Source organism: Tenrec ecaudatus, chromosome 18 (genome assembly GCF_050624435.1).
Source record: "Tenrec ecaudatus isolate mTenEca1 chromosome 18, mTenEca1.hap1, whole genome shotgun sequence".
Classification (NCBI taxonomy): domain Eukaryota; kingdom Metazoa; phylum Chordata; class Mammalia; order Afrosoricida; family Tenrecidae; genus Tenrec; species Tenrec ecaudatus.
The window spans coordinates 5,448,047-5,498,969 of NC_134547.1; the positions used below are offsets into that span (position 1 = coordinate 5,448,047).

The window sequence follows — 50,923 nt, forward strand, 5'->3', positions numbered from 1 at the left end:
GCCAATAGTTATACATCAGGGGAAGAAATGAGGGGGAATGGGTGCTTCAACAGGAGGAGATAATCAAAGGATGCCCGCTTCCTGTGAGACATGACAAAATAACAATGATTTGTAAACTGTCAAGGGTTCATGAGGGAGTGGGGAGCAGAGAGGGGGAAAAATGAGGAGCTGATGCCAAGGGCTTGAGTGGAGAGCAAATGTTTTGAGAATGATGAGGGCAACAAATGTATAAATGTGCTTTACACAACTGATTTATGTATGGATTGTGATGAGAGTTGTATAAGCCCCCAATAAAATGATTTTTTAAAAACCTCTCTCTCTCTCTAGCAGTCAACTTTTAAGGGTATAATAGCAGCCATGTGTTTGCAAACAGCATCCTGAAAACTGGCATTACTACAGGGGGCCAATGTGGGGAGACTTTTAGTTGCGAGACTGTGACAGCGAGTCATCCCTAACTCAAGAAGTTGAAGGCTTCCCTTCACCACAGTCTGCCTCCCAGATTCTTAATTAAGAGCATCTAGAGTTTGTCTGCCTACACGCGCTTCCCGGTTCTGTTTCTGACACTCACCTGAACACATTCCACCAGAGCTTCTTTCTGATATGGGCCCTGGTGATTCTCCTTCCAACCAAGAGAACGCATCGGGTTTGCTAACTTGATAGCCTGTCCATGAGAAATCACAGAATCTTAGACACACCAAATTCAAATGTAGGCTTGTGAACACACTCTTTTCAAAAGTACACAAGAGCGGGATTGCTGCCCAAGTAGAGATAAGAGTTCCGGACACAGGGAATCCAGGCCAGATAAACCCCTCGGGAACAGAAATGAGAGTAGTGATACCAGAAGGGTAGGGGTAAGGTGGAGAGAGGAGTGGGGAAGAAACCACACCACGGGGGAAGGGTGACAGTGGTTGGTTGGTGTGAGATACAAAAATGGTCATTTATAATTTACCAGGGGGTCACGAGGGCAGGAGGGTGGAGAGGGAGGGTTATAAGAGGAACGGATCCCAACGACTCAAACAGAATGTAAATGTTTGGAAAATAATGATGGCAACATATGTACAAATATGCTTGATACAATTGATGCATGGCTTGCTATAAGAACTATAAGAATTCCCAATAAAATGATCTTTTAAAAAAAAGTAAAACAGAGACTCCGATAGGGCAAGATATGACAAAATAACAATGTATAAATTACCAAGGACACATGAGGGAGGGGGGAGCGGGGAGGGAGGGGAAAAAAAAGAGGACCTGATGCAAAGGGCTTAAGTGGAGAGCAAATGCTTTGAGAATGATTGAGGCAGGGAATGTAAGGATGTGCTTTATACAATTGATGTGTGGATTGTGATAAGAGTTGTATGAGCCCCTAATAAAATGTTTTTTTAAAAAAAGTAAAAGAAAGGGTTTGCTATGAAGAGTACAAAGATTTCCCCACCAATCTCGGGCAAGAGAGAACAACGAGAATCTGCCACACTAAGATTAGCACCACAGACATGTCAAAGATTTTAGCCTCTAAAAAAAAGAGCCAAAGACAAGGCCAATCACTTGAGAGCGCTCCTCACTGATGGCCACCAGGTGGCGGTAGGTCTCCAACATCACGTCCTGATAGAGGGTCTTCTGAGCAGGGTCCAGGAGCTGCCACTCCTCCCAGGTGAACTTTACAGCCACATCGCTGGGTGTCACGGATTTCTGTAAAAGGATTGCATTCAAGGAAGTACTTTCCATTTGATGGTATGAAAGGAATGCGCAGGAAGTTGTCCTGGGTTCTTTTATGCAGGCTGCATCTATACACCTAGGCTTGGTTTTGTGCCTTTCATTTCAGATATCGTAGTAAAAGCAAACCCAAAATAAACTATTCCGAATGAGTATATTCCTTAATCTACCAATGAAATTAGAATTTTCCTTATGTGTCCTCCCTGGCGTTTACTGACTCAGGAGAAGCCACAGAAGGAACTTGCAAAGTCACTCTATTGTCTGACCTCCCTCCAGGTGCTGGCAATCAGCCTCTGATGTTTAGCATATCCTTAGGGGAGACAAAGCCACCTCAGGGGGAAAGTCTTATTATAATCCCATAGGTCAGATGCTTAGAGAGATTCTCCCAGAAGGCATTCAGCCACTGGACTACTATCTGGATCACTGTAGGTGGGGCTCACACCCTACTGATAAGGACAGTAATTGTTTCCATGGAGAACAGGTCAAACCTGCTCGGTGACATCCGAAGTTAGCCTGCCATCCTGAATCTAGAATCTGCCCATCTTGTCACATGTGTAACCCCAATCCCTCTCTTTCCTATTGCTTGTGTACCTCTAGACTGTCCCCCTCCCATTCCTGTATTACCTATAGTACAACCCTTTCCTGTGAAGTATGTCTTTACCTGTAATTAGGAGGTTTGCATGCCCCCCAAAGATTAATAAAATAAAGAAGCTCTCTCCCCTGGTCCCTGGTTCCACTCTCCCTTGTTCCCTCTCTCTTTCCTGCCCTCTTCCATCTCCACGTGGACCACCAGGTGGGGCTGAGGGGAGCATGCTACCATGAAATGTGTCTGACTCCATTGTTTCACTCTCTCCCTCTCCCATCTCTTTTTTCTCTATGGCTTTACTATAATCTTTATTTAGTATCGCTGTACAATTGCGCCTACTGGACCCATGATGATTTGTTAGGGGCTGGCTGCCCTGACAGTGTCCTTGTCAGCTAGAAGTAGCTCACAATTGTGCACCCTCACATGTTATACAATGCATGTTTATACATAGTCCATATTTCTATTAACAGACAAGTTAACAGTAGATTGTGAGAGGCCGTGGGGCGTATCACCAGGATCCACATTGTCAGAGCCTTGCGAACCGCATCCGCGCTAACTCTCAGGGGCAGCTCAGGATTTAGTTCTGTGCGGTGGAGCTCAACCTATTTGCCAATCCTTAATCAAGTCACGCCTCTGACAGCACTCTTTGCCTCTGTTCTGGGTGTGCTGATCCGCGGCCAGGACCCAGAAAAACTCATAGATCACAGGGGCTGATTGAGGAACAGAGTACAATTTGGGGTTCAGGACTAAAAGGCTATACTCAAAACCAGCATAAGAAAGCCATGTAGCCAGAGTCCCCCTTCCTTAGTGCAGAGCAGCTCACTCAGCTACTACTGGCCACCTTAGGAAAGGTTTCTCTTGTCCATGGCAAGTCAGGCTGTTCTTGGCCACCATAAAAAACCTTCCAAAATACAAGCTCCTATTGGCTCTGCCATAGGTCACCACCAGCTCTGCCATGAGGTCTGTTCTGCTTCTGTAGTAATGGCTTGGCTGCTGTGGGCATTCCACACTTGCTCAGGCAGGGAAGTGGCTGTGTTGGCCTAGGAGTTCAACACTTTCAAAGAGACAGAGAATTTGCCTGTCAAGATTAAAGCAACAGGCAAAAGATTAAAAGATGCATCGCATGACTCCTTTAGAGTATTGAAAAGCCAGGATGTTGGCGAGGAGCCGAGCCAGTCAGGGTGCAGTGTAGGAAAGATGAAACACAACTTTCCTCTAGTTCCTAAATGCTTCCTCATCACCCACTATCATGATCCGAATTCTACCTTACAAATCTGGCTAGACCAGAAGATGTACACTGGTACAGATAGGAACTGGAAACACAGGGAATCCAGGACAGATGATCCCTTCAGGACCAGTAGTGAGAGTGGCGGTACCAGGATGGTAGAGAAGAGAGGAGGAACCGATTATAAGGATTTACATATAACCTTCTCCCTGGGGGATGGACAACAGAAAACTGGGTGAAGGGAGACACCGGACAGTGTAAGATATGACAAAATAAAAATATAATAATAGTTTATAAATTATCAAAGGTTTATGAGGGAGCAGGAGTAGGAAGGGAGGGGGAAAATGAGAACTTGATGCCAGGGGCTTAAGTGGGGAGCAAATGTTTTGAGAATGATGAGGGTAAGGAAGGTACAAATGTGCTTTATACAATTGATGTATATTTGGATTGTGATAGAGTTGTATGAGGTCCCAATAAAATGATTTTTTTTTTTAAAAAGAAAAGCAAGGATGTTATTTAGAGGTCGAAGGAACGCCAGATCAAAGCCATGATATTTTCGATGGCCTCATATGCATGTGAAACTTGCACACCGAATAAAGAGGACCGAAAAAGAATGGATGCATGGAACTGTGGTGCTGGGGAAGAATATTCAAAGTGTCTTGAACTGCAAAAAGGACCAAAAAAATCTGTCGGGGAAGAAGTAAAGCCAGAGTGTACCTTAGAGGCCAAGATGATGAGAAACTCTGTCTTACATACTTTGGATATGTTGTCAGGAGAGACCAGACCCTGCAGACAGAGGTCATGGTAAAGCAAAAGGGTAGCAGAAAAGTAGAAAGTAAAGTAAACGGGTGGCAGAAAAGTGGAAAGTCCTTAAGGAGATGGATTGATATAGTGTCTGCAACAATGAGCTCAATATAGGATTGTTCTCATGTGCATAGGGTCATATATGTGTGGGGGTAGCCAGCCCCCCACTACTAATCACGGCTTCAGTAAGTGCAACTGTACGGTTGAGACAGATAAAGATTATAACGAAGTCATAGAGAGTAAGAGCGATAGGAGAGAATAAAATAAAGAAGTCAGACACATCTCATCGAAGCATGCTTACCACAGCTCCTCTTGGTGGGATAGGGCAGGAGAGACGGATTTATTGCTGACCAAAACTGGCTAGGAAAGGGTTGTACTATAGGTAATACAGTAATGGAAGGGGAACAATCTAGAGGCGTACACGCAATAGGAAGGGGAGGTATTGGGGGTACACATGTGACAAGATGGGTGGACCCTAGAGTCATGATGGTGGCCTAACCTTGATTGCCCTTGAGCTGGAGATTTTATTTAGTCTAAGCTTTCAGGGGACATAATCCAGTGTCCCTAACAGTGGGATGTGAGCCCTACCTATTGTGGGAGAAACAATGGTGTCTGCTTGCTCTGATGGCTGGGTCTTCAGGGAGATAACTTGACAATCATGTATCATTAGTTGCAAGCAGTGACCTCCTTCTATCATATATTTCGGGGAGTTGAGCTGGGGAACAATCTTTTTGTATCCTACACATGGGTGGGACCAACTGGGTGGCATCTAACAACACTGAGGGCCAACCACCTGCCATCTGTCTCGCTCACTTTGGGGTCTTCAGCCATTGCAACAGCAATCTATCATTGGACTTGATTTACCAAGTTCACATTATTAGGCAGCAGTAGGTTGCGTGACGTGGTCACCTGGGTTCATCAGCCTTTGCTAACACAGGAGTGAAGAGACTCCTCCAGGCTGATATCTAACCTATAGATTTGGGATTGCCAGGTTCAATGTCCTTGAGAATTATTTATTGAGTACTGCTTTGATTTTGTTAAGATGTTGATTCTCTCTCCTACCGCTGTACTTAGAAGATGTTCGATTCCACCTGCCATTTTTAAACTACCATTAATACTAGCTGGGCTTTAGATGCATCTCTTCGGGATTTTATGTAACTCACAACTTTTAGAAAGAAACTTACTCAGACAAAATGCAGTGCTCCTCTCATAAGCTGTGTTATTCCTGGTCTTATACACAGCTGATGTTGAAGTCTGAGTCACAGTTTATTTCTCTGTTGCTTCGATTTTTCCAAAGGTGCGCTTTCCCGATGAACTGAACTAGCATCATACAGGCTTCTACAAATCCACTAGGACCTCACAAAACACAAAACAAGCAAAACTCACCTGAGCGTTGATCATTTTCTTTGGTCCTTAGGACATGGCCTGGGGCAGAGATGCTCTGTCTTTGTGTTTACTGGAGCAGCGCCAGTTTTGTGCAGACTTCTGTCAAAATCATCTCCAAACCAGGCACCTCCTCTTCCTTCCTCCCAGTGATTCTCTTGTGGTTGGAGATTCAAAACCTGTAGGCTGATGGGAAATTACATTGTGAGTGACATATCACCTACGTGTTGGTCTAGAGGCTGTTATTATTCCTGTGTCTCTCCTTAACACAAAGTCCCCAAATACTGTTGACTGTACCTTATTAGTGACACAGAGTACATGCCACGGGCAATAAAACCTAAGATTCAGCTATGGATATATGGTAAGATGACCTTTTTAAAAGAAAAAAAGACTGGACACTTAATACACATGTAGAGGTGTGTGTGTGGGGGGGGTGTGATGTAGGATATCTACCCACAACATACAAACTATCAATTCATGGTAAGGTGTCAGGGGAGCCAGCCCTTGACAACATCACAGGCCCGTAGGAGCAAATGTATTGTTATATTATCTAAAGATCATAGTAAAGTCATAGAAGATAGGAGAGAGAAATAGTCACATTTCATGGCAGGTGCATGGCCTTACCCATTCATTTGGTGGGAAGGCCAAACAGTGACTACGAAGGCCGTATAAAAAAAATCCATCATGCCACACTGGTTCATGAGATTCTTCACTTCCAAATGTGTATATATATATATATATATATATATATATATATATATATATATATAGAGAGAGAGAGAGAGAGAGAGAGAGAGAGAGAGAGAGAGAGAAAGAGAGAAATATATAGACACACATATACATATATACATAGAGAGAGTTTTTCTATGTGTTGGGAAATATAAATCAGATAAAATTACAGTTTTGAAATTTCACTTTCTGAAAAAAAATTCACTTTCTGGGATTATTTTAAATGATTTCCCCCTATATGTTCAGATACATATATATGTATTATACATTTGATATATGTAAATATATATGTACACTTTTCTCCTTATACAGTCATAGCAAAAAAAAAACAAACAGAAAGTCTTACTCTTTGGGAAACTAAGGAACAGGAATAGACCAGAAAAATCATTTATTCTCCTAGTTAAGATGCCTGGGTGGCCAGAATTCTGAGTGGAGGGAGGCCTTTACATTTGTGACCTGGAGATGATCCCATCACAGTCTCATAATCAAAAGTAAATCCCACAATATCCTCCCTTAATCGTGCTATCTTAAAGGGACCTCTTAGAAGCACATGGCTGATTACTAACTGGCTGGCAGTTTTATCTATAGGAGCAGGCTTGTTGCTATTGCTCTCCCCCTGCTCAGGGCCAGTCACTCCCCATTACCTGCCCCCAGCACTGGTGTTAGGTGACTCCTCCAATGAGCTCAAGGACCACTTTTTTACCTATATGGTTACCTGTAATTATGGGGGTGTGAGATTATAATAAGACTTTTCCCCAGCTTTGTCTCCTCCAAAGATATGGCAAACATTAGAGGCTGTTTGCCAGCACATGGTGGGAAGTCAGATGCCTAGAGATAGTCTCCCTGAGGGGCATTCAGCCATCTGTCAGGTCCCACCACAGGTGGGCTCACTCCCTGCTGTTAAGGACAATGGATTACTTCCCCTGAAAGCTTAGGCTAAATCAAGTCTCCAGCTCAAGGGCAATCAAGGTTAGCCCACCACCATGGATCTATGATCTGCCTGTTTTGTCACATGTTTACCTCCAATCCTTCCCCTTCCTGAGGTTGAGACAGAGCCACAGGACAGAGACAGGGTTCAGACAAAAATGGTAAGTGAAAAAAAAAAAAGGATTTTATTGAGGGAAAAGGATTCCACAACCCAACAAGTGTAGGTTAGGGAAATTGTGCCTGGTGCTAGGGCGGCTTATCTATGATATGAGCTTAAAGGCATATGGGCCGGTAAGGGGAAGGGAGGTTCTTTGTGCTGCAGCTGGAAGTTTCGGTGAGGAGATGACCTGTCAGTAAATCATTTTGTTCTCAGCAAACTTGCTTCCTGGAACACTAGGGAGAGGAGACTGTTCTGCCCGGGAGGTAAGCTTTGTGAAAGGCTGGAGGCAGGTGCTTTGAAGTTCAGCAGACCATTTGTCTTTCTGAGGCTGGTGCAAGGGGCTGCCTGGTCTGGATCTGCCCACTCTCTATTGTGTGTATACGCCTAGATTGTCCCCCTCATACCTATAGTGCAACCCCTTCCTGTGACATACGTCTTTACCTGTAATTAGGGGCTTGCATGCTCCCCAAAGATATATAAGCCTTGGTTAGCGATAAAGAGCTCTCTCTCCTGGGCACTCTCCCTGTCCTCCTTCTCCACCCTCTAGATTGCTCTCTCCTGCAATCTCCACATTCTCACATGGACCACCAAGCTGAGGTGAGCATGCTACTATGAAATGTGTCTGCCTCCATTATTTCAATCTCTCTCCCATCTCTCCTTATTCTCTGACTGTACTATAATCTTTATTATTGCTGTACAATTGCACCTACATGACCTGTGATTTGTTAGGGCTGGCTATCCTGACATGGGGGCTTGCATCTCCCAAGACTATGTTATGTAATAATACATTGTCCCTCCCACTCGGACCAGGTTCCTAATGTCATGGAGCACCCCAAAACTTTTTTTCTGCCTCTTAATTCCTTCCCTCCAACTGCACACCAGTCCCTTAGGACCCATGTGGATGTGGGCTGGATCATATATTGCTCTGTTCTTTACTATGTTATTTCTTCCAAAATTTGTTGTTTTATCAGTCTATGTACTTTCAACCTCCTCAGGACCATAATTCAAATTAGTCGATTCCTCTTTGGTCTTCCTTATTCAATGCCCAACTTCAGTTAGAGCAAACATTAATGAGTTTGCTGCTAACCTGAAAGGCTGGAGGTTTCGGTCCACTGAGAGGTGGCCGAAATGAAAGGACTTACCAGAAACTCAGCCATTGGAAACGCCGAGGTGCAGCGTTCTAATCACACAGGTTGGGTCATCAGGACTAGGAACCAACTCAATGGTGAACACATGGTGATTGTCTTTTTTTACCTGACATAAATACTGCATCACGCTTTACTACATTAGCTGGGTTATCAAGGTTCCACATTAATAAACTCCACTTAACCCCATGCTCTCTTCAAGGAGGCATAGGACGCTTCTTTTATCGTGCATGACTTCATCCTCAGCATACGCAAACAGGCTCAAGTCCAAAGACACAACCTGCCAAATATCCATTAGTCATGAGTAAGCAATAGAAGGCTGTTCGGTCACTGTTCTAACTATACAGTTCTACAATTTGTTGTGGGAATTTTGGTGTTCAATTCCTTTATATTGACCTGGTAAAACTGAACTACAGTGTGTGTACAATACCAATAATATATTATTACCCTGTAGGGTTTCTTTTAAGTAATTTGTCATTTATACCAACTAAGGTCACAATAAGTCAGAATTGATGGGATAGCAACTAAGAAGATTCCAGATACCAATTACCCATTTTATTTTAAAACTCAAATTATTTATTGTCTATGACACGAACTCAGATTTTTACACATTTAATTAGTACAACTGAGCAACCAACTGGTGTGCATTTTGTTGAAAATCAGATTAGTCTTGATATCAATGTTCATATCTATTAGGGCTTCTTACCTACAGTATTCATGATTTCCCATGAGATACACTATTTAAATTTGCAATGAGGTAGTTTTTTAAAATAATTTTATTAGGGGCTCATACAACTCTTATCACAATCCATCCACCCATCGTGTCAAGTCAAGCACATTTGTACATTTGTTGCCATCATCACTCTCAAAACATTTGCTTTCTACTTGAACCCTTGGTATCAGCTCATTTTTTCCCCTCCCTCCCTGCTCCCCCCTCCCCAGGTAGATTTTTTTTTTTTATCAACTGTCCCATTAATGTAACGCAATTTGTCCTGAGATTTGTGGAACATAAAATAAAATGCAACTGTAAGCTGTAGGCACTGCCACGGTCACTGTATTCACAGGCACTACCACATTTACTGCATTCATGTGGTTTCTCTGCTGTACGAATCCTCTGTTGGCACTGGACTCCTTTCTGGCCAAAGGCTGTCCCCAAGGAACTACATTCACGGTAGTTAGGACCCCACTGGTGTTTACTGGCACAGGAGAAGCCACACAAGGAACCTGCAAAGTCACTCTATTGCCAGGGCTTTCCTTCTGCATGAGATCACTGGTGTGCGCAGACACCTGACTCCCTGTGGAGAGCTTTCCCGCCGTGTCTGAGTTTAAAGTTTTTCTACTTTTGTGGCTCTTGTTATGTGAAGAAAACTTTGAAACACAGGTAAACGTTGCCCCGCACACATAGCAACTATATAGTAGCTGTCCTCGATAATCCCCTTGATGAGACAGGAGCTCTTTGTTTGTTTTGAAAGCTGTGTCGCACTCACTGCATCGAAAGGGTTTCTCTTTGTGAGCTTTGAGATGCTGAGTGAAGGTTGACTTATCGGCATAAGATTTTTCACACTGATTGCAGGCAAAGGGGTGCTTTCCTGTGTGAAATCGCTCATGTGCTATGAAGCATAGCTTCTGGCGGAAAGCTCTGCCACAGTCAACACACACATAGAGGCTTCTTCCAGGATGGGTTCGGAGATGCGCTCTGAGATATCGTTGGTGGGTGAAGGTTTTTCCACAATCACCACATACATGGGGTTTGTCGTCAGTATGAGTTTGCTGATGAACAGTGAGTTCCTTCTTCCTGACAAAAGCTTTTCCACATTCACTGCATACATGCTGTTTGTCGCCAGTATGAGTTTGCTGATGAACAGTGAGCTCATTCTTCCTGACAAAAGCTTTTCCACATTCACTACATACATGCCGTTTGTCGTCAGTATGAGACCGCCAATGAATTGTGAGTGAGCCTTTCCTAAAGAAGCCTTTGCCACATTCACTGCATACATAGGGTTTCTCTGGAGTGTGAGTTCGCTGATGGGCGAGGAGAAGGGACTTCTGGTTGAAGTCTTTTCCACAATGACTACATACATAGGACTTCTTATGACATTGCTGGTGGAGGATGAGGAGCCTCTTCTTTAAGAAGCTTTTTCCACATTCACCACATACATGGGGTTTCTCCCTAGTCTGAGTTTGCTGATGAGCAGTGAGATCACTGTCCCTGGTGAAGCCTTTCCCACGTTCACTGCACACACAGGGATTCCCAGCAACATGAGTTTTCGGATGTTCCTCCAGATCTGACTTGCTGTGATACGCTTTGCCACATTCCAAGCATGTATGTGGTTTCTGTCCTTTGTGACTTGTCCGGTAATGTTCACTGAGCTCCAACACTTCGTGGAGTTCTTGCCCACACGGGCTACATTCATAGGTCGGATCCAGGATCTGAGTGATCTGATGCTCAGAGAGTAGAGATTCCTTGATGAAGGGGTGCCCACGTCTATCACAAGCCAGTGGCTTCCCGATGATGTCAGACTCCTGATGCGGAACGCACTGGGACTTCACTCTACTGGATTGTTGACACTCAGGTAATTTCATTTCAATAAAAAATTGCTCTTGTTCATCACGGAGAGACGCTTTCTCACCTCCATTAAGCACAGATGACTTCTTCATTTTGCTGTGACTGCTCTGGTTTAATGCCGGAATGATTACAGACGATTTTATAGTGTTTTCATGTAAGTCAAATGTCTTATAATTTTCCTCTAAATGAATATTATTTTTGTGCTGCTGAGCAATAGTTTCCAATGTACTATATTTACAGCACGGTTCCATTCTGTCCACCCTTCTTACGTGTTGGGAGTGCTCAAGCAAACGATCATCACCTCTATGGATCTCTGTAAAAGAACAGAACATTCAATCTTTCCATCATCTTGATTTAGAGACCTCCTTAAAGCATGCATTGACACAAGATAGATCTTCCGCGACAACCCTCTTATAGGAAAGTAAATAAGATACTGTGCTTAACATTCATATATTAAGGAGCCAGGGAGGCCAGGGCTCCCGTGGAGGGAACCTTCACGTTAATGGGTTGGAGATGTGTCCCACTAACATTCTCCTAAGTAAAAGTTATTCCCCATGATGTCCTCCATAATAATGCCAATTTTATTTTTATTTATTTATGTATCTAAATAATTTTATTGGGGGCTCGTACATCTCTTATCACAATCCATATACATATCCATTGTGTCAAGCACATCTGTACATTTGCTGGCCTCATCTCGCTCAAAACATTTGCTTTTCACTTGACCCCTGGTATCAGCGCTTCATTTACTCCCCTCCTTCCCCATTCTCCCCACCCTCACGAACCCTGGATAATCAATAAATTATCATTCTTTTATCATATTTTTAATGCCTGACATCTCCCCTCACCCACTTCTCTGCTGTCCATCCCCCAGGGAGGATGTCATATATAGATCCTTGTAATTGGTTTCCCCTTTCCACCCCACCTTCCCTCTACCCTCCCGGTATCACTACTCTCACCACTGGTCCTGAGGGGTTCATCTGTCCTGAATTCCCCGTGTTTCCAGTTCCTATCTGCACAAGCGTACATCCTCTGGTCTAGCCAGGTTTGTAAGGTAGAATTTGGATCATGACAGTGGGGGTAGGGGTGGGCGGGGAGGAAGCATTTAAAAACTAGAGGAAAGTTGTGAGTTTCATTGATGCTACAGTGTACCTTGACTGGCTCGTTTCCTTCCCGTGACCACTCTGCAAAGGGATGTCCAGTTGCCTATAGATGAGCCTTGGGTCCCCCACCCCACATTTCCCCTCATTGACGATGATATGAATTTTTGTTCTTTGGTGCTTGATACCTGATCCCTTCGACACCTCGTGATCATAGAGGCAGATGTGCTTCTTCCATGTGAGCTTTGTTGCTTCTCAGCTAGATGGCTGCTTGTTTACCTTCAAGCCTTTAAGACCCCCAGATGCTATATCTTTTGATAGCCGGCCACCATCAGCTTTCTTCACCACACTTGCTTATGCACCCCTTTGTCTTCAGCTATCATGTCAGGAAGGCGAGCATCATAGAATGCCAGTTTTAATAGAACAAAGTGTCTTGCATTGAGGGAGTACTTGAGTGGAGGCCCAATGTCCATCTGATACCTTAATATTAAACCTATAAATATATGCACATAGATCTATTTCCCCATCCTCATATATAAATATATTTACATATGTGCATGCCTGTATTTAGGCCTCTAAATGCCTATGCCTCTATTTCTTCCTCTATTTCCTTTTACTTTCCTCTTGTCCCATTATCATGCTCAGCCTTCATTTGGATTTCAGTAATTCCTCTCATTTACATTACCCTTGATCACTCCCTACCAGGCCTCCTACACCCTCCTTGCCACTAGTTTTGAATCACTCATTGTTCCCTTGTCCCAGGGTTGGTTAACATCTCTTCCCTTCCCCCACCTCCCCCTCTCCTCTCTCTCCCTGGAGCCATTGGTCCAGTTGTTTTCTTCTACAGATAATAATATACACAATAAAGTGAATTTTAAGAAGCTGTTTGAAAATACATGGTTATTACTATACATGCTTGAAGGTCAACTGCTTAGAGCAATGGTTTTTAATCTGTGCGTCATGACCCTGCGGGGAGTCAAATGACCCTTTCATGGGGGTTGTCCAACACCCGGAAAACACATATTTCCGATGGTCTTAGGACCAGAGATAGGGCTCCTCTATCTGTCTCCAGGTAGATCCACCCTCATGCAGATACACCCACCGGGCGTGAAGACTGTTACCCATGCTACACCATGCTTCAGACAAAATTTCATTTCTTTGTAATCAGAAATCACTATTTCACAACATATGATTATATAGTGTTTTTGTGATTAATCGTGATGCTTTAATTATGTTCAATTTGAAACAATGAAAATACATCCTGCATATATTTACATTACATTCCTAACAGTAGCAAAATGACAGTGATGAAGCAGCAACGAAAATAATTTTATGGTTGGGGGGGGGGGTCACCACCACACTAGGAACTGTATGAAAGGGTCTCGGCACTAGGAAGGTTGAGAACCACTGGCTTATTGGCTACCTGCCTGAAGGTTATCTGCCATGAAAAGCAATCAGAACCTATTGCCCTTCTCACTCTAAGTAAAGCCCACTCCTTTCTGATAAGGATCATAGGTTGTTTCCCTGGGACTAAGAGATCAAAGCCATCTAAGGGTCAAGCCAGCTCAGAAATTACCAAGATTAGGCTACCCTCTTGACTCTACAGCCAGCCCATCTTGTTATGTTTGTACCTTCCTGTCACATGTGTGCCTAGTACAACCCTTCCTTTGTGTGTACACCCCTAGCTTGTCCCCCTCCTGTTATGTGTACGCATATTGTACACACCCTTCCTGTTATGTATGTGCTTACATATGGCCTACATGTTGATATTATATAAATTCATGAGATAATGCTATTCCCTCTCTCAGCTCAGACCTGGCTCCTCAAGTCATGACTGAGGAGGTGAGCCCTTGTATGCTTTATCTTGTCTGATGTCTCTTTAATTTACCCAATTACACAACAGCCCCTCGGAACCATTTGCTTATGGGAAGCTGGTCCCCCACAGGAATGAATACAGATTTGGTAGCTGTTTAAATAGGGCCATGCAAAAAACATGCTTAGAAAGTAAGTACAGGCAAATTATTGAGATCCATAGACCATAGAAGTTATAAGGCCTGCTAACTGCAGTGGCTAGAAGAGAGATTTGTTCATTCCATCAGTCTTTCGTGAAAGACAACTAAATACTAGACAAAGTTCGGAATGTGAAAATGCAGAATGTTCTACTTGAGAGACAACCATGTTCACAAGTATGTGACCAGATGTCCCGTTTTTGGCGGGACAGTCCCACTTTTTAACAATCTTTCCCGCGTCCTGCAGCGTTTTTAAAAAATCCCGATTTTTGGAAAGAATGCACGACAAGCTAGGGTGTACGGTTTTCGGCCGCCATGTGGCTATTTCGCCAGGATCTGAGTTTTATCAATGGTGGCCCGCTTTACCAACGTGAACATCTGGTCACCTTATGATAAAGGGCTGTGGTACAAACATACTCCATATGTTTATGGAGCCTCCATTCTAGTCCACACCACTCATCTTTCAGTGTTGTCCTGTGGTGGCTGCATATTGTGATACTGGAAGCAACGCCATCAGTTATTTCAAATACCAGCAGGATCACCCATGGTGGAAAGGTCCTAGTGGAATTTCCAAGAAAGCAAGCCTGGGTAGAAGGACCTGGTGATCTACTGGTGAAACATGAGGTCCTCAGGTTTAATGGCACTGAAATAAGATCGAAGAAGTGCTAACTCCTCCAAGCAGAGTCAACAGTCATGATGTGGCTGGAGTAGAGCTTTGGGACCTTCACTGGGTAACGTGGCATGACTGAAGGTAAGAACAGCTGCAAACTTCCACTAACAGTGGGGAGATGGAACGTATGAAGTAGAGTCAAGAAAAAGTGCCAGCTGTCAAAAACAAAACGGGACGTTTACAGTTTGCGACCTATCTATTATTGAACTTTCATAGACTGGTACTAACTATTTTTAACTAGATAATCAGGTTTATAAGGCTGAGACTGACAACCTAAAGAAGACAGGTGTCATATTCATCATCGAAAAGCACCTTGCAAGATCTTATCTGAAGTACAGTGCTGTCAGTGGTAGGTTAATAATCAGTCATATGCCTCGAAGTAAAAACAGTCAATACAAGGGTTATTTAAGTTTTTGCACCAACTAAAACTAAACTTAAAGAAATTGAAAATTTCAACTAATTATTGTAGTGTGAAATTATTGTAGTCATCACACCATCATAACACACTGATGAATGTAAACGTTGGAAACGGAAAAATAAAAACAGCTGGAAACATCAGTCGTTGGAAAATATGACCTCAGTGACAGAAATGACATGAGATTAACGACAGAATTTTGAAAGACTTGTGATGAATTTAATAAGCAAATTCCTTATTAAACAACAGAAATGGGCACCAGATACTTAGACCTTTCTGAATGGATTACACGAAAATCAAATCAACCACATCTGTGGAAAGGAACGGTGGAGAAGTGAATCGGTCTAAACAAGGCCAGGGGGCGGCTGTAGGACAGACCATCAATTGCTCAAGTGCAAGTTGAAGCTGAAGAAAAATTCATGGAAGTTCACGACAGCCAAAGGACCCAGCTCACTTGAGCTTAAGACTACATACACAATAAATTTTGAGGGATTGAACATTAATGACTGAAGACCAAAAGAGTTGTGGGATGGTATCAAGGGCTTCATCCATATAAAAACCAAAAGGCTACCAGAAAGACAAAAGACAAGAGCGCAATGTACCGTGCGATGTTTGAACAACAACAAAATTAGTGTTAGAAAAAACAGCCAAAATGTTCTTTAGAAGCAGCAAAGTGGGGCAGGGAATGTATGGATGTGTTTTATACAATTGATGTATGTATATGTATGGATTGTGATAAGAGTTGTATGAGTCCCTAATAAAATGTAAAAAAAGAAAAGAGGAGAAAAAAAATGATTAGGGCAAAGAATGTACAGATGTGCTTTATACAACTGATGTATGTATATGTATGAATTGTGATAAGAGTTGTACGAGCCCCTAATAAATTGTTAAAAAAAAAAAAAAGCAGCAGCAAAGGTCATCTTTTGAATTTTAGATGTTAGGAAGGGCATGGCCCTGGAAGTCATGCTTAGTAAGTAACAGACAGTAGGCATGCATTTAATGAAAGAACCAAGAATGCAGGATGTTAAAAGGTCCTTTCCATGTACATATGTTCTTGACACAATGGACGGATGGTGATAAGAATTGTACGAGCCCCCAATAAAACGATTACCAAAAAAAGGCCCTTTCCAGTCTGCACCAGATCTCTGGCCTGCTCTGAATCCCCAGCCTGCTCATAGGTCTCTGGTCTGCTCTGGCTCTCAAGCAAGCAGCACATTCTCTTGATTTTCTGATCTAACTATGGGAGCAGAGAGCAGGTGATTTTACATGGGTGCCATCTCCCAGGAAGTCTCGGATATCAGAAGCAGGCTGGAGATCTAGAGCAGGCTAGAGACCCATGAACAGGCTGGAGATCTGGAGCAGGACAGACAGACACCAGAAGCCGAAGATCCACAACAGAGCTCTTGTATTCTCTTGGCTGTGGATACCTAGCTAAAGTCAGTTTCTGAGGACAGTTGGCTAGGATTTCAGATGGATCGTGCTAAAGGATAACCTACCCTGATACAAATTTTCTTGCTGAGAAGATGATCTTAGATGTCTGACAATAACAGAAGTCTTTAACGTGTTTTGCCAAAAGGAGTAAAACATAGAGAAACATGTCTGTTAAGCAATCCCAACAGAGAAAGCAATTTGACCATCTCTATTAGAAAACAGAAAGAACTTATTGTTTGGGCTGGGTCAGACCGGGCAGGCCCCATCTCCTTTCCAGCTCCTCAGGAAAGTGAAACCTCAAAGCCCCCATTCCCTGCCTCTCGGGGAGGATGGATGACCTAATGAGCTATGCAACTCCTGCTCCAACATTCCAAAGAGCTTATCTCAGGAAGCCATTTATCTTCCTAGGCCTGTTTTTATAGTCCCTTTCCCAGCACTCCAGAGAGCAGGTTTGCAAACAACGAGATGGCTTCCCATCCTGACTCAAGGTCCTGCAGCTACAAGCACCAAAAAATCTCCCTTCCTTCCGTCAAGGGATGCCTCCTTAGCTCGAGTCCTAGATATCTCCCGCCACCTCACCCACAAGCTGCAACTTTCCTGACCTAACTCGCTGGGTAGTGAATTCGCCCGGGAGTACCTCCTATCCTCAATAAAGCCTTTCTTTACTTTTCTTTCTCGGCTGAGCTTTATCTTCTGGTCTTCGCCTCCATTTCAACCTCACATTTACATCACTCGAATGAAAACTTTAAAGGGTTCGGAGAATAAATGAGAAAATGCAAATCAAACCCTTTAGAGAACCTCCAAGAAACCACAATGGAGACTTGTTTTACAGCGAGCTCAATATCCAAGGTGGGCTTGAGCCTACCAATGGAAATCCATTCTTACTCAATGGCAGAGCAATGTGCTGCATTCAGAGGACACTTACGAATTCAAAGATTGCTGTGTGGAGAGAGGCTTGCAAGATGTGACTTTAATAGTAGGGTAGAAGGACAGAAAGGAGGAACAGGTTTGAGAATCTTAAAGAAACATTATGGAACCAAACATACAACAGTATAAATAAAAACAACAGAAATCTAAGCTCAGAAGAGGTAAAGGAGTATTTCTCTAAACCTTCTAGGGAAACCTGAGGCCCCATACATGGAATAAACACATGAAGGTACTTTTTTGTATTCTCCGACACCTATCATGGATGTGAGGCCTTCTCCCAGTGGAATTAATGCTCCCAGCCATTTCCCCTTAACGTCTTTTTGCTCAATTACCTGAAAATATTCCACTATGGCTTTTTTCTAATACAGTCCATAGTTGTTCTCCTTGTTCCAATTGAGGGAAGGATTCTGGGGTAATAACCTGACAACCTGATGATTAGAAATCACAAAATCTTAGACACACCAAAATGTACCTCAGGTTTGTGAAGCCTGCAGAATGTTGTATTTCTGGGAAAACAATTTTCCAAAACTACAAAGTAAAGGGTGTTTCCTCAGGGGTAGAAGACTGTACCCACTAACCTAGGACCAGAGAATGCAATGAGAATCTACCTCTTTGAGAACAACACAGACACTGCAAAGATTTTAATGCATAAGCTAGGAAAATCTAATCTTTTCCTATACAAGGCCAATCACTGGAGAAAGCTCCTCACCAACGAAAACCAGGTTGCGGTAGGTCTCCAACATCACTTCCTGATAGAGGGTCTTCTGAGCAGGTTCCAGGAGCTGCCACTCCTCCCGGGTGAACTTTACAGCCACATCGTTGAATGTCAGTGGTTCCTGTAGTAAGAGGCATCTATTCAGTGAAATATTTTCCATTTGAGGATTTAAATACATATATCTAACAGTAAAAGCTAATAATCTATTCTGTATTAGTGGATCTCATAATATACCCATTCATAAAATTAAAATTCTGAGTAGCAGTGAAATTATCTTAAGGGGCTAGAAATACCTCCAATTCATACACACAAAGCAGATAAGCACAGACCCACTAATATTAACACAGTGAACTGGAATTAGGAGTCCGAGCAGTGTCACTGTTAACAGAGGCTATGAAACGTAGGGTGCGACAGGTATCAGTGTCTGTTCAGAGCTGATCCCTGTGAGCTCTGCAATGTTTTCTGCCAATTCCTACACAAGCCATTCCTCCCACACCACTCTTTACCTCTCTTCGGATCTGTAGATCTGGTTTTGTCAGTCCCCATAGACATAAAGTTCATAACACATGGATTGTGGACTTGCTAGCTTCCAGAAATGCGTAAGTCATTTCCTTGGCATCCCTGGCAACTGGGACCCTCTTCTATGACCTGATTTGACAGCTTCCACCACTCCACGAGCCAACAGCTTGCTGTCTGACCTGCCAATTTTGGGTTCCTTTAGGCCTTGCAACCTATTAGCTGACCAGATTCAACAACTTTACCTAGTGAGGCAGTGGACTGTTATCTGACCTGAGGATCTGGTTCATCAGCCTTTGTAAACACATTAATGAAGAGAAGTCTCCAGACTGATACCTTACCTATGGATTGACCAGCTCTTACATCCTGAAGTGATTTACTTGATGGACATTTAGTTACGTGAGATAATTGCAACAAATTATGGAACATCTTGAACCACTACTTTATATGGACAGGTCTACTGCTGATCCTACAAAATGAACCCTAAAATGATTATCATATTAACTGGAAATAATGAACAGCACAGAAGGGACACAGTGACAGAGCCAATGGTGACAGGTCCAGAAAGGGCTTTTCAGCCAAGATAATGGGACAGACAAGCAAAATCAAGAATCTATCCCTAAGGAAGTAGAGGAACCTAGATATAGGGAACTAAGAAATGAGCCTATCTTCAAGGGGAAAAATGTCTGAGGGGACAGAAAACAGGCCTGCCCTGAAGAAGAGAAAATTTGCCTATATTTCCTTAATCCGAACACCAATGTTTAGACTATTGATTCTGATAACAAGTCACATGTGGTTACATAATAAAATTCCTACCCAGTACTCTGGACTGTCATGTGTGTGGGGGCCACTGCAACAAAATAATGAACGGGGACAGATAATTAGTGTCATAACAGGAAAACTATTGGAGAGTACAGGTCGGTTTAAGCTCTGCCTCACAGGAATCAGAGCTGATGCTGATGGTTGATTCTCTCTCCTAAACCTGTAGCTAGAGGAGGTGCAGACCATGTTGAAATTACTATTGCTCCGAGGCCAGTGTCAAGAGCATTTATAAGAATGCTGCTGTTCTGGGTATTATGTAGCACTTAACCTTCAGAAAGACACATGAAGAAACTTGCGCAAACAAATGTTCCACAGAATACGGAACTCTCCCAAACAAGTGATCTTCTTTCTCCTTAAAAACTAGGCACAGCTTTTAATTGGAATGATTCTCAAGGGTTGGCCATAGAATAATGAATTATGAGTTGAAAGCTGATGCCATCCAGAGAATCCTCAGGGATGTATTACATTCAATGTCAATAGTGAATAGTGTCGAGTCCATGACCAATACATTCCTGATCTTCTCTAGCCCGATGGTGAAGTTAGAGGCGAAGTTTATCTCTAACTTGAAATTTTTCAAACTTCCACTTTTCCAGTGAACTGAACCGGCATTGTACTGGCTTCTATAAATCCAGTAGGAAATACAGAAAAGGGGAAAACACAGCAAAATCACCTGAGCCTTGGCCATTTTCTCTGGTCCTTAGGACACTGCCAGCAACTGGGTTGCTCTATTTTTGTCCTATTTGGATCAGGTCTGATGATGTTCACAAATTTCCATCCTCATGAGGACATCCCAGAAATAATAATACCCGAACCAGGCACTTCTTCTCCCTTCCTCTAAGCTGGTGGCGATTCCACACCTGCAGGGAGATTACAATGTGAGTAATGCCCACCTGTAGGTCCAGATGCTGTTACTGTTCCTATCACTTTTATTAACACAAAGTCCCCAATATTTTTTCCCCAATATTATTAAGTGACTGAAAACATTTACATCACTAGCAATAAAATCTAAAGCTCCTAATTTGCAGACATATGAGTAAACAATGACTTTATAATAAATAGCGATTGCAAAATAAATAAATAGTGATTGGACAATCCAATATACATGCCAAAAACAAACAAAAAAACTGGATCCTTACCTCGCAACATACAGAACTATCAACACCTTACTGTGTGACTCTGAATGAGAATGACAAATCAATGAACTTTGTTGAATAAGGTCTGGAAACAATTTTTAATGGGCTATATAAGGAACTATTATAGCAAGAGCATCCAATAAAATTATTTTTTTAAATAAGAATATAAAGTGAAGATTATTCTGCAAAAGGAACTTTATGTAATGTAATACAATCACTTTAGAAAAACTTCAAAACTCACCATGCAGTAGAGTTAGATGTATAAGCACCCCATAAGACACCACAGAACTGCTCTACAGTTTCTGAGACTATAAAGCCATGACGGGCAGCTAAAGGGGTTGTACTTCTGACCTTGAGGTTAGCAGTCCAACTCTTAACACATGCCAAAACCAGGACTCCACAGAAAACCCTTAAATAACACTTATTAGTTTGAACCATATATAAACATTTTGAAATGAAGAAGTATAAATCTCCCCATGGTAGAGCATGTACACTGGTACAGATAGGAACCAGAAACACAGGGAATCCAAGACCGATGATACCTGCAGGACCAGTGGTGAGAGTGGGGATATCAGGAGGGTGGAGGGAAGGTGGGGTGGAAAGGAGAAGTGATTATAAGGATCTACATATAACCTCCTCCCTGGGGGATGGATGACAGAAAAATGGGTGAAGGGAGATATCAGACAGTGTAAGATATGACAAAATAATAATTTATAAATTATCAAGGGTACATGAGGGAGAGAGGAGCTGGGAGGGAGGGGAAAAATTAGGAGCTGATACCAAGGGCTCAAGTAGAAAGTAAATGTTTTGAGAATGATGAGGGCAACAAATGTACAAATGTGCTTGACATACGATGGATGGATGTATAGACTGTGATAAGCGTTGTACGAGCCCCCAATAAAATGATTAAAATTAAATTAAAAAATGCGCCCTTAGTGAGTGCATATCTGAACCCCAAGAGAAACATCATATGTTTTAAAGTAGCATTATTTGTAGGAACCCAGCGAGGTTGGGACTATGCAATAAGGAGTTTGAAAACCTAACCTGGGGATTAATCCCATTTGACATCATGTTAGATTTTACTGAGCCATTTCAGAGGCAGAAATGTAGACCTCACTACCATCAAACAAGAGGCGCCAGGAGTAGGGCGCTTTGGATCCTCCATTCTTGGGCCGAAACTCCTCAATCCAGAAGACAGAGAGCTGTAACACAAGAGAGCCAGCGATGGGGAGAAGCAGCAACAGAGACCTGGTGGCAGCAGAATCAAGAGACTGAGACAGAGCAGTGGGGTTCCCAGGGCAAAGAACAAGAGAGCCGAGCGCCTTTTGGGAGGAGGTTGGTAGGTGAAGTGGTGTGCATCTGAGTATTTATCTGAGGAACCAGATTTGCCAACTAACACAGAGTTGAGTCCGTTTAATGTGAGGCTAACTTGTGGAGTGGGCATTTATCCTCCGAGCCAAAAGACCTTTGCAAGATTGCCCATTCACACAGAAACCAAGGGGCTGGAGGGCCTGCTCATACCAGCAGGTCTGGCTGTCAAGATGCCGCGCCAAAAGAAGAACTGTATCTTAAATGATTAATGACCTTGAATTGTATGTTTGAACAGTGGCCCCAATGTCAAATATAACTTAAGGAGAGGGTCCTTTAAACTTTAAGAGGCAACAGAAAGACACAGACACATCACATAGATAAGGGAGGCCATTAGCAGGAAGTCAAAATGACAACTGAGGATTCACCTTCGGAACCCTGGATGAAAAGGGCATGGAACAAAAGGCATGTCACAGATCAGGATTGGTGGCTGATCAATATGTCACCGATGCAGGTGGGACTGCAGCAGCAGGAATGGGGCCATGAGTAGGACATGCACATTATTAGAAAGAGGTATACAAGATTGGTCCAGGGCCTTCACACAAGGCCAGTCAAGGCAAGCCTCATGACACGGGCCCCTGTGCTGTCCTGGGGAAGGTGACCTCCATTGTGGATACACCTAGCTAGCCCGTGGAGAGGAGCTGGCTCCAACGGAGTCCAGCCAATCTGCGGTGCTTCAGCCTTAGAAGCAGTTCTTCTTAGGTATTCACCCCGAGGCGAAGATGACCTACATCCTGGCCTAATGGTCAAAAAGAATTCAATGGAGGCTTACTCAAGGTGGGGACGCAGCAAGTGGGCACTGAGTTGTCGCTGTCACCAGCAACCCAAACCTCAACCCCAACTCACTGCCATCGAGTCGGGTCCGATGGTCGCGACCCCAGTTTAGGAGAAGGTGCAACTGCGCCTAGGGGGTTTCCAAGACTGCAGCTCTTGCTTGACACGGGCAGAAACCCCGTCTTTCTCCGCAGGTGCGGCTCGGCGTTTCCAAGCGTTGACCTTCCTGAGGTTCGCGGCCCAGTCCGTAACCACGAAACCGCCAGCCTTCTGCAAAGTGGGGCGCTCGGAGCTCAAGTTGTACAACTATCAAGGGCGACTTACCCGGTAAAGTCATCATAACCCAGGGAGATGTGCACAGACCCGACCCGCACCGACGGGGCAGCCTGGCCCGAGGTCCCCGGCGCTCAGCCCGGTTGCACCCCAAGGTGCCGGCCCCCCGCTTCCCCTCCCGCCAGCACGTGCACCATCGCTTGCCCTGTTTCAGAGAGAAAAACCCACGTGGCTTCCTCCTGGCTCACCATTCGTTCCAGGAAGCTACACCTCCGGCAATGCCTCCAGCTCCACCCGAGGAGCCGAGTCCAAGCCAAACTCCCGCCGCAAGCACGCCACCCGTCACCACGGACGCTGTGCGGAACTACGGTGGCCGCCGAAGCCCTAAATGTCACGCGCTGGCGAAATGGATTTCTGGTCCCACCTCTCGGCAGGCCTTCGGGAAGGAGGCCACGTTTATCTCACTGCCGTACAAAAGGAAAGACTGCGTGTGGCCAACCCGCTATAGTCTCATACGCGTTGTTGGCATGGCCTCGCCCATCCATTTGGTGGGCGAGGCAAACAATAGACAGGGATGCCATATACATATAAGATCAATCCATCACACCACATTGGCTCATGGGGCTATCAAATACAGAGCTTGCCTGATGTCTCTTGCATTTTACCCCTCCAGGACACAACCGTCCCCTGAACCCATTCGAGGTGGTGCCCCATATGTCACCTGATGCAAATCCGACATCCTCTGACTAGATTCGCTGGGGATGAAGCTTCCCCTCTAAGGCACGCAGGGAAGCAACCTTGCTCCCTCCAAGAGGGCCTGGGGTGCGTCTTTATCATCCAGGACTTCATCCCCAGCTCCTGGAAACAGGTTGAGGACAAGAGGACCCGTGACAAATGTCGGTTACACTCATAGATAGCGTCCCAAGTCCCAGGGCTAGTGCTCTAAATTTGTTGTAGAAATTCCTCTAACCCATAGCGCCAAGCGCGACGTTTTCGTAAACATTTCGTTAAAACGTATCTGGTACTGAAATTATAATGCTTTTGGAGCCGACGACGAAGATGTTGACGAAAGCGTTGCACTTTATTCGTACAAATGCACACCGTTAGTCACGCATTTTAGCGGCAAAGTGCTTGAACAGTGGCACATGTTTTGACCGATGGTGCCTTTGAGGTTAAGTGGTCGCTGGAGTTCAGCGCGTTTTAGGTTAATTTTCAATCTAGTGAAGTGTTAATGTTGATATTTTTTATATAGGTTCACAAACCTGTAGTTTTATGTCAAAGGTGTAATACTCATAAAAAATATTTATTATATATTTCCGGTTTTTCTAAATGTAACGAATTCATTACATTTGTCTTTTGAATCGATGGTGACAAAAATTACCACAGCATGGATTGTGATTTGTTTTATAGAAAACGGTGAATTTATGACCCAGATGGAAGCGGTACAGACTCAGACAAGGAACTAGATGCTAATATGGATGAAATTGGTAAATAAAATGTGCATTATATTTTAAAATTTTGATTTTACAATATAAAATTTTAATTATATTGCTATTCAAACTATTTCACCATTACCCTAATGTCACAAACAGAGGAAGATGCAAAAATGTAAATTGCAAGAGTGCACCAGTATTTTTCTGCAGCAAATGCAAAGTTCATCTTTGTATCACAAAAGAAAAAAATTGCTTTGTTCAATTTCACACTAACTACAATTATAAACAAATAAAATTTGTATTATATTTTATAAATAAAATAAGTTTTCAGTTTGTTTTTTATTTAATAATAAAATAAGATGAAAATAATATAGAAATGAAGGTGCATTTTTAAATTCTTTTATTATAAATCCATGGATGAATGTGACTATTTGGTTACATTTTAAAAACATTGCAAATTTTATACTTTTAAAATATATTTTGGTTGTTAGATATATTGATAACTATGAAAGTAAAGAACAAAAACAAAAAATTTTTTCCGGAAATTAAAAATTCAGGCGTTATAAAGCTAAATAATATTGTTAGCTCCCTCATGGGAGAGATATACCTCGGTCCTTGGCTTCACGGGAGAAAGAATTCACTCCGAAGCCTAGATTATGATCCAACTGAGTTTTATGAAAGTTAGAAGAAGTTTCAGGTTTATACAGGCACCCACAGGGCCCCTCAACCCGTACAGCTTTCTGAAAAGTTGCTTGTGAGAGCAAGTCAAGGCTGCGGGTGTGGGGAAAAGGCCAGGCCCTCCCCCTTACAACTAATCATGGGTTCGAGAGGCGCAACTGTACAGTTAAAAAAATACATAATTATAATAATGTCATAGGGAAATGGGAGAGAGAGTAAAATAAAGAGTCGGACACATTTCATAGTAGCATGCCCACCTCCTGGCCTGCCTTGATCTCAACAGCCAGTGCCTCGCACAGCATGGGCCCAGTGGGCAGGGGAGGGAGGACTGGGAAGGAACCTGGGACTGAGGAGAGCGAACAAGGGAGAGAGGGAGGAGAGCACAATTTATTACTAAGCAAGGCTTATATATCTTTGGGGGGCGTGCAAGCCCCCTAATTACAGGTAAAGACACATGTCACAGGAAAGAGGTTGCACAGAAATGAGGGGGATGATCTAGGGTCATACAAGTAATAGAAAGGGGAGGGATTGGGGGACACATACATGACAAGATGAGTGGATCCTAGATTCATGATGGCAGCCTTACTTTGGATGGATGTCATCTAAGAGGTTTGACCTGTTCTCTGGCTCTCCATGGAAACCATTATCAGTAGGGTGTGAACCCCACCTACAGTGGGCCAGAGAGAAGTCTAGTGGCTGAATGCCTTCAGGGAGAATATCTCTAAGCATGTGACCTCCCACCATGTATTGACAAATAGCTTTTAATGTTTGGCATATCTTTGAGGGAGACAAAGCTGGGGAAAAGACATTTTGTACTCCACATCTTGGATCCTGCCTTTTCCTCTGTAGGGAGGTGTGGTTGAATATACTGGTCAACCCCATTGGCTGAATCAAATTCACCTGGCCCAGATAGGCCAATCCAAGTGTAAGGCCCACCTAGGTGTACCACCCCTTCCTAGCCTGGAGCTCTAACCTAACAATATGTCATTTATACCAAGTGGGGTCACCATAACTCAAAATCAACTCGATGGCAGTCATGTCATGTACTAAATAATGTGAATTTAAAAATAGAATTGGTAATTGGTATCTTGATTGTTGCTTCTTCTTAGTTGCTGCCAGTCAGTTCTGATGTAGGGTTTTTTGGGGTGGTCACCCTAAGTCAGAACTGACTGGCAGCAACTGAGACTTTCACTCAATTAATTGCTACAATAGAGGAATCAATTTATATACATTTGATTAAAATGTGATTTTTCATTTTATTGGGGGCACATACAACTCTTATTTCAATCCATGCGCACATCCATTGTGTCAAGCACATTTATACATGTGTTGCCATCATCATTCTTAAAATATGTGCTTTCTACTTGAGCCCTTGGTATCAGCTCATTTTCCCCCCTCCTTCCCCACTCCTCCCTCACTCATGAGCCCTTGATAATTTATAAATTATTATTTTATCATTTTTTATACTGTCCGAATTCTCCCTTCACCCACTTTTCTGTTGTCCATTCCCCAGGGAGGAGGTTATATGCAGATCTTCGTAATCAGTTCCCCCTTCCAACCCCACCCTCCCTCCACTCTCCCAGTATTGACACTCTCACCACTGGTCCTGAAGGGATCATCTGTCCTGGATTCTGTGTTTACAGTTGCTATCTGTACCAGTGTACATCCTCTGATCTAGCCAGATTTGTAAGGTAGAATTGGGATCACGATAGGGGGTGGGGGGGGGTGGAGGAAGCACTTAGGATCTAGAAGAAAGTTGTATATTTATTTCATCGTTGCTGCACTGCACCCTGACTGGCTTGTCTCCTCCCCAAGACCCTTCTGTAAGGGGATGGCCAGTAGCCTACAGATGGATTTTGGGTCCCCACTCCATACTCCCCCTCATTCACAGTGATATGATTTTTTGTTCTTTGATGCCTGATACTTGATTCCTTCGACACCTCATGATCACACAGACTAATGTGCTGCTTCTATGTGGCCTTTGTTGCTTCTGAGCTAGATGACCGCTTGTTTACCTTCAAGCCTCTAAGGCCCCAGATGCTATATCTTTAGATAACCGGGCACCATCAGCTTTCTTCACCACTTTTGCTTATGCACCCATTTGTCTTCAGCGACTGTATTGGGAATGCGAGCACACAATGGATGAATACATTTCTTAATCCACCCAATAATGAAATTAGAACTTTCTACATGTGACAGTGAGTGTCCTAGTCAGCTAGAAATAGCACACAATTATATATCAACACATATTACACGAACAAATACATATTTATATTGACAGACAAGTTAACAGCACACTGGGAAAAGTTGGGATATTACCAGTATCCACATTATCAGAGTCTTTCTAACATCATTGGTACTATCAGGAGCAGCGCAGGGTTTATTTCTTTGAGGTTGAGATGAAACCCATTTCAACTCTTCAACCTACTTGGTCAATTCTTGAACAAATTCTCTATCGTCACTTGATTCCTTTCTGGTCAAAGGCTATCCCACAGAACTACATTATTAATTAGTATTCCACTGGTGTTTACATGAGAGAAATCACCAAAAGCACTGGCAAAGTCACTGCATTTCCAGGGCTTTCCTCATGCATGATATCACTGGTGAAGGCACATGACTCCTTGTGGAGCGCTTTCTCACCTTGACTGAATTAAAAGCTTTTTCGCTTTTGTGTTTTTACATCAAGAAAACTTAGGAACCCCAGTAAAAGCTTTCCCACACACACTGCAGCTACACGATAACCATCCTACAGGAAATTCTTGATGAGACATAAACTCTTCCTTTGTTTTGAAAGCCGTCACCCTCACTGTATTTAGAGTTTGTCTGCAAATTTTCTGATGTTGAGTAGGACTTGACTGCCAGGCATAAGACTTTCATCGTTTATTGCATGCTAAGGTGTTCAAGATTGCCTGTTAAGTCAGCGGCTGAATCATGGCTGTCTTTGACCTGGCTCAACCTTGGATATCCCTGAGCTCTATCCAGGGAATACTGTGTGATCAGTATCAGAAGGGAGTGGCTGCACTTTGGATGGAACAGACAAGAGTCTCATTACTCTTAAAAACAGCTTCCAGGAGGCAGGAGCAGAGTGAGCAGCAGCTAGATGATAGCAGGGAACACTTTTTATGGTAGCACTGCTATGGGGGGCTATAGCGGACATGCTTATTAGTCTGGAAATGTGTACTGGGAGCCATCTGTGTCTCATAACTATGGGACCCTCTCCCCACGAGTCAGCATTCCAAATCCTGAGATTATGAGCATAGACAATTTGGCCTCTTATATTCCTATCTAGTCCTCCAATCTTCCACTCTACAATTCAAGAGTTTAGCCAATCTCGTTAATCACATTATGTCAGAAGCATCAGGATTTGTTATTTACCAGCCTAGAGTAGAAAAAGCTATCTAAAATCAAGTTGAAAGAAGACCTGATGCAAAGGGCTTAAGTGGAGAGCAAATGATTTGAAAATGATTAGGGCAAAGAATGTACGGATGTGCTTTATACAATTGATATATATATATATATATATATGTGTGTGTGTGTGTATGGATTGTGATAAGAGTTGTATGAGCTCCTAATAAAATGTTTTTAAAAAAATCAAGTTGATTCTTACCCAGGAAATCGAAATCCCATCAACGTGCAGAATACTTTGGGCAAAAAGTAATAAAACTTCTGGGGTGGGAAACCACATGAGATCATCCCATATGTTGTTTCACCCACAAACTAGGGAAAAGGTGACAACAAATCTGAGATTGGGGGGAGGGGGGGTGGAGGAGGGAATCTCCCAAATTCTTTCACATAAAAAAATAAAGTAAAAACAAACGAACACACAAAAAAACAAAAGAAGCAAAAAAAAAATAAGTTCACAAATAGAAACTATAATAACCAAGTTGTATGAAGGAACAGAATCGAAAACTATGCAGGAATGTATGATGTCCTTGGTGAGATAAGACACAGACATTTAAATAAAAATGTGTTCACTGAACAGCTAAATACTATAAAAAGAAGCCCTGTGGCCAAGAATTCACGGTTAGAGCAAACAATTACTGTACTTGGCTGCTAACCTAATAGGCTGGAGGTTTCAGTCTACTGAGAAGAGGCTAAATAGGCCTGGTGACAGACTTATCAAAAAAAAAAATCAGCCAAGGAAAACACCAAGGAGCCAGGATTCAAATCACACTAGTAGGATCATCAGAACCAGGAACCAACTTAATGGTGAATAGTTTGATTTCCTAACTCCCATCATTGCCACAATGATCCCTTGTAGTTTTTTGAACCTGATACAAGTACTTCGTCGTCCTCTAACTGGATCGTGAAGTCCCCCCTCATGACCAAAGGGGTCCTGAGGAGCAGCTGTTGATATTATAGGAAAATAAAGACAAAGCGTGCAAAATACTCACCTTTTCAGGAAAAATAGAGAGCGAATATCTTTTCCAACAAGTTTCTTGGGGCATGGGGGCCCCATCAATAACATACTTAACTATTATCTCTGCAAATCTATCTATCTCTGCATATTCTAGTTAAGATATGCTGGACGAAAAGGCTGGAGGAAAAAATAACAGGAGCAATGGTTCCGGGCGGATATGGGGAGGTGGAGGTGGGGGTAAGGAGCTGGTATTGAACAACCCAGGGACAGGGGAGCAACAAGTGATCCAAGATCAGTGGCAGGGAGGGTGTGAGAGGCCTGGTAGGGATTCAGCAAGGGCAATGTAATGGAAAAAAATTACTGAAACCCAAATGGAGGCTGAGTATGATAGTGGGACAAGAGGAAAGTAAAAGGAAATAGAAGAACTAGGCAACAGAGGTTATTTATATAGGTCTAAATACAGGGATGTGCATATGTAAATATATTTATATAGGATGGTGGGTAATAGATCTATGTGCATATATTTATAGGTTTAGTATCAAGGCAGTAGATGAACATTGGACCTCCACTCAAGTACTTACTCAATGCAAGAACACATTGTTCTATTAAATTGGCATTCCATGATGCACCCCTTCCCAGCACAATCACTGAAGACAAATATGTGCATAAGCAAATCTGGTGAAAAAGCTGTTGGTACCCGGCTATCAAAAGATATAGTGTCTGCCTGTGATCACGAGGTGCCGAAGGGTCAGTTATCAAGTATCGAACAAAAAAACATATCATTGTGTGCTCACCTCCCTGATATGATCGCTGAAGACAAATGGGTACATAAGCAAATGTAGCAAAGAAAACTGATGGTCCCCAGCTATCAAAAGATACAGCGTCTGGGGTCTTAAAGACCTGAAGGTAAACAAATGGCCATCAAGCTCAGAAGCAACAAAGCCCACATGGAAGCACACCAGCCTGTGCGATCACAAGGTGTTGAAGAGATCAGGTATCAGACATCATCAGAACAAAAAAATCTTATAGTGAATGAGGGGAGGAGTGCGGAGTGGTGACCCAAAGCCCATTGTAGGCCACTGGACATCCCCTCACAGAAGGGTCTTGGGGAGGAGACGAGCCAGTCAGGGTGTGATGTAGCAACGATGAAAAACAAATACTTTCCTCTAGTTCCTAAAGGCTTCCTCCTGCCCGCCCCCCTCATCATGATCCAAATCCTCCCTTGCAAGTCTGGCTAGACCAGAGGATGTACACTGCTACAGATGGGAACTGGACACACAGGGAATCCAGAGCAGATGATCCCCCCAGGACCAGTGGTGTGAGTGGTGATAGTGGGAGGACATAGGGAGGGTGGGCTGGAAAGGGGGAACCAATTTTAAGGAGCTACATGTGACTTCCCCCCTAGGGGACAGGCAACCGAAAAGTGGGTGAAGGGAGATGTCGGAGAGGGCAAGATATGACAACATAATAATTTATAAATTATCAGGGATTCACGAGGGAGGGGGAAGTGGGGAGAGAAGAGAAAAATGAGAACCTGATGCCAGGGGCTTAAGTGGAGACCAAATGTTTTGAGAATGATGAGGGCAACGAATATACAAATGTGTTTTATACAATTGATGTATGGATGGATCGTGATAAGAGTTGTATGAGCTGCTAATAAAATGATTTTTTAAAATGATATAGTGTCTTGGGTCTTAAAGGCTTGCAGATAAATAAGTGGTCATCTAGCTCAGAAGCATCAAAGCCCACATGGAAGAAGCACATCAGCCTGTGTGACCACGAGGTGTAAAAGGGCCCAGGTATCAGACATCAAAGAACAAAATTATCAAATCAGTGGGTACCCACCTTCCCGATATGATCACTGAAGACAAATGGGTGCATAAGCAAATGTGGTGAAGAAAGCTGATGGTGCCCGGCTATCAAAAGATATAGCATCTGGGGTCTTAAAGGCTTGAAGGTAAACAAGCGGCCATCTATCTCAGAAGCAACAAAGCCCACATGGAAGAAGAACACCAGCCTGAGTGACCACGAGCTATCAAAGGGATCAGTTATCAGGCATCAAAGAACAAAAAATCTTATTGCAAATGAGGGTGAGTACAGAGTGGACACTTAAAGCCCATCGCCAGGTTTGGAATTCTGACAGCCAAGATACGCAATGTAGAAAGCAGCTAAGTGCTGAGATATCTGGTACAAACTCCCTGGGAGCTGGGTCTAGTGGGAGTAGAAAGGCTGATGGCAGAGAGGCCGAATGGCACAGCAGCTTTCCTCACCTGAGTTAGACCAGCAAGCAGCACAGGGACCCTGATGTCAGAGAAGTGTTTGGGCACTGATCTAGAATTGTCTCCATCCCCCTTACTGAAGGGTTGTGAGATGAACCAGTCAGGGTGCAGGGTAGGAACGATGAAACATATAACTTTCCTCTAGTTCCTAAATGCTTCTTACCTGCCACTATCATGAACCCAATTCTACCTTGCAAATCTGGCTAGACCAGAGGATGTACATTGGTACAGATATCAATTGGAAACATAGGGAATCCAGGACAGATGTTCTCTTCAGGACCAGTGGTGAGAGTGGCGATGCCTGGAAGGTGGAGAGAATGTGGGGTGGAAAGGGCGAACCAATTACAAGAATCTACGTACAACCTCCTCCCTGGGGGGATGCACAACAGAGAAGGGGGCTAGGGGAGACATGGGACAGTATAATATATGACCAAATAATAATAAGTTATGAATTATGAAGGGCTCATGAGGAAGGGGGCAGTAGGGAGGGACGGGGAAATGAGGAGCTGATATTAAGAGCTTAAGAAGGCAAATGTTGGAGGGAGGGGAGAAAAAAAAAAGAGGACCTGATGCAGAGGGCTTAAGTGGAGAGCAAATGCTTTGAGAGTGATTAGGGCAAAGAATGTATGGATGTGCTTTATACAATTGATGTATGTATATGTGTGGATTGTGATATGAGTTGTATGAGCCCCTAATAAAATGTAAAAAAAGAAAAGAGAAAAAAATTATTAGGGCAAAGAATGTACAGATATGCTTTATACAATTGATGTATGTATACGCATGGATTGTGATGAGTTGTATGAGCCCCTACTAAAATGTTAAAAAAAAGGCAAATGTGTGAATGATGGCAACAAATATACAAACGTACTTGACAGAATGGACGTATGTATGGATTGTGATAAGAATTGTACGAGCCCCCAATAAAATGATTTTTTTTTTAACATACTTAACAAGGTGGTCAGTTTCTTAAACTTAGATGGCTCATTAGAGAAGTAACCCAAGACCAGAATTAGGGGCAGGCAGAGGGGAGTTGACCACCCTGTGAACGAGAATAGAATGTTTGTACTTCAGAGATAGGTAGCCTTCAGCTGCATGGAGAGCAGCCATGTGGTAGTAAGGTGCAATTTTAAAGTAGCACTATTTGGGGGTGAAATTCAGGGATGATTTTTAGTCAGGAGTCATGTGTATCTCACAAATATGAACGTCTTCCTCCACCAATTGGCCTTCCAGACTCCTAATCATGAGCATAGAAAATAAGGCCGCATGCACGCTCTTCAAGGTACTCAGTTTCCCACACTAGATGAGCTGGGGTTATCATGATTCCACTTAAGAATACTCGATAAACTTCATGCTCTCACCAAGAATGCATGGAATGATCCTTTTTTCATTCATCACTCCATCATCAGTACTTGGAAACAGGGTCAAGTCCAGACACCACGTGACAAATATTCCTTACAATCTCCAGTAAGCAATAGAAGACTGACTAGTTCATTGGTCTCTCTAATTATGTTCTAAAATTCATTGTGTAAATTCTGGTTTTCAATTGTTCCTTTATTCTGACCTGGGAAAAATGAATTAAAATATGTGCACAAGCCCACCATCCACTATTACACCGTAGGGTTTCTCTCGTAAGTAATTTGTCATTTACACTAAGGGGGGTCAGAAGGAGTTAGAATTGACTTGATAGCAAATAACCCAAAACAATATGCCAGATACCAATTGCCCATTTTAATTTTAATATTTACATGACTTATTTTGTCTATGACATGAACACAGATTTTCACTCATCTTATTGATACAAAAGAGCAATCCATTTATATGCATTTGCGTTAATATCAGATTCATCTTTATCAATTAGGATTTCCCAACCTCTGTATTCATGATTTCACATAGGATACTTTGTTGCCATACAATGAAGTGGATAGTTTTCTCAACTCTCTTGTCCCATTAGTGTATCAGTTTGTCCTATGGGCTTTATGGAACATGAAACAAAATGTTGGAAGCTGGAGGCACAACCATAGTCCCTGGAGTCATAAGGACTGCACCATTCACCACATTGATATGGCTTCTGTGCTGCACAAATCCTATGTTGATACTTGATTCCTTTCTGTAGATAGGCTGTCCCACAAGAACTCCATTCTTATTTTTTCTTAGGATTCCACTGCTGTTAAATGACACATGAGAAGTCACAGAAGGCATTTTGCAAACTTAACTGCCGTATATACTCGAGTATAAGCCAACCCAAACATAAGCCGAGGTACCTAATTTTACCACAAAAACCTGGGTGGGAAATACAGCAGCTACTGATATATTTCAAAATAAAATTACAATAATTGCATCAATAGGTTAAAGATTTTTCAACATTTCAAAGAAAAACACTAAACTAGCCTTGTAAGTAGAAAAGAGGATCAACACAAATATGGTATCAATGATAACCTTAAAAGCACAAAAACCTTAGCTCAATCAGCAACTAAGCTAAAACACAAGAGTTAAAATCCTTCAAAACTGGATTCCTGCTCATCATGTGTATGTCCAGAGCTTCAGAGTTACCTGGTGTGAGGTTATCGGCATAGACACACTGAGTTCCCAGTCATCACCGTCACTGTTGTCGTTCTCACACCAAGCACTGTCTTCACTCCATCCATAGCATTACTAATGCCACATTTCTTAAGGCGCGTAGCACCATGTCCTCTGGAATCTCTTCCCAGGCATCATGAACCCACTTTGCTATCAATTCTATGTTAGGCTTCATGAAATTTCCAGATGACACCCATTCATGCCACGTCTTTAGCACATGGTCTTTGAAAGGTTTATTTAAACACACATCTAGGGGCTGCAATACAGATGTAAGCCCACCTGGAATAATGGTCAAAGTAACTTGAGAAGATTTTGCATATTTCTTTGTCATCAGATGTATGGGCTCTGAGCATTTCTCAAACTAGCAAGGATGGTTTTTTCTTTAAGGCTGATCCTGGTCGTCTGTTCCAAATTTCTTCCAGCCATTTTTTTGTTCCATCTTCATCCATTCAGCCTTTAATATGTGCATGCACTATAATTCGTGAGGGGTATTGGACCTTTTTAGGCAAGATCTTTCTTTTAAAAATAACGACAGGTCACAGCTTAGTTCAATTAGCCAAACATGACAGAACAACTGTTAAATGTTTTTTTTTTTTCATTTCCTGTGGTTTTGAATAAAGTTTTGTCTCCCAAACCTGCCATAGTTCTGTTGCTTGGAAGATCAAAAGTCATAGGTGTTTCATCCAAATTGCCTTGCCAATATCTCCCAGGTCATAATTATGGATCCTTCTTTGTTTTATGATGAATGAATGGAATGACATCACCTTCTCATCAAGGTCTTTTGGCAACGTCTGTAAAACTTTTGATCTTTGCCGCAAACATAGAGCAAACCTATTCATGAAGCGGGTACACCAACCTGCTGATGCAACAAAATTTTCAATGCCTGGTGCTTTTAATTTGTCATCTTTAGCCATTTGAAGGGCACGTAAGCGAATTTCCATGCGTGTTACGCAGTAACCATTTTGACGACACTCCATAACCCATTTATGCAATTCAGTTTCTAAAGCCCCATATGAAGTCATTAAACCACGTCGAGCTTTTTTTGCCTTTGGAATCTTTTCCAAGTCAGCTTTCATTTTCCGCCACTCCCTCACTTGTTTTACATCAACACAAAATTCTCTACTTGCAACACTGTTATTGCTTTCTTCTGCTCTTGACACAACTGTAAGTTTGAAACCAGCTTCATATGACCTGCGTGTTTGTTTTGGTCCAGGATTAGAAGTATTGGAATCCATTTCTAACAGGATAAAAAAAAAAGACTTTGAAAAAAGAATGTCATACCATAGTGGTTGAATTCTAAAAATAGACCTTAAGCCCTACTCTAAAAATAAAACCTAGTTATAGTTCTTAAGAGGTCCATTTACAGTAAAAATGGCGGTGTCCAGGCAACTGTATATATAAAGAAGTAAAATCAATTGGCAATAGAATGCAGCAAGACAGATTGACTTTACCATGGAAAACAAATTACACCCCACCCCATCCCCCCTAAAAGAGTCACACTCAAAAGACACCACGAGACCCAAAACATGCAGGATCACCAAGGGAGCTGGCAGTAATTCAGGGTTTGGCGTTTGGTGTGATATTCCAGAATGTGATAACATAACTATGTTTGCATACAGCAGTCTGTGTTAGGAGTCATACTATATATACATGCTGTGTTACTGCATGTGCAGTATTACTACGTACGCCGCCTTACCACATGTACTCACCACAACTTGTATAGTTTGAGGCCTAATGCAGGCTGCTAATATTCTATAACGTGATGACGTGACTGCATAGAGCAGCCTCCTGTGCTAGGGCTCATAAAACACTTGCTGCATTGTATACACAGTTACTGCACACGCAGCATTGCCGCATATTCATGGGAGATGCTGTGCAACCCATGCAGTAACACAGTGCGTACACAACAGTGTGTATACTATGAACCCCAACACAGGTTGCTCTATGCAAGCATAGTCAACATTGAGTCCAAAATAGAGGTTAATAAAAAATAAAACATAGGAGACTAAGTACTGTAAATAAATGTACTGTATACCCAAGACCAGAGACATATCAGTACTTGTATTCAGCAAGGCTTGGAGGAAGAAGAGGGTGTGAGCAAGCATGGGTAAGACTGTAAAGGCTACGTCATTGGTCACAGCCTTGGAGAAGAGCAGCCACATCCAACATGATCTGCAAGGATGTGTTGTGCCCCCCCCCCATCAGTCCAAAGAAGCGGGCAGGTTTTTGTCCAGTATGGCACAGAAAACACAAGGTGCCGGCATGCAGGAGAAAAATAGAGCGGTGATATCAGCAGTCATCAGAACACCCAGAGGCTGCAGCCATCCGCAGATGAGCGAGACCTGAGAACACCTGCACTGCACCAGATAATAGGTAAGTGGGACCCTCACTTGAGTATAAGCCGAGGGGGACTTTTTCAGCATAAATGTGCTGAAACACTTGGCTTATACACGAGTATATATGGTATTTTGCCAAGGCTTTCATTCTGCATGATGACATGTGACGCCCTGTAGAGAATTCCAACCTTGCCTAAATTAAAACTTTTTCATTTGTGTTTGCTTTATGTGAAAAAAAAACTTAGAAGCACAGGAAAAAGTTTCCACACATACACTGCAGCTAAATGGTAAATGCCCTATATAAAATCCACGAGACATGAGCTCTTCCTTTTAAAAAAAAAAAATATTTTATTAGGGGCTCATACAACTCTTATCATAATCCATACATATACATACATCAATTGTATAAAGCACATCTGTACATTCTTTGCCCTAATCATTTTCAAAGCATTTGCTCTCCACTTAAGCCCTTTGCATCAGGTCCTCCCCCCCCCCCACCCCCGGCTTCGTTTTAAAACCTCTGTCCCTCTCACTGCGTCGAAAGTTTCTCTTGGTGAACTTTTAGATGTTGATTGAGTGTTGACTTCTGGGTATAAGATTTTCCACATTGATTGCAGGCAAAGGGTTTCTTCCCTGTGTGAAAACTCTGATGCCCTAAGAGGGATGACTTCTGGGTGAAAGCTTTACCACACTCCCCACAGACATAGGGTTTTTCCCCTGTATGAATTCGTAGATGAGTTTTCAGGTTTCCTTTATGGGTGAAGCCTTTTCCACATTGACTACATACATGGGGTTTTTCACCAGTATGAGTTTGCTTATGAAATCTCAGTGCCCTCTCCCAAACAAAGCCTTTTCCACATTCCTTACATACATGGAGTTTCTCACCAGTATGAGTTCGCTGATGAACTATGAGGTCACTCTTTCTAACGAAGCCTTTTCCACATTCACTACATATGTTCGGTTTCTCACCAGCATGTGTTTGCTTATGATAACTGAGAGAAATCTTCTTAGTGAAGCCTTTTCCACATTCAGCACACATATGGGGTTTCTTTCCAGTATGAGTGTACTGATGCAGAGTTAGATTCATCTTCCCAGAGAAGCCTTTTCCACACTCACTGCATACATATGGTTTCTCACCAGTATGAACGCGCTGATGTAGAGTGAGACTGCTCTTCTCAGTGAAACCTTTTCCGCAATCAGTACATACATAGGGTTTCTCTGCAATATGAGTTAGCTTATGAGTCCTGAGAGTAGTGTTTCTGGTAAAGCCTTTCCCACACTCACTGCATACATAGGGCGTCTCACCAGTATGAGTTCTTTGATGTACAGTGAGATAGAACTTTTGGGTGAAACTTTTTCCACATTGATTACATGTATAGGGTTTCTCACCGGTATGAATTCGCTGATGGAAAATAAGCATTCTCTTCCCTATGAAGCCTTTTCCACAATCAGAGCATGTATGGGGCTTCTCTCGACTATGAATCCACTGATGAGCAGTGAGAGAAGGTTTACTGGTGAAGCCTTTGTCACACTGACTACACGTATAGGGTTTCTCACCTGTATGGATTCGCTCATGGATGACAAGTAGTCTTTTCTGTGAATGGCCTTTTCCACAATAACTGCACACGTGGTGATTCTCTCTACTATGAGTTCGCTGCTGAGTGCTGGGATTGATGTTCTTTTTCTGAAGCTTAATGCATTGTGATTTAAGGCGATCAGAAGTTTTACGCCCGGGCAATTCAACTTCACTACAAAATTGTTCTTGGTCAGCACAGAGAAAAGTCTTCTCACCCCCATTAAGCATAATAGACTTCTTTATTTTATTGCTTCTGCTCTGGTTGACTCTTGGTAAGGTTAAAATTGATTTCACAGCTTTTTCAGATAGGTCAAATGTCCCATGATTTTCCATAATAAGAAAATTATTTTTGTGTTGATGAACATCACTATCATAGCACTGTTCCATTCTCTCCCATCTTCTTTCTTTTTTTGAGTATTCAAGCGAATGAGCATCAACTTTCCAGATTTCTAGAAAAGAAAATAATAAGCGTTCCCTCATGTTGATTTCCAATAGAATCATTTAAAAAAATGCATCCAAGTGAGTCATCTAGTGTAAAACGATATGAATGTAAACAAAGTACCATGCTTATTGTTACTTGTACACTGGTAACAATGTAAACAAATGGAAACTCAAAGTTAGTTAATACAGAAACAAAGTGAGATAAACAGACTAAATGAATACAAATCCTTTTTCGAAAACATAGACTGGGAACACCGTAGAATTAGAAGAGAGCCAGAAATAAATTAAGCTCATGAGACAGAGGGGCAGGATTCCTGGGATATGAAAGGAAAACACTGAGTGCCTTCTATTGGAAAATTTGCTGGCCCTCTCTGGGAAACCAGAAAACAGCAGCTGAGTGCTTTGGGGCTGCGTTTACATGTGGAATCCCGCAGGATCATTTCTTAGCAATGTGAAATGAGCATCGTTGCATCGCCACTTAGGGTACAGCCAAGAAGTCATGCACTGAAATGTAACCTTAAACTTCCCTAATTAAAACCCATGGTTTGGAGCACTGCCTGTGAATTCTTGTGGCCACTGTAATGGATGATCAAACAAAGCACTGAAACGGAGAATGCCATGGAAGGGTGAAGATGAAGGTTGGAGGGTGGAGGCCCATCGGATCTCTGCTTTAAAGGCTGAGTTTGAGTTTTGTTCTCCTTGCCCTGTGTGAATTCTGAGGAGGTGAGATGCCATCCCCAGGCCACTTGTACATTGCTGTTAACTCACTCCTTTGTAATCACTGCTTCTATAAGTACAACTTTTATAATCAAAAGTAACCTTGTTAACTACCAACAATAACAACGAAATGACACAATCCAACAACTAAGCACCACACCCCCTCTTTTGGAGCACGCGATCACTGTTATATTTATGTTGTATACTGAGCTAATAACCTGAAAATTGGACCACAGGAAGAACTGGGGTCCAGAATTAGAGTAAGACTCATTAACTTGTAATAAATCCCTGTCAAAGTCATGTGTTATAAGGCAGAAAGAACTTGAGGCACATACTGAAGCAGACCATTGAATCCAAACTTCAGCAGAAATTACCAAAGGAACATAAAATCAAAACCCAAACTCTCCCAACCGGACCAAGTCAGTACGTGAGAATAAAGATTCAAGTTGAAAAGCATTTCATTTGCCATGGATCTATACTCATTGCGCATAGACTGCTCATACAATATCAAAGACACTGCATTTGGCAAATCTGCTGTAAAAGATCTGCAATTAGAGTGGAGCACATCCTGGCCCACAGAGCCTTGAGGACAACATTCCCACTCAAAGCAACTAATTCACACAGAAAACCATATGGCCAGCCCCACTATGAGACACGAAAGCCCCTCACTGAGCCATAGCCCTACAGAGGACAACACTGGAAATAGTGTGGGAATTCCGCTCGATTTGATCCAGCGAAGCAAAAACATTAAGGGCATCCAACAGAACAGCAAGTGGAACAGAGCAACAAAGTCCCCAGGGAATAACAAAAATAGACGTTGGGGCCAGGACTTAGTGCCCCATCAGACTGACCAGGAAAAAACTCTAAAGGCCAACACACAGTTCTTCAACTAACTACAGGCTTTTCTGGTTTTTTTTTTTAATCATTGGTTTTTTGTTGTTGATGTTGTTTTTGTTTTCTTTTGTTGCTTGGTTTTGCTCTTGTTTTTCTGAAGGTTATTGCTATAGTTTATTGTGCCAGCCTGGTCGATAAACACAAGTAGGATTAACTGAAGGGCAGAGGGATAAATGGCTCAGTGAGCCTCACCTTGGTTGTTCTGTGCCTCAGTTTAAAGGGGTACACTACCTGTGGGATGCCTAGCCTGTGGACTGTGTCGCTGTAAGTTGAGGTCCCTTTAAGCCCACACGATTGGAATGTTCATCTCTGGAGCTGGGGACTGACAGTAGATGACAGTTGGGGACCTGCCTTGCTGTTTGCTGCCTGGGTATATATAGCCCAGCTCTCTCTACAGAAGGGGACTGGCAACTGGCAGCTCTCAAATCTTGAAGGACTGCTAGTGTCTCACTGCTTTATAATTTAACTGTTAATTTCTTGTATTATCTATCTGTATATAATTTAATGGTTTATTTCTTGAATTATATATCTATCTTTATAAATATATTTATATATAATTACTAGCAATCTGGTTTGTCTCTCTAGTGAACCCTGTCTAATACAGTTATTATCTCCATAGGTCTAGCTAAATAAAATAGGCTGGATGAACAATCTGGAGGAGAAAACAACGGGATCAATGGTTCCGGGGGGACATGGAAAAGGGGGAGGTGGGGAGGGGGAAAGGAGCAGTGTTAACAAACCCAGGGACAAGGGAACAAGTGATCCAAATAGGTGGTGTGGAGGGTGTAGGAGGCCTGGTAGGGTGTGATCAAAGGTAATGTAACCAAGAGGAATTACTGAAACCCAAATGAAGGCCGATCATGATAGTGGGACAAGAGGAGAGTAAAAGGAAATAAAGAGCTAGGAGGCAAAGGGCATTTATAGAGGTCCAAATAAAGGCATGCTCATATGTAAATATATTTATAGGTTTAGTATTACAGTAGCATATGGACATTGGGCCTCCACTCAAATACACCCTCAATCCAAGAATACTTTGTGGGGAGAGGTCAAACGCTTACAGACATCCTCCCTGGGGTAGTCAGTCACCAGACTACAGGGTAGGCCTCTAGGGCAGTTAGTCAACCAGACTATATGGCAGGTTTCACTCCCTGCTACTGGGGACAATAAACTCTTCCTCCTTGAGGCCTGAGACCAAGCGTTCACACCCTACTGATAATGGTTCCTATGGAGATCTAGAGACTAGGTCAAAGTTAGGCCTCCATCCTGAACCTAGGATCCCTCCCCTTCTTATTGTGTGTATGTCCCTAGACCACCACCCCCCTCATTACTGTATTACCTATAGGACAGCCCCTTCCAGTGAAGTATGTCCTCACCTGTAATTAGGGGGCTTGCATGTCCCCAGAGAATATAAAAGGGGGCTACCATTAAACTCTCTCTCTCCCTCCACGTGGACCATCGAGTGGGGCTGAGGTGAGCATGCTACCTTGAAATGTGTCTGACTCCATTTATTTCAATACTTCATTTCTATCTCTCATGCTCTCTATAACTTTACTATAATCTTTACTTATTACCGCAGTACAATTACGCCTACTGGACCTGTAATGATGTTTTAGGGGCTGGCTTCCCCTGACAATTAAGCTGGCATTCCATGATGCTCACCTTCCCAACACGATATCGCTGAAGATAAAGCAGGTGCATAAGCAAATATGGTGAAGAAAGCTGATGGACCCAGCTATCAAAAGATAGAGTGTCTGTGTCTTAAAGACTTGAAGGTAAACAAGCAGTCATCTAGCTCAGAAGCAACAAAGCTCACCAGCCTGTGTGCTCACGAGGTGTTGAAGGGATCAGGTATCAGGCATCAAAGGACAAAAAGAAATCATATTGTAAATGAGGGGGAGTATGGAGTGGAGACTTAAAGGCCATCTGTAGGCAACTGGACATCCCCTTACGGAAGGGTCGCAGGGAGAAGACAAGCCAGTCAGGGTGCAGTATAGCAATGATGAAACATACAACTTTCCTCTAGTTCCTAAAAGCTTCCTCACCCCACCCCCACCATGATCCCAATTCCATCTTACAAATCTGCCTAGACCAGCAGATGTACACTGGTACAGATAGGAACTGGAAACACAGGGAATCCGGGACAGATGAATCCTTTCAGGACCAGTGGTGAGAGCGGCGATACCAGGAGTGGAGGGAGGGTAGGTGGAAAGGGGAACCGATTACAAGGAGCTACATGTGACCTCCTCCCTTGGGGACAGACAACAGAAAAGTGGGTGCAGGAAGATGTCGAAGGACAAAATAGTAATTTATAAATTATCAAGGGTTCATGAGGGAGGAAGGAGCAGGGAAGAGGGGGGAAAATGAGCAGTTGATGCCAGGTGCTTAAGTGGAGAGCAAATGTTTTTGAGAATGATGAGGGCAACAGATATACAAATGTGCTAGACACAATGGATGTATGTATGGATTGTGCCATGAGTTGTATGAGCCCCTAATAAAATGATTATTAAAAATAATAATTAAAAGAAAAAAGATCAGCAGTTAAGATACAATGCTGTCATTGGAAGACTAAGGTGCAACAGACACAAACCATGGCGTTTTCAACCATCTCATAGGAAGCACAAGTAGACAGCATAAGATACCCTGGAACAGCTTGGATGTAGCAGGAGGAAGCTACGAGTTCAACTGGCTCATAGTGGAGCCTACGAAGTACTATTGCGGAACAGTCCAGGTTGAAAGATTGCTTGGTTCACAAGGAATCAAAATCTCTTTCTTGAACAGAAAGCAGATGCCATTGAGATACTGATGTTTACGAAGAAAATAATGTTGATCCTTGTCTATATATTTCTTCACTTATAGCCTTTGTTTATATATATACTAGAGGGGCTTAAAACATTTTTGTAGAAAAAAAATTTTTGTACAATAATGCAATTGGTTTTTAATGAAACTTTTATTGTGAATTAAACAGGAATTTACATTTCAGATGACCCAATCTGCACTGAACAGTTCAAACCACTCACAAACACCCACTCTACCTTTGAATTTCATTTTTCCTTGAACTTTTTCAAACAGTATAGCACAGATGAAACATACAACCTTCCTCTAGTACTTTAATGCTTCCTCCACCCACTATCATGATCCAAATTCTGCCTTACAAATCTGGCTGGACCAGAGCATGTACATGGGTACAGATAAGAACGGGAAACACAGGGAACCCAGGACAGATAAACCCTTCAGGACCAATATCGAGAGTAGTCATACCAGGAGGGTAAGGGGATGGTGGGGGGAAGGAGGAACAGATCACAATAATCTACTTATAATACCCTCCCAGGGGGGTGGACAACAGAAAAGTGGGTAAAGGGAGACATAAGTCAGTTTAAGACATGAAAAAATAATAATTTATAAATTATCAATGGCTCATAAGGGAAAAAATATGAAGCTGATACCAAGGAGTCAAGTAGAAAGAAAACATTTTGAGAATGATGATGGCAACAAATGTGCTTGACGCGATGTATGTATGTATGTATGTATGTATGGATTGTGATAAGAGTTGTACGAGTCCCCAATAAAATGATTTTTTTAAAGTGGTCCTGAAAAACCTGAGAATGGAATGTTTAAAATGTTCATTCTGCTTTCAAAATTATCAGAAGAGTAGAAACTATAAAGAAAGATCAGCAGGTGGTAAACATTCAGAATAAATGCCAATAGCTAGGAGTTTTTAAAGGGAAGAAGACCCTAGTTGCTTGCCCCTAACCAAAGGTATAAATCCATGCTATTGAATAGGGAAGGAAGGCATCGTATCCTGAGGGTAGTTATAAATTCAAAGTTCTGTCTTTGGAGAGAGTTTCATAGTAAGGGAGGTAGGACATGCAGAAGGCATGGCGTTGAGAAGGCTGAGGAAACAAAGTATGGACCTCACAATGTCAAAATGTAGATCACACGAGAGCAAATCTAATCTCAGGGAGAGGAATAAATATTTCTTTAAACTTGAGAGAAAAAGAGGGCTCACAAGTGGAGAGGGATGCATGAAAGTTGTTACATCTTCTCACAGATGTAAGGCCTTCTCCCAGCTGAATGTAACTTCCACGACCATTCCCCATGAGTGTTTTCGGCTCACTCACCTGAACACATTCCACCGTGGCTTTTTTCTAATACAGATCCTGATGGTTCTCCTCGTTGCATCCAAGAGAACACATCAGGTTTGCTAACTTGATAACCTGTCCGTGAGAAATCACAGAATCTTAGACACACCAAATTCCACTTCAGGTTTGTGAACACTCAATTTTCAAAAGGCAAACAGGAAAAGGTTTGCTATCAGGAATAGAAAGATTTGCCTCAACAATCTCATGCCAGAGAGTGCAATGAGATTTCAGCCTCTGAGAAAGAAAGAGACAAAGACAAGGCCAATCACTAGAGAGCTCGCCTCACCGATGGCCACCAGGTGGCGGTAGGTCTCCAACATCACATCCTGATAGAGGGTCTTCTGAGCAGGGTCCAGGAGCTGCCACTCCTCCCAGGTGAACTTTACAGCCACATCGCTGGGTGTCACTGATTTCTACAGCAAAAGGGTTGTATTCAATGAAGCATTTTCCATTTGGCAATATGAAAAAAAGGTAAAGGAAGTTGTTCTGTTCAGTTCTACGTAGGCTACATCTATACATCTAGGCTTGGTTTTGTGCATTTCTTTTCAAATAAATGAGTGTACATTCCTTAATCCACCCAATAATGAAATTAGAATTTTCTAAATGCAACAGTGAAAGTATGCCTAGGAAACTGAAAACCGTTCACAATTATACACCCACACACGTTACACAAGCAGAGAGGTTTGGATTAACAGACAAGTTAACAGTAGATTGTGAGAGACAGTGAGGAGTATCACCGGTTTCCACATTGTCAGAGTCTTTCCAACCGCATCGGCGCTAACTCTCAGGGGCAGCTCAGGGTTTATTTCTCTGAAGTGCAGCTCACAGGAATCTCAACCCTTCAACCAATTTTGCCAGTTTCCAAACAAGTAAATCCATGGGTAGGACTCTTTGCCTCTCTCTGGGTGTGCTAAACCACTGCCAGGGCCCAGAAAAACTCACAGATCAAAATGGGTTGAGGAAGAGAGTATAATTTGGGGTCAGGAAAGAGAGCTTATACTCAAGACTAGCATAAGAAAGCATGCGCATCATGGTCCCGCTGGGTCTTTGCCTCTAGGAAGGGACCACGGAGGAGGAAGGTGCTATAGCAACCTGTGGTAAAGAGATTAGATGTTGCCCGCTATCAGATAAAATAGCCTGTGGATATTAAAGGCTTGTCTCCAAACAAGAAGCCATCTTAAGTGAGATGTCAACAAAATCCACATGGAAGAAGACACCATCATCAACCACCAAAGGATTGTGAATCTTAATATCCAAAGTTGAAGGGAGGGATTAGGATCAGAGCCTAAAGTCTGACAATCTGGTGGTTTGCAGAAGGGTTTGCATGAATGACAGTGGGAACCCAAAATGGACGGGTGGAACTATACAGGAAATGAACCTCTGGTGAATTCCCTCTATCCACAATGGAGGGATAGGAGGACAGTGGCCATTTAAGGGAGCACATTGATAAGCTGAAGAAAGAATGGGAAGGGCAGAAGCCTAGCTCCAACATTTAAAACTTGCCAGCAGTTTCCCCCCAAGGATGCACACTGGATCTGCTCAGGATACAAAAACCTCAAGGTTGGGGTGTTGTATTGGGTGGTTTTTAACGGTACATATAAGAGGGTATCCTAGCAGTATTATGTCATTGGGGGTTACTGTATTGAAGTAGTTGGGGGTATGTTTTTCTTTTTTGGGTATATGAAAACCAGACTGATGAACCTATGAGTCAGCAGACAGAATAAAGGTTTTGGGGGGCAAGGGTCATGGAGGTGGCGGTGGGGTGCAGTGGAGATGACATCCATGAGTCTATATAGAAAAAGGATGTTGAGAAACTGACTGTGGTAGCATATGCACAATTCTGTTGCATGTGACTAAAACATGGAATGATTGCATACATGTATTAAGTCCAATTTATAATAATGTTTCAAAGAACCATGTAGGCAGGGTCTCTCTTCTGGAAAGCAGAGCAGCTTTCCCAAGTGCTACTGGCCATCTTAGCACAGGCTCCTCTTGTCCACATCAGGTCAGCTTGTTCTTGGTCATCTTAAAAAGCCTTCCAATTACAGCGGCGAGTGGCCCTGCCATTGGTCACCACAGGCTCTCCCACAGGCCTGTCAGCTTCTGCAGCCATTGCTTGGCCGCTGTGAACCTTCTATGGTTGCTCAGGCAGGGAAATGGGCCTCATTGGTCTAAGAAGTCAACACTTTCAAGGAAACAGAGAATTGCCTGTCAATATGGAAACAGCATGCAAGAGAATAAAGACTCACTGTATGACCTCTTTAAGGTACTCAGAAGCAAGGATGTTGATGACTAAAGGGCCCCGGATCCATGCCATGGGAGTTTTCAAGTGTCTTCTATGCATGTGAAAGTTGGACATTGAATAAGGAAGATCAAAGAATTTGAACCGTGGTGCTGGCCAAGAAAAGTAAGTGTCATGAACTGCCAAAAGATTAACAAACTTGGCTGGCCCCACTATGAGACATGATGCCCTCAGTGACCAAGGGCAATACAGGGGACAGCACAGGAGACACAGTGTGGGAATTGCACCTGACCTGATCCCACCACACCGAGGCAAAGCACGGGGGGAGTGCAGCAGAACAGCAAGGGAATGGAGTGCCAAGGTCCCCAGGGCATGCTGAAAGTGGTCTTTGGGGCCAGGGCGTGGTGCCCCAACAGACTGGACTGGAAAACACCTCCTAAGGGTCAACAAACGATCCTTGAACTAAAAAAAACAAAAACGGATAAACAAACCTGCTTGGGAAAAAGTACATAAAGAGTGTCTCCTTTGAGGGAACTATGGCCAGACTTTGCCTTAAATACTTTGGATATGTTGTCAGGAGACACCAGTCCCTGGAGAAAGATGTCATGCTTTCTAAGGTAAAGGTGCAGCAGAAAAGTAGAAGGCCCTCAAGGAGAAAGGCTGATATACTTTCTCCAACAATGGGCTCAATTATAGCATTGTTCTGTTGTGCATGGGGTTGCTATTGGATAGACTCCGTGGTATCTAACAACACTGTGAACCAGCAGCCTGCTGTCTTGCCCAGTTAGGGTTCCTCAGCCATCACAAAAGCAATCTATCATTGGTCTTGATTTACCGAGCGCACCTTACTGCGCAGCAGTATGTTGCCTGACCTGATCACCTGGGTCCATCAGCCTTTTTGCGAACACAGCAGTGAAGAGAATCCTCCAGATGGGTATCTATCTACCCTATGGATTTGGGATTGCCAGCTTGACATCCCAAAGACGTATGTGTTTGACACTTCTTTAGTTTTGACCTGATGTTGATGGCGATTCTCTGTTCTACCTTTGTAACATGAAAGATGGTGGAATCCACCTGCCATTTTAAAACTATTGTCAACACTCGTTGGGCTTTAGATACATCCGTGAAAATATTGCTCTTCAAATTATTAAGCAACATAACTTTTAGAAAGAAACTTACTCAAAGTTTAGTAATACTCTGAAAATTAGTATTATCCCTGATCTTCTACATAACTGATCTTGAAGGACGGGTCAAAGTTTATTTCTCTTCAGCTTCCAATTTTCCAAATGAGCACATTTCTGATGAACTAAACTGGCATTATACAGGCTTCTACAAATCCACTAGGAACCCACAAAACACAAAACAAGTCAAAAGTCACCTGAGCGTTGATCATTCTTTTAGTCATTAGGGCACTGTCAAAAGCAGAGATGTTCTGTCTTTGATTTTACTGGAGCAGCTCCAATTTTGTTCAGAGACTTCTGTCTCTCATGAAGCAATAATCCCCAAACCAGGCACCTCTTCTTCCTTCCTCCCAGTGCTCCTCTTGTGGCTGGAGATTAAAAACCTGTACACTGATGGGAAAATACACTGTGTGTGACACATCACCTGTTGATCTAGATGCTGTTACTATTCCTGTCCCCCTACTTTACACAATACTGTTGACTGGTCCTTTATTTAGTGACTCGGAGTATGTGCCGGGGCAATAAAACCTAAGATTCAGAATTGCAGAAATCTGGTAAATGATGATCTTGAAATAAGAAGATGGCACCGAATACACATGCAAGGCAGAAAAAAAAAGAAAAGTGTAACCCCTACCTCACAACGTAGGAACTATCATTTCATGGGAAGGTGTGTTTCTCAAGGGAAATGATAAATCACCTAACCTTGAAGAAGACAGGCCTAACCAAAACCCCAAACCCCTCACTGCCATCAAATGGATTCTGATTATACTGACCCCTTTGGGACACTATTGCACTATCCCTTGTGGGTTTCCAAGACTGTATCTCTTCGCAAGAGTAGAAAGCCTTGCCTTTGTCCCTAAGTGCGGCAGTTTCAAACTCCTGACCATGCCATTAGCAGCCCAAGTTTTAACAGACGGGTAGGAAGATAAAGGATGAAGGGGTGGTCTCCACCAAATGCCTACACGTAAAGAAAACTCACTGGGCATGCCGCGGTAATGTGGTTTGAAAGAAATCAGCCACGCATCGGACACCTATGAGGACCATCCAAAGCTGGGCATGCTCAGACCAAGGTCACCCAGGTGCGGGTGAAGGTCAACCTGGGCATGCTCACTAGGCACCAGCAACATGTGCCTGAACTCAGCCACTAAAAATGGCCAACACCCTCAACCAGGCCATCCCCTAAGTGAGGATTAAAGGCAGAGACTGAGGACAGGCCTTTGTCTTTCAGGTGGGAAGGCAGGATCGCTGTGGTGTAACGTTCGCGCCCTTTTAGGGCTCACCCTCTTTGTCTCTCTCGCGCGCGCGCGCTCTAGGGGGCGCTTCCTCCTCTCTCGGTTCCGGTATTCTTTGGGCTCAGCAGCCTCCACTTTTCTGCCCGTTCTCCACGTGGTTTTTCACGCTCCCCCAAAGCAGCAATTTTCCGCGGAGAACTCACACCCGACCCGTGCGAAGCTGCCTTGCACCAGACAGGATGTCCAATCTGGGACCCGAGACTCCCCCTTCCCTCGTAAAAATCACATGCACTTACAAAAGCGCGTTGCCGCATGCATGCATCCTCAGCGTTGAGGAGAACGAGAAACACCAAGTCTGAAACCAAACGTATCCACTCAATCACCAGGCGCCCTCTGCACCCTGGCGTGCTCACAACAGGTTCGAATGCAATGAACTACAAGCGGTCGCTTAGCCAGCGAAGGCTAGCATTCAGGGAGGGCGGCCCGGGCCGGGGTCCCCGGGCGCTCAGCCCGCTCCCACCCTAAGGCGCCGGTTCCCCTGCTGCCCCCCAAGCGCCCGCCCCCGCGCCGCCGGGGATCCTGAGACCTCACGTCGCTCGCCCTGTTTGAAAGACGAACACCGCGTTCCTCCCGGCTCACCAGTCACCCCCATAACTCACACTTACTTCCCACAGGGTCGCTGGCTCCACCGGGGCTCCGCAGCCTACTCAAATTCCGCGGGCAGCGCCGCCAGTCACGTGGACGCCTGCGCGGACGACGGCGGCCGCCGAGGGTCAAACTTTTTGGCGAACGCGTAGGCGAGGGATTATTTCCGGTTCCGCCCTCTAAGGACAACTGGGTGAGGGCGGCCATATTTGAACGATTTCCACATAAAAGGAAAGTGTGTGTGTGTGTGTGTGTGTGTGTGTGTGTGTGTGTGTGTGTGTGTGTGTGTGTGTGTGTGTGTGTGTGTGTGTGTGTGTGTGTGTGTGTTTGATTTTTAAGTTTAACCGGAGTGTGTGTAAGTTTGTGTGTGTGTGTGTTTGATTTTTAAGTTTAACCGGATGGCAATACTGACCCACTTTTTAGGGTTTCATACACCTCATTTGCATGGCTCATTGATGGGAACCAAACACAGTAGCTAGGCTAGGAAGGCCATTTGAAAGAAACCGGTTACTCCACATTGGTGCATGCAATTATTCATTCACTTTCAAATATACTGTGCTGGGAAATATAAACTCATGTAAACTAGTGTTCTGAAATGCCATTGTCTCCAATGATTTAACTCAGTGGTTCTGGACCTGTGGGTGTCCACCCCTTTGGGGTGGAACAACCCTTTCACAGGGGTCTCCGAAGACCATGGGAAAACACATATTTCCGATGGTGTTAGGAACTGAGGCACTGCTCCTGTCTCCAGGTGGGTCCGTCCACATGCAGATAGGCCACATAAGAGGACCTAGTGTGAAGCCTG

The 50,923-nt window shown here is 43.1% G+C and overlaps 1 protein-coding gene across 4 annotated transcripts; it reads right to left on the reverse strand.

Moving 5' to 3' along the window:
* Positions 1-1,560: 1,560 nt before the first annotated feature.
* LOC142432273 (zinc finger protein 350-like) lies at positions 1,561-50,355 on the reverse strand. 4 transcript variants are annotated; one of them, XM_075537401.1, is made up of 5 exons: positions 50,139-50,355; positions 48,439-48,631; positions 45,105-45,231; positions 44,798-44,893; positions 20,522-20,697 (listed from the first exon to the last, which is right to left on the reverse strand). In XM_075537401.1, exons 2-5 carry the CDS (start codon positions 48,463-48,465, stop codon positions 20,675-20,677), a joined length of 273 nt encoding a protein of 90 aa, XP_075393516.1. In that variant the 5' UTR covers positions 48,466-48,631; positions 50,139-50,355; the 3' UTR covers positions 20,522-20,674. The 4 variants fall into 4 exon arrangements, 3 of the variants coding, with proteins under 3 accessions (XP_075393514.1, XP_075393516.1, XP_075393515.1); XM_075537400.1 differs by lacking the exon at positions 20,522-20,697 and adding an exon at positions 37,559-39,076; XM_075537399.1 differs by lacking the exons at positions 45,105-45,231; positions 48,439-48,631; positions 50,139-50,355 and adding exons at positions 9,375-11,548; positions 18,497-18,623 and having other exon boundaries at positions 20,511-20,697; positions 44,798-44,894.
* Positions 50,356-50,923: the final 568 nt, after the last annotated feature.

What these genes read in the sequence shown, in the direction of transcription:
- LOC142432273 (XM_075537399.1), bottom strand. An exon ending in CCGCAACCTGGTTTTCGTTG is followed by an intron (nt 11,549 to 18,496) that starts GTGAGGAGCTTT and finishes GTTCTTTTACAG; the next exon opens with AGATCCATAGAGGTGATGAT.